The sequence below is a fragment of the Mesocricetus auratus genome, unplaced genomic scaffold (assembly GCF_017639785.1).
Source record: "Mesocricetus auratus isolate SY011 unplaced genomic scaffold, BCM_Maur_2.0 Super-Scaffold_100021, whole genome shotgun sequence".
Classification (NCBI taxonomy): domain Eukaryota; kingdom Metazoa; phylum Chordata; class Mammalia; order Rodentia; family Cricetidae; genus Mesocricetus; species Mesocricetus auratus.
Window position 1 is genome coordinate 19941616 of NW_024429202.1, and position 72089 is coordinate 20013704.

Below are 72089 nucleotides of genomic sequence, written 5' to 3' on the forward strand. Positions count from 1 at the left end.
CCCCACAGATTACCTAGATCTCCTCACTGACACCCACATTCAGGGGGTCTGGGTCAGTCCCATGCTTTCCACACAGCCATCAATCTGGAGTCCAAGGGCTCCCCCTTGTTCAGGTCAATTGTTTCTGTGGGTTAAACCAGCCCAGTCTTAATTCCTTTGTCCATCAGTACTCTCTTTCTGACACAGGATTCCAGGAGTTCAGTTCAGTGTTTGTATGTGGGTTTCTGCCTCTGCTTTTATCAGTTGCTGGATGGAGGTACTGTTTGCTAGATTCTGTGGCAGTGGGATTGTATGCTGACACTCCCCTAATTCATGCCTAAAATCCATAAATGAGTGAGTACATACTGTGTTTCTCTTTTTGTGACTGGGTTACCTCACTCAGTATGCTTTCTTCTAGTGCCATTCATTTGCCTGCAAATTTCAAGATTCCATTGTTTGGTTCCACTGAGTAGTACTCCATTGTGTAAATGTGCCACATTTTCTCTATGCACTCTTCAGGTGAGGGGCATCTAGGTTACTTCCAGGTTCTGGCTATTACAAATAATGCTGCTATCAACACAGTGGAACAGGCATCCTTGTTGTACGAATGTGCATCTTTTGGGTGTTGTGGTAGAGTGATTCCCATTTTCCTGAGGAATCGCCATACTGATTTCCAAAGTGGCTGTACAAGTTGGCACTCCCACCAGCAGTGTAGGAGTGTTTCCCTTTCTCCACATCCTCTCCAGCATAAACTGTCATTGGAGTTTTTGATTTTAGCCAATCTGACAGGAGTGAGATGGTATATCAGAGTTGTTTTGATTTGCATTTCACAGAAGGCTAGGGATGTTGAGCACTTTCTCAAGTGTCTCTCAGCCATTTTAGACTCCTCTACAGAGAACTCTATTTAGTTCTGTACACCATTTTTTGATTTGATCCTTTGGTTTTTGGAGACTTGCTTCTTGAGTTCTTTGTAAAATTTGGAGATCAACCCTCTGTCACATGTGGGGTTAGTGAATATCTTTTCCCAATCTGTGGGCTGCCTTTTTGTCTTGCTGACTATGTTCTTTGCCTTACAGAAGCTTCTCAGTTTCAGGAGGTCCCATTTATTAATTGTTGATCTTAGTGTCTGTGCTACTGGTGTTATGTTCAGGAAGCAGTCTCCCATACCAATTCGTTCAAGGGTGCCTCCCACTTTCTCTTTTGTATTTGAAGTTTTAGCTAGAGCAATAAGACAACAAAAGGAGGTCAAGGGGATACAATTTGGAAAAGAAGAGGTCAAACTTTCACTATTTGTAGATGATATGATAGTTTACATAAGTAACCAGAAAACTCTACCAGGGAACTCCTAAAGCTGATGAATACTTTCAGCAATGTGACAGGATACAAGATCAACTCAAGAAAATCAGTAGTCCTACTATATACAGATGATAAAAGGGCTTAGAAAGAATCAGAGAAACATTGCCCTTTACAATAGCCACAAACAACATAAAATACCTTGGGATAATGCTAACTAAACAAGTGAAAGACCTGTATCCCAAGAACATTGAGTCTTTAAAGAAAGAAATTAAAGAAGACATCCAAAGGTGGAAAGATCTCCCATGCTCTTGGATAGGTAGGATCAACATAGCAAAATAGGCAATCTTACCAAAAGCAATATACAGATTTAACACAATCCCCATTAAAATCACAGCAAAAATTTTCACAGAACTTTAAATAACAATAATCAGCTTTATATGGAAAAACAGAAGACCCAGGATAGCCAAAACAACCTTATTCAACAAAGCAACATCTGGAGGCATCACCATCCCTGACTTTAACCTCTATTATAAAACACATCTTAATGAAGCCCAGATCACCATTTACTAATGAGTTTTGAACCCACCGCTTATATAGCAATTCCTGCTCTTGCCAAATAAAATATATCTATTTTTACCACTTCAGAATTTTTAAGTGTATCCTCTTTTAATGTAAAGAGTTAAATGGCCAGAGCTCAGGGCTCTTCATTATGTTTCACAATTTCATCGACACATCCATACATGCACACATCCACACATCCTTCAGATAATTTGAAAAAAAATTGGTGAGCTGGCATCCAATGCGCATGTTCCAAAGAGAATGCCGACAGTTCTTCACAGTACCACACAGGGACCAGACCTTCAGTAGTATGTCCACAAAGCAAATTAGATTTATTTCTTTCATACTGAATCACAGTGTTTAAAACTAAACTCATTGTCTCTTCTTTTAAACTTGATGGTATTGAGGTGTGGTAAGCAAGCACAGACACAAATGCATTTGGGAGGCATTGGTGGTGAGCATTCAATTAAGCACCCTGTGATGTTAGAGTCACAATAGGGGAAGAATGCCTTACCTCACTTACAGGCATTTGTGTATCCCAAGTCATCTTTTGGTCCTTATTCCTATATGACTGAAGTTCATTTTAGCCCCAGTGCATGTGCTGCTTGTTGATAAGGCATCTTCCTCAAGATTTTTGATGCTTTCCCCACCTCATGTTTCGCTGCCCATCTTGATTTGATAGGACTGAATCAAAAGTTTGGTTTTCATCTTTCTTCTGTCATTAGCTTTATAGAAGATACATCATAATAAGGATGATGGCCTGGCAATTGATTCTAGGACTAACCAGATTTGCATCTTGGCTTCATCATAAACTGGGTCTTGACAAAACTGAATCAGGTGGATTTGTTCTGCATCTTTTCTCGATTTACTTTTTAAAAAATTAATGACTTACTATTTTAGATCTTAAGTTGTTAGACAATAGTCTATATACCTGTATAAAAATGGAATCTAATAATATTCATCTTAAAGAAATAATTACGTTTATCAAATTTGCTCTCTAGTATGTTTTTGTATGCACATGTGTGGTGCATGTATTTCTGCATTTGTGAGTGCAAGTATGTCCTCATGCATATGAATGTGGAAGCCAGAGGTCAGCAGCCTAGATGTCTTCCTCTCTCACTTTTTAAACAGTCTCACATTGAATCTGGAGATCACATGAGTCACTAAATGAACTGTCCAACAAGCCGTGAGGATCCTCCTATATCAGTCTCCCAGCAATAGGATTATAGAAGCATGCTGGTTATAGTCATTTTACTTAGGTATGAGTTTTTGAACTTAGATCCTTATACGTACACACAGCAAGTGTTTTACTCCTTTTGCCACCCCCTCAGTTCTTTATTTTATTTTACATGAATGCTAGGGATTGAACTTGAGAACTTTCCCTCAATGTGCTAGGCAAACACTTTATCATTAAAACTATGCCTCAAGCCTTCTATATCATTTATACAGACTCATTGAAAGTATTCTCTGTACTCTGTCTCCATTGCTTCATATCCAGTCTTTTTGACCCTTCAGCGAAGACTGCTTTATTTTTCTAATGGATTTCTTACATTCTCTCACAATGTATGAAATCTTCCTAGGATGTTTGAATAAGAGTTCTTAGCCTAGCTGGGTGGTGCTAGTGTACAATTTTCATTTCAGCACTGAGGAAGTAGGGGAGACAGGATTTCTGTGAGTTTGAGGCCAGCCTAGTTTATATAGCAAGTTCCAGGAGAGACTCCAAAGATACACAGGGAAACCCTGTCTCAAACAAACAACAAACAAACAGATAAGATGAAAGAAGTGGTTTTATCTAAGTCTATATTGGTGAAACAATGAACTGAATTAGGACTACTTACAAGAGCAGGCGTAACTGACTGGTCACTATACCACTGATGAAAAAGAATGTCTCCAAGAGACTGTCAACTACTTATATGTTCTGGGCCAGGAGTTATGAGCTTCTCCCACTAATCACACTTAAATGCCTACATATCTTCATCAAGAGGCTCATCATCCTCTCATGAGCTGCTCCTCATGTCCAGAAGAAGGGTTAATGGTCCCAATCGCATGCTGGTCTCCTGTGAGTAAATTCAGCTACTGAGAGTTCAAGAGGGCAAAGGCAATGCCCCGCATGAAGAATGTACTCTTGAACACGCAGTTAATATCATCTTTCCCTTGCCCTCCCAGTTGGTTATTCTTTCCCTTCCCTTCCTTTATGGGTGTCACTTTTAAATAATAATTTCACCCTGACATCTCCCAAGTCCTAGCTCCATATTCATAACTCAAGTTTCTCTCTGTTTTCTATCATTTCAAACTTCACATAAGTTAATGGGATTTTCTTCAAGTCTGTCCTTGAAACAGACAATTATTTCTATTTTTAGTATATGTTAGCTCATACCAGCCTTTTATTTATTCCAGAAAAAGAAACTGCATTCTTAAAAATCATTCTTAACCCCAGTCCGTACACTTAACCCATGAGCATTCCTCTGGTAGAATTTAAAATGCATGCTTTCAATTTCCTGGTGAGACCCGATAGCACAATGCAGTCTGATCTATACATTTGTCCCAAGAAAGACTTTAACAATGTCCTAATTCACCATCCTTCAGTACAGAGCACCGCCTCCACAGCTCACAGAGAGATTGTCTTGGAAGCAGTGATCATAACATGTCAATCTTCTGTTTAAACCCATGTAATGATTTCATACTGTGGTTCAAATAGAGTCTAAATCTTTTGCCCTTGCCTAGGAGGCCCTGTTTGTCTATCTACAATCTTTATCTCCAAAGTCACCTTGAGTAATTATATATATATATATAATTTTAATATATATATTAAAAAACAAATGTGTTTCTACTGAAATAGAATTACATCATTTCCCCCCTTGCATTTCCTCCTCCAGACCCTCCCATGTATGCTCCTTCCAACCCCTCCCACGCCTTTGCACTTGAAAGTTGATAACTTCTCTTTCTTGTATTATTGTTGTTACATATAAGTCTATACATGCACAAATATGCAAACACAATCATCTAATTCTTTTTTGTATATTTGTATATTCTGTTTTTATGTATATTGTTTCACAGACCACTCTGCATTGGACAACCAATTCGGGGCTCCTACTCTCAGGAGTTATTAGCTGCCTGTAGTTAGCTGACTGAAGGTCATACCCTGGGAAACTGTCCCCCTTCCACACTAACATGCCCATTGATACTGCCATTGCTCCGGTGTTGTTTATAAAGCCATTTGTAGGATCTCTCTTTCTTTTTTTTTTTTTTTTTTTTTTTTGTGAGACAGGGTTTGTCTGTGTTGTTTTGGAGGGTGTTGGTCCAGCCCGGACTCGAACTCACAGAGATCCACCTGCCTCTGCCTCCCGAGTGCTGGGATTAAAGGCGTGTGCCACCACCGCCCGGCAGATCTTTCAGATTCCTTTTTCTCTGCTTTTGGAACTACACTATCCAGGGTGAGACCTAGTGTTCACATGTGATTATTTCTCTCCTAATAGATGTTGCCAGAGTTAAAAATTTTAAACCAAATTTGCTTCTTTATTTCAAAACCTTGCGATAGACATTATCATAAATTACCTCCTTTTAAATTAATTATATGTAGAAGTGCTAATATTTTGGTTAAACTAGAACACAATAAATTAAAACACAATAAAACTAATATGATGGGTTACTTTAGTTTTAGTTTTTGTGTGTGGCTTCTATAACTGGGAGCATGGTACGTGCCTATGGGTTCAGCCTTGTGAGACTCCTGGGAAGGGGCTCTCACAAGTCAAGTCAAGTCTTGGCAGAGTAGAGACAGAAGCATGAAAAACAAACAATGAATGTAAATCCTGCCCTTTTGAAGTTTCTTCCATCATTTAGAGCTGATGTTCTATCAGCTCTAAAAACTCAATCCAAATTATTCATTGAGCTTTCTCTACTTGATCAGATTAGATAAAATCTCCCAACCATGTAACCTATTCTTTCTACTTTTGTTTAATTTAAGCTGCACTATTCTTATAAGTATTTCTTAGTTAATAGCATTCTTAGCCAGGATAACCTTTAATATCATTATATAGGTCATATGTGTTCTAATCAAAGAGATGGACATTTTGTAATTTGTGTGTGTGTGGCCTAGTAATCCATGATTGTGATAGTGATTAGTAGTAGCTACAGACAATAAGTTCATATTGACAGGTTGAGGTATCAAATTTTTATTAGTTGTCTATCTGTAAACCTATTATAACCCACATTAAATCTAACTTAAGACTAACAGGAAGCCAGGATAGTAGACAGTCATTTCAGTTTGCAGGGATGGCTGAGAGTATATAAATAGATGGGTGGAAAAGCTTACTTATGACTTCAAATTTGTCACTTAGGAGTGCAATAGTGTCTTCAAAGGTAACATCTGCATTCACTGAGTATTTTAAGCTGAAAAAACTAAAGGAGAATAGCCTTTTTCACCTTCTTCCTACTTTGTTCCCTCCAGGACTTCATATGGAAAGCATCCTGCATCACATTATGTCACATTGAAGGTCTAGATGAGAACAAACAAGGGGCTGAAGAGATGGCTCAGTGGATAAGAGTATTGGTGTCTCTGCAGAGGACTTGAGTTCATTTCCCAGCACCCAGGTCTGCCTGTCCATAAGTTCCTATAACTCCATCCCCAGGGTACCTGACACTCACTTCTGGTTTCTGTGGGTACCTACATTCCTTTGAACAAACCCACACAGACACAGAAATACACAAACCATCTGGGAAAAAAGTCATTAAAAAGGATAAACAAGTCTTACTAAACTTTTCCAATTTATTTCCATGAGATTATAATCCTTTTTGCTATTCATACTTTTTTCACACTCACAAAACAGTTACCAATATGTCTTTCTGTGTTAATTTCCAAATGCAGAAACATCACATAATACTTACATTAAATACATTTGGGAATTTCTTCTTCTCTGCAGCAGAGTGGTGATCATGGCTAACTTCACCTCCTACTACCCAAATGGAGAAATGTAAGGACATTTGCCACTGAAAAGTTTCTCAAAGAAATTTAGATAATGTTAGTTAGGTTCATATAAATCATTCAATAAACTCCTGCTGAATTTTTATGCAATACTGGGGATAATGCAGCTAATCTTTAATTGAAACAGAACCTGTTAGAGCACATATACATTCATCTGTAGTCAGCTGCTATACAAAGATTCCTATGGAAACTCCTCCTAAAAAAGGAAGCGAAAAGGAGTCACATATTAAATTATTTTAGTTTCTCCAAATGATATATATTCCAGTGTTTCTTATGTCTTCTTCCTTGGGAACATATATTTCTGTTTTCTCTGAGTTTGATCAAAGTTTTGTTTACCTTTCTAGATAACTATGAATGTATCTGCTACTAATGCCCCATAAGCAAAGTAATGACATGCCAAATGGAAATGTAGACCAATTAATATATAAACCCCTTTGCTAAAATCTATGTTTTTACAGTCTTTTCTCTTTAAGTGATTTATTAAACCTTTGAGAACTTCATGCATTGTGTTTTGACCATATTCACCTCGCTCCCAATCTTTTTACAAACCAACCTCCTGTTCCATACATACTCAACTACATTCATTCATTCATTCATTTTTTCCTTATAAACACATTAGCTGCAACCAGTGTTGCCTCTATACTCTTGTGTATGTGAATAGTCGTTGAAGTATGTTAGACCAACCAGGTGCCATACTCTTATAGAAAACTAAGTCTCTATCTCTCCATGGATACAAATTACTGATAGTTCCTTAGCTAAGGGTGGGAATTCATTTCTGCTCAGTGCTGAAATTTTGTCTACCTTGAGCTTGTTCAGGTCTTGTACATGCTAATACAATCATCATTAATTTATTCATGCAAGTGCCATACTGAATCTAGAAGACAGTTTCCTCATGGTCATCCATGGTCTCTGACCTTGACCTTTACGGTATTTCCATTGCCTTTTCAAAAATGATATGATGTAAGTGTTCCATTGTAAGAGGCCAACTGGGTCTTTGAAATAAACAAGTATAAATGTTGAGTGAAGCCTTCACTTGCCAGCTGCTTTGGTTTTTCCCCCACCAGTCACCTGGGCTCTGCCACGTTGTAGTCCTCAAATAACACACAAGATGCTGTATTAATTATGAAGCTGTTGGCTGTTTGCTTGTTTCTTACTGGCTATCTTTGACTTAAGTATTTAATCCATCTAAGTATTTCTCTTACCGGAGAAAGGGGTCCAGACTTCTTACCCCTATGGTAGCTATATCTTGACTCCCTGAGTTTCTCCTTCCCAGAATACTCCTCGACTCCCAGTCCCACCGGCTTGCTTCCCTATTGGCCAACAGTGTTTTATTGACATATACACAGGACTTCCTCATCATCTCCTCTTTTCTGTCTAAACTAAAAGAAAGATCTTAACTTTAACATAGTCAAATTATATATAACAGAACAGCTATCAAGCAAGAACACAGTTACAATATTTTGTCTATCAACATTCAGAAAGATTAAAGAAAATATCATCCATCCCATCCTTGTGAGTCTAAAGTTCTTTTTTTTCAGATATTTCAAATATTTTATTATGTTTCTATTCAAGGTAAAATTTTAAATTAAATGTTCAAAATATTTTAGTCTTTTTTTTTTTATTTTTTTAAATTTTATTTTCCAGTTTAAATTTAGATAAGAATCAAGGTTGCTTCACAAGTCAGTTCCAGGTCCCTCTCCCATTCCCTCCCTTCCTCCCGTGCCCTCCCCTCTATATGTAACTTATCTTTTATCATAAGTAAGGAAAACTATAATTATAACTATCTGCCTTCAACTCCATCAAAGACCACAGAAGGATAATACATAAATACTAGGATTGACAGAGACATCTTGCTGCCTGGACAGTCACCTGAAGTTCCTCTGTAACATTGGGGCATCCATCTTCAGCCCAGAGGCCACAGTGTGTTTGGAAGACTTCTCAGTAAAGCAGGAAATTTCAAACTGTCCATCTGCATTGGCAGTCTGTCATTCATTTTTATATGTCCTGCAGAAAGTCTCATAGATTTTTCCATGAACCAAGAACCCTGAAGCATTGTTTTAGTTTAGCAGTCACTTTTCTGTGAGTATTGCATGTCCAGTTTATACAGCAACAATCAGTCTAGGCAAGTGCAGTTTCTTGCCCAAATGGCTAATCTTGCCATGTTGAAAGCAAACTCCATAAGGAGCTTCTTCGATGCCCATCTTCCTCTCAGACGTAATTGATGTGCCAGGAGCAGACATTTCTCATTGTTAAGAAAACCTCTAAACCATTATTTTTGGTTTTATGAGACAGGGTTTCTCTGTTTTGTAGGCTGTCGGTCCAGCCTGGCCTCGAACTCACAGAGATCCGCCTGCCTCTGCCTCCCGAGTGCTGGGATTAAAGGCATGTGCCACCAACGTCCGGTTCCTCTAAACCATTTTAAATGCCATTTTCTGAAGGTCTTTGAAAGGTTTGAAGACTGTCTATCTATCTCAAATATATTTCGGTATATCTAGAAAACCTAACTTACCTAACAATAAGTTCTGACTATTATAAGTAACTATCTATAGTCTGTATTCAATTATGCATTTATTTTAAAAGATTAGTATAAGCACAATACTTAATCAAGAGGAGAAATATCCCTGAATGTGAGTGTCAGTGAGGAAGCCTAGGTAATCTATTGAGCCTTGGGCAGCAGATCAGTACCCATCCCGTGTATACACACGGACTTTGGACTCCCATCCAACAATGTGAGGTACACTCTCACCCTGAACTCTTGGCGAAGGGTCTAGGCCCTGCCCTATATGAAATGACAGACTATGGACACCCCCATGGAGGGCCTCACCCTCCCTGGGGAAATGAGGGGATAATGGGAGGGCTGGAGGGAGGGCACGGGAGGAGGGGAGGGAAAGGGAGAGGGACCTGGAACTGACTTGTGAAGCAACCTTGTTTCTTATCTAAATTTAAACTGAAAAATAAATAAAAATATAACATAAAAATATTTTCTTGTAAATGTTATTTTCCTGTAGATATTCTTTAAATGTTTTCATATTTGGAATAAATCATTTCTAAATTTCAAAAGAAAAAAGGAGAAATATGCACATCACAAAATTGACCTTGAATTTGTATCAATAAATGAAAAACCATACCCATGTAAAGTACTCATTTCCATACCATAATCCCCTTTTTTCCTTTAAAAAGATATTGATTGTGATCATCAACCAATTATAAGCAACCCCATTCAAACGAAAACAAAAGTTTATAAGCAATATGGGGATTTGGACATCACTCATTCCAAACTGCTTCGTGCTTGAAGGGGGTGCTGTTCATACCATAGGGATCATGAGAAAACACAGAAACCTGTATTAATTCCTTATTTTTGTGGTCTGTAAGGCTGCATAATCTTAGCTGTTTTAGATGTTGAATCACTTTTTCTCTCTCAATCCTATGTATATCTTTAAACACACTGTAAACCTTTAGAGGTTTTTCTTCATCCAAGTCTGACTTTACTGTAAATCTTTATGTTTTTCTAGCCACGTGTCTTATCTGTTAAAACCATGGCTGTTTAAATTGCATTTTTTCCAAGATGGCGGGTGTAAGCGTGATTCCAGCTCAGTGTCTCAGTTTATGGTGACATCCAGCAAAAGCTGCCGGCTTGGAGATGTGGTCACTGCCACTGTCAGCTGTGCATACACACCTTTTAATTGCTAGCAGAGCCTCTTAAAAGAACCTTGTTGGTTTTTTTTTCTTGTGGTGAGTCAGGAAGACTCCCTTAAGTGAGCCGTGTGAGTCTCTGCTAACAAAACAGAGCCCACCCGAGAAAAATGCTGCTACTAAGACCCATGCTTTTCTCCATTCTTTTGTTTCTAAAGTTCCTTTAAATCTTTTGTCTTTCTATGTGGAAATTAAATCCCACATGCTGACACCATTATGTTGAGGGAAGCCTTTTCCTTGCCAGCCGCTTTGGTTTCTTCCCCACCAGTCACCTGGGCTCTGCCACGTTGCAGTCCCCAAATAACACACATGATGCTGTATTAATTATGAAGCTGTTGGCTGTTTGCTTGTTTCTTATTGGCTATCTTTGACTTAAGTATTTAATCCATCTAAGTATTTCTCTTACCGGAGAAAGGGGTCTGGACTTCTTACCCCTATGGTAGCTATATCTTGACTCCCTGAGTTTTTCCTTCCCAGAGTCCTCCTCGACTCCTAGTCCCACCAGCTTGCTTTCCTGTGTTTTATTGGCCAACAGTGTTTTATTGACATATACACAGGACTTCCCCATTATATAAAGAGTGAAATAGAAACAGAATTTTCAATTTCAAGTTGATATCAACAGCTAAATCTGTGAGTATTTTTGTGTGTTTGTGTGCAATTTTAAATGACAATAATTTGATACTACGCAGTTTTCTGTCACTAACTCTCATAATGATTATTTTGTATTACTAAGGCTACAACAAAATAATAAACATAAATTTCAGAGTTATAAAGTTTACTGAGAGCTCCTTTACTAGTATGTTTTCTTATAAAATCTTTGTTTTCTAAATGAGAAGAACAGAGGCCTTTAGATAAAGATTATATAGGAAGTAACTGAAGATTTGGAAACAATTAGCGCATGGTTTGTAATCAAAGTGTTATCACTAAAATGAACTATTCTGTAATTGTATCTACATTTTGTGTTTGTGGTTCAAACGTTCTTTAATATGAACACTTACATGTTGCAGTTGATAAAATAGTCCTTTATGAATTTTCATGAATACAGAAAATAACACCGTAGAAAAGTTCCAGAAGACCAATGAATTCATTTTAGCAATGTCTTTGTCTATTTATCTGTAAATTTCAAGTACAATGGAGCTTTGTAGAAGGAGTTAGAATGAAAGTCTCCTCAATAAGGAAACAAAAGAGAAAATAAAGTTGTGTGGATGTTTTACAGTTGTCCTAAGAGTTAAACTAGGCCAAGAAAACACAAATACAAATGATCCTTTCAGAAATACACTAGGGGTTAGGCTGTGTTTTTCCTGAGAAATTTCAAACCAGGGCACATGAATTGCATGCAGAGAAGAAAGAGCAGGCTCTTAGTTAGTAGCAGAAGAAGATTCTTTCTCCAGCAAGCACTCTTTCTAGCAGCAGCCGAGGTTTCTAAGAGGATGATATGACATGGCACTTAGGAAAGACAACAGTATTAGAGTCACAATGCTTTTTACATATTAGCAACATTGCTTGAAGGTGTGTGTGTGTGTGTGTGTGTGTGTGTGTGTCTGTGTGCACGCGTGCACATACACACTTTTGAGTGTTTGTGTTTAGTTTTATAGGTTAGTGTGTATACTAGTGTGTATAGTGTGATCTTCATGACAGTTTATATTTTGTGAATTATTAATCCTGAGGGACACAGAAAGAGGCCTAAGGAAGTCTGGAAGAAAAGAGGAAAATTGATGGTCAAGGTTTTTGAATATGTTATACTATAGTGGAAACCATCTTACAGACAGGATTTAGATTTCAGTCAGTGAGGCCAAGACTTTGAAATAATTTGAATATGTAGCAATAAATATTTTCTTATTCTGTAAATACATACAATTTTGGAATGTTGAAATTCATGCTGAGCAAATATTATTTTACTTTTTGATGTGTGGAATGAACTTATTCTCAAAGCTTCCTTTGCCTCTACTATCCTCTTACCTCATATGGCATTGAAAAACATTTGCACCACTAATGCCTTTATATAGAATACCTCAGTGAACAAAATTGATTCAGCATTATTGACACAAAAATACATATACTGCAATAGTAGATCTAAATTATTTTGTTATAATTTTTTCTGACTTGTAAGTTCTACAATATATCTTTAATAAATATGCAACTTTTAAAATATTTCATGGTAATTGTCTGAAGTTCGAGGTAGTTCTCTTTATCATAACCAGACAAAACTAGTATTGATAAATGTGTTCTACCCAGAAAAATGCAGTGTTGATAAATGTTTTTCCTCTGTGGCAATATCTTCCTAAATGCTTATTTTATATTAAAGAAATATTTGGTGAAATATTACTGTGCCTCAGATAGTATTTTATGGGCTTGGGTTGCATAACAAGAAAACTATCACTGTGCCAGTACACATCTGCATTTTTTTATATTTCAAAGACATAAGTTAAAACAGCCATACAAAGCTTGGGAACTTAACGTGAAGTTTCGAAAGCAATGTTGTATGAGAATAGCAGTTTTGCTTGTAAGTTTGTAAATGTGTCTCTTTTGGCCACTCCATCTATGTTCACCTCCGGGGACAACAGATCACACATTTAAGAGTACTGATTATGAGAGTATTCTGCTCACCCAGAAAAATAAAAGTTCCAAAAAGCTTTTTATTGAAGAAGGCTAATACGTAGAAATGATTACTAGAAAAATGACAGTTTCATAATTAAACAAGCTGCATTATCAGAATAGCTGAATTTACATGTTGATCTGAGGCATATCACTGAATAAGTCTGCATCTTTTATTTCACCTCATTGTCCTTTAGTTGGTTTCTTCTTTTGTACAAGCAAGGACAATGATATTTATTTAATGGAATTTAATAGAGTTATGAATAATAAATGAGCATTTGTCTGAAGTAGTAAGCATGCAATAAATGTTTAGAGAAAATATGAGAACATGCAGAATATTCTGATTCCATCCACTGTACAGCTGCAGTAGGGTCTTGTGTAATTAAGCAGAAATCAATACTGGTAAGCAGATGCAGGGACATGCTCTAATCTTAAAACTGAATATTAGACTTTTAAAGCCACATGTAAACCTATAAGAGAATATGGTCAGATTAAGCTCTGTGAGGATACTGAGTTTCTCAATCTAAACACCAAGTGGGCCAAACAAAGAGTTAAATCCAAATCAAGAAGATGATAAATCTTGATCTCCTTAAGAATTTGCAAATAACCTGGAAAACCATATGAAAGCCCATTCAGAAGGAACACTGAAAGCTAGACAGATGTGTTTTTCTGTCTTTAAATGATAGAGCTTTTTAAAAGAGACTACTTATGCAAGTATAAAACTCGGCCATGCCTGGGAATTTTTAACTACATGTGCATTTCTTTATTGAAAAGTATTAGTCCTACTAGAAAATGTTATGCTAAATTACAGAAGGATTATGTTAATTTTTCCTGAAAAAAGAAATCAAAAAAATATCCATTTATCGCTGGGCGGTGGTGGCGCATGCCTTTAATCCCAGCACTCGGGAGGCAGAGGCAGGCGGATCTCTGTGAGTTCGAGGCCGGGCTGGACCAATAGCCTCCAAAACAATACAGAGAAACCCTGTCTCGTAAAAAAACCAAAAAAAATTCATTTATCAATTTAAAATAATTTCATCTGGTATTCAATTTCCATTTGTAAGCTGTTGGATTTTTTTTCACTTTCTTTTATGTTTTATCAGTTAAATAACCTCTAGGTTTGGGAAGAAGTAGGTTGATCTTCCAATGAAATCATCACGTTTTTACAGCTATAAAATTGTAATGTTCTGCTAGGCTGTGGTGGCACAACCTTTAATCTCAGGAAGAGGTAAGAAGAACTCTTTGAGTCCAAGGCCAGCCTGGTCTACAGGGCTGGTTCCAGGACAGCTAGGGCTGTTACACAGAGAAACCCTGTCTTGAAAATCCAAAATAATAGCAATAATAATAATAGTAATAATTCTACGGCCGGGCAGTGGTGGCGCACGCCTTTGATCCCAGCACTCGGGAGGCAGAGGCAGGTGGATCTCTGTGAGTTCGAGGCCAGGCTGGACCGATAGCCTCCGAAACAATACAGAGAAACCCTGTCTCGTAAAAACCAAAAAAAAAAAAATAATTGTAAGTTTCTGCAACACATTTGACTGACTGTCTTGGTTTGCAGTCACAGGGGAGTAAAGAAGTCACTTATGTATTTGTTGTGTTCAAAATAACCTCTACATATAGCCCCATTTGATAAGTCTGGATTATTTTCCAACACATAGGCTTCTTAGCTGCTGGGACTCATGGTGGAGAACAATACCCTTTTAATCCTTTTAGGTGATTATAAGTACTCTTTCTAAACGTAATTTGACTCATCTAACTGTTTCTCCATAATTAACCATTAAGTAATATGCCTGACCCTGAAGACATTCTTTGTCACTATCTCACTAAGCACAGTGGAGGACAGATGAGGTTTGTATCTCTAAATGCCCCAGCTGGAACTCTGACACTTTACTTTCTCTGTGAATTTGAGCAATTAACCTCCTAGAATCTCATTTTTTCATTGCTAATATAGGAATAATACCTTGTGGAGTTCTTGAGAGGATCAAATAAGATTATGCTTTTAAGTGCCTAGTACATAATCATTATTAAAAAATTGATAGTTGCTATTTGTAGCATGGATTTCTTTTTCAGTTTCTGTATTCTAGCCATGGGTTGCTTGTACTTAGGACAAGAAAAGGAAATCAGGGTATAATTCTATAGGGTGAGATGACTGATGAGGAAAGTCACATTAGTGAATTGCACAAAGATAATCTCATACCATTATTCCCCAGAGTAGATAGAACTTTATAGGGGAATATACCTACAAAATTCATCCATCCAATGTATATTAGCATTCAATAATAGTGTAACATAATTATATTTTCCCTTACATTCAGAATTTCAATGAAATCAACACATGAAAGCAGTAGAAGGGACTTGTTGGCAAAATGAAGGGGCCTTCTATGACTAGGGTGAATGTGAGAGCAGGTAATGGGGGGAGTGGATATAATTAAGTATATTAACACATGTAAAAGATTCATTTCGTAAAATCTCTATCCATTAACAAACAAAAATGCAAATTCTGTCAGGTAGCTGGTACACTTTGAGATGTTTCCTGTTGATCACTTTCATCATTTTGTTGGTGGTGGTCATAGTGAAATAAAATGGTTTGGAAGATCAAGAATACAGAAGCAGAAAACTGGAAATACTTGAATAGTGCAATCTTACATGACATGTTTGGAACCTGAAACCAAACAGATCTAAGGTCACAGGAAATAATATCCACAATAGGGCCAGATGTTTTTATTAAAGGGCCAAATACTAATATTTTAGGGTCTAAGGAAAAAAACATAAAATGAGGATATAGTGTGGTACTTTCATAATTATTTTAATTGTAACCATTTATAAATGTAAACCTTGCCCTTAGCTCCAGGATTACAAGTTTGGTGTGCAAGCTGGATTTGGCCCATAGGCTATAGTGTCTGGATATAAAAGTTCCATAGTATAATGTATGATTGTGCAACTCTCTGTCTTTGGGAGTAAAGGAAACCAAAGGAAAGAAGAGAAATTTTTAAAGATATCAGGCACTAGTGGCTTGAGGCAGGGAGCTCCTGCATTTCTAATGAAGGGTTAACTAAGGGATTAGTGACATCTTAGGAAACAGACTTTGCTAACTGGGAGTGACAAGTGGCATTCAGTTACCCGAACCTGGTCATAATCAAAGAGGAGAGAATAGCAGAAATTCTCTGGTGAAGAATCTGTGTAGTACATCATAAGGAGTGAAGGAACAATGTAGGCCAGTAGTGCAGAAATAGATCCTTTCGGCATATGGGTCTGATTCTCTGTGATGACTAAAAACTGGCATGTCTGTCTATAGTGGGCTGAGGTTTGTTCTGCTAGACATGATGGGAAAGGGTCCATGTGCTTAAGACTGCAAGGCACTGGCCTGGATGCACTTATTAAAAGAGTAGTAGTGAATGAAAATGAGACATGTGATTCCTCCGGCAGCATCAGGTAAACAGGCCGGCTTCCCGGCCTGTGTTCCAGTACCTGCAGATCGCCTGGGAACTGCACAGAGCTCCCAATCCCGATGGGAGCCAAGCATCCCAGACTCCAGATCTTCTCTCCCACCAATGAGACCAGGAAACCAGAGGAGGCAGGGAGACCAGGGGAGTAGCTGTTCCAGATCAGGTACAACAGGACCCAGCATAGGGTCCAGGGGACCAGGTAGGAGGCTAAGCGCACCAGATTCCTGTTCTTCTTCTCCATCCACGGGACCAGCATTTGGACAAGGAATAGAAGAACCACCAGATTATTGGACTTGCTAGCACCCACCAAAAGGGAACTCTGGTCCCCAGACCAGTAAGGGGCTCTTTCTGCACCCACTAGAAGAAGAGATGGGAAAGAGACAATACAAAAACACAGTCAGCAACAGAAAAACAAATATGACACCACCAGATTCTAGAGACTCCACACCAGCAAGACCCCAACATTCCAATGCGAACGAAGCAGAAGAGAACGACCTTAAAAGCACTTTCACGAAAATGATAGAGGCCCTAAAAGAGGATATAGGAAAATCCCTCAAAGAAATGGAAGAAAACACAAACCAAAAAATGCAAGAAATGGAAGAAAAAACAAACCAAAAAATGCAAGAATTGGAAGAAAAAACAAACCAAAAAAGGCAGGAAATGGAAGAAGAAATGAAGCAAAAAATGCAAGAAATGGAAGAAAAAACAAAGCAAAAAATGCAAGAATTGGAAGAAGAAACATATCAAAAAAGGCAGGAAATGGAAGAAGAAACAAAGCAAAAAATGCAAGAAATGGAAGAAAAAACAAAGCAAAAAATTCATAAAAGGCAACAAACGGACGAACAGATAAACAGAAAATTGCAAGAAGCAATGCAAACACTGCAAGGGTTGAAAACTGAAATAGAGACATTAAAAAAAACACAATCTGAAGAAAGGCAGAAAATAGAAAAGCTGGACAAACAGTCAGGCACTACCAATACAAGCATTACCAACAGAATAGAAGAGATGGAAGAGAGAATCTCAAGTGTTGAAGATACACTAGGAGAAATGGATTTATCAACCAAAGAAAACCTTAAATCCAACAAATCCTTAACACAAAACATCCAGGAAATATGGGACACCATGAAAAGACCAAACCTAAGAATAATAGGTATAGAAGAAGGAGAAGAAATCCACCTCAAAGCGGCAGAAGGCATATTCAACAAAATCATAGAAGAAAACTTTCCCAACCTTAAGAAAGACATGCCAATGAAGGTACAAGAAGCCTACAGAACACCAAATAGAGTGGACCACAAAAAAAAATCCCCTCGCCACATAATAATCAAGACCCCAAACATACAGAATAAAGAAAGAATATTAAGAACAGCTAAGGAAAAAGGTCAAGTAACATATAAAGGCAGACCTATCAGAATTACACCTGATTTCTCCATGGAAACTCTGAAAGCCAGAAGGTCCTGGATAGATATTCTACCTACACTAAGAGATCATGGATGCCAGCCCAGACTACTATACCTGGCAAAGCTCTCAATCACTATAGACGGAGAAAACAAGATATTCCATGACAAAACTAGATTCAAGCAATATGTGTCCACTAACCCAGCCCTACAGAAAATTTTGGAAGGAAAACTCCAACCCAAGGAAGCTAACTACAACCAGACAAACATAAGCATTAGAGATTCCCTCTCTACCAACAGCCAAAAGAACAAAGGGGTGAAATTCCACCCATAATTCCACCACCAACAACCATCGCAAATCGAAGAGGGATGAGCAATCAATGGTCATTAATATCCCTCAATATTAATGGCCTTAACTCACCCATAAAAAGACACAGACTAGCAGAATGGATTCGAAGACAGAACCCTTTCTTCTGCTGATTACAAGAAACACACCTCACCCTCAAAGACAGATATTACCTGAGAGTTAAAGGTTGGGAAAAAATTTTTCAATCAAATGGACCCAAGAAACAAGCAGGGGTAGCAATCCTAATATCTAACAAACTAGACTTTAAAATAAAATCAATCAAAAGAGATGAAGGTCATTACATACTCATCACAGGTGAAACCCACCAAGATGAAGTGTCTATCCTGAACATCTATGCCTTAAATACAAAGGCATCCACATTCGTTAAAGAAATATTATTAGAACTTAAATCTCATCTAAAGCCCCACACAGTTATAGTGGGAGATTTCAACACACCACTCTCACCACTAGACAGGAATACCAGACAGAAACTCAACAAAGAAGCAAAGGGTCTAATAGAAGTAATGACCCAACTGGGATTAACAGATATCTATAGAACATTTCATCCACATAAAAAAGAATATACCTTCTTCTCACCACCACATGGAACCTTCTCAAAAATCAGCCACATACTTGGCAACATATCAAACCTCAGCAGCTACAAAAAAATTGAAGTAACTCCATGCATCTTATCAGACCACCATGCTTTAAAATTAGAATTCAATAACAACACAAATTGCAGAAAACCTACAAACTCATGGAAATTGAATAATGCTCAACTGCACCATCCCTGGGTCAAAGACGAAATAAAAAAAGAAATTAAAGACTTCCTCGAATTCAATGAGAATGAAGACACAACATACCCAAACCTATGGGACACTTTGAAAGCAGTGCTACAGGGGAAGTTCATAGCACTAAGTGCTCACATGAAGAAACAGGAGAACAGTTATACCAGAGAATTAACATCACAGCTGAAAGCTCTAGAACACAAAGAAGCAAACTCCCCCAGGAGGAGTAGACACCAGGAAATAATCAAATTGAGGGCTGAAATCAATAAAGTAGAAACCAGGAAAACAATACAAAGAATCAATGCAACGAAGAGTTGGTTCTTTGAGAAAATCAACAAGATAGACAAACCTTTGTCCAAACTTACCAAACAGCAGAGAGTGAACACGCAAATTAACAAAATCAGAAATGAAAAGGGGGACATAACAACAGACTCTGAGGAAATCCAGAGAATCATTAGATCATACTTTGAAAATCTGTACTCCACAAAATTCAAAAATTTAAAGGAAATGGATGACTTCCTGGACAGCTATCATTTGCCAAAACTAAATCAAGAACAGATAAGCAATTTAAATAGACCTATAACCCCTATGGAAATAGAAGCTGTCATCAAAAGTCTCCCAACCAAAAAAAGTCCAGGTCCAGATGGCCTCAGTACAGAATTCTACCAGAAATTCAAAGAACAGCTTATACCAATTGTTCTCAAAGTGTTCCACACAATAGAAGCAGATGGGTCTTTGCCAAACTCTTTCTATGAGGCTTCAATAACCTTGATCCCCAAGCCACACAAAGATACAACTAAGAAAGAGAACTTCAGACCAATATCCCTCATGAACATTGATGCAAAAATTCTCAATAAAATACTGGCAAATCAGATCCAAGAACACATCAAAACAATCATTCACCACGATCAAGTAGGTTTCATCCCAGGGATGCAGGGATGGTTCAACATATGAAAATCCATCAACGTAATCCACCATATAAACAAGCTGAAAAACAAAAATCACATGATCATCTCACTAGATGCTGAAAAAGCCTTTGACAAAATGCAACACCCCTTCATGATAAAGGTCTTGGAGAGATCTGGGATAACAGGGACATACTTAAACATAATAAAAGCTATATACAGTAAACCAACAGCCAACATCAAACTAAATGGACAGAAACACAACGCAATTCCTCTAAAATCAGGAACAAAACAAGGCTGTTCACTCTCTCCATACCTTTTCAACATGGTACTTGAAGTTCTAGCTATTGCCATACAACAACAAAGGGGGATCAAGGGGATACAAATTGGGAAGGAAGAGGTCAAACTTTCACTGTTTGCAGACGATATGATAGTTTACATCAATGACCCAAAGAACTCTACCAGGGAACTCTTACAGCTGATTAACACCTTCAGCAAAGTGGCAGGCTACAAGATCAACTCAAGAAAATCAGTAGCCCTACTATATACAGATGATAAAAGGGCTGAAAGAGAAATCAGAGAAACATCACCCTTTACAATTGCCACAAACAACATAAAATACCTTGGGGTAACGCTAACCAAACAAGTGAAAGACCTGTATCGTAAGAACTTTGAATCTTTAAAGAAAGAAATTAAAGAAGCCCTCAGAAAATGGAAAGATCTCCCATGCTCTTGGATAGGTAGGATCAATGTAGTAAAAATGGCAATCCTGCCAAAAGCAATCTACAGATTCAATGCAATCCCCATTAAAATCCCAGCACAATTCTTCACAGACCTTGAAAGAACAATAATCAATTTTGTATGGAAAAACAAAAGACCCAGGATAGCCAAAACAACCCTGTTCAACAAGGCAACGTCCGGAGGCATCACCATCCCTGACCTCAAGCTCTATTACAGAGCTATAGTTCTGAAAACAGCTTGGTATTGGCACAAAAATAGACAGGTAGACCAATGGAATCGAATTGAAAACCCAGGTATTAACCCACACACGTACGAACATCTGATCTTTGACAAAGAAGCTAAAAATATACAATGGAAGAAAGAAAGCATCTTCAGCGAATGGTGCTGGCATAACTGGATGCTGGCATGTAGAAGAATGCAGATCGATCCATGTTTATCGCCATGCACAAAACTCAAGTCCAAATGGATCAAAGACCTCAACATAAATCCAGCCACACTGAACCTCTTAGAAGAGAAAGTGGGTGGTACCATTGAACGAATTGGTACAGGAGACAGCTTCCTGAATATAACACCAGTAGCACAGACAGTGAGATCAACAATTAATAAATGGGACCTACTGAAACTGAGAAGCTTCTGTAAGGCAAAGGACACAGTCAGCAAGACAAAAAGGCAGCCCACAGAATGGGAAAAAATATTCACTAATCCCACATCTGACAGAGGGTTGATCTCCGAAATTTACAAAGAACTCAAGAAGCAAGTCTCCAAAACACCAAAGGACCCTATTAAAAAGTGGGCTGCAGAACTAAATAGAGAGTTTTTAATAGAGGAGTCTAAAATGGCTGAGATGCACTTGAGAAAGTGCTCAACATCCTTAGCCATCCGGGAAATGCAAATCAAAACAACTCTGAGATACCATCTCACTCCTGTCAGAATGGCTAAAATCAAAAACACCAATGACAATTTATGCTGGAGAGGATGTGGCGAAAGGGGGACACTCCTCCATTGCTGGTGGGAGTGCCAACTGGTTCAGCCACTTTGGAAATCAGTATGGAGATTCCTCAGAAAAATGGGAATAAACCTATCACAAGACCCAGCAACTCCACTCTTAGGCATATATCCAAAAGATGCCCATTCATACAACAAAGATGTCTGTTCCACTATGTTCATGGCAGCTTTATTTGTAATAGCCAGAACTTGGAAGCAACCTAGATGTCCCTCACCCGAAGAGTGGATAGAGAAAATGTGGTACATCTACACAATGGAGTACTATTCAGCAGAAAAAAATAATGGAATCATGAGATTCGCAGGCAAATGGATGACACTAGAAGAAACCATCCTGAGTGAGGTAACCCAGTCACAAAAAGAGAAACATGACATGTACTCTCTCATATATGGATTTTAGACATAGATCTGGGGAGTGCCAGCCTACAATCCTATGGCCAGAGAGTCTGGGAAACAGAAACTTCATTTAGTGGCTGATCGAAGAAGAGGCAGACTCCCTTGGTTAAGTACTGAGCTGAACTCAAGAAAGCCAGTAACAGAGAGGGAGGACTGATGATCAAAGGGATTAAGACTGGGCTGGTTTAACCTCCGGAAACAGCTGACCAGACAAAGGTTAACTCTTGAATCCCAGGCATCAGCCTGGGAATCCAGCATGGGACTGATGAAGACCCCCTGAAGCTGGGTGTCAGTGAGGAGGCCTAGGGAATCTATTGAGCCTTGGGCAGCAGATCAGTACCCATCCCAAGTATACACACGGACTTTGGACTCCCATAGAACAATGTGAGGTGCACTCTCACCCTGAACTCTTGGGGAAGGGTCTAGGCCCTGCCCTATATGAAATGACAGACTATGGACACCCCCATGGAGGGCCTCACCCATCTGGGGGAATGAGGGGATAACGGGGTGGGGTGGGGTTGGTGGGAGGGCACGGGTGGAGGGGATGGAAAGGGAGAGGGACCTGGAACTGACTTGTGAAGCAATCTCGTTTGTTATCTAAATTTAAACTGGAAAATAAAATAAAATAAAAGAAAGACAAAAAAATGAGACATGTTTCCCATCATTGCCAGGTCTCCCTTCATACATAATGTTTCTTAATTATTACTACAGTATCACTGTTTATCATTACCTGATATTAATTCTCATTTGGAGACAATACTGTCAAGGAAAATATATTCAATATCTGTGCAAGTAGCCCCTAGTTTCTTTCAGGGTATTTTAGCAGGGCATGATAGTGACCATCCCTCCCAATCACAAGGAGTCCTTTATAATCAATGAAGCCCATGAAGAAATTTACTTTAAGAATGGACATTGCTTCACCAGAATGTTCTTCCTGACATGGCCCTTAGTGAGAGCTGATTGTGTGCAGCCCAATCATCAAGCAAGCAAAAGTACCCTCAGATACAAGGATGTGATGTCTCATTTCACACAGCAACATGACCTCTCCTTGTCCATCCTCATTAAAATTCTCTAGCATGCTCACTCATCTATGTAGTATTACAAGTTTAGTTTCTGTCATAACAACAAATCTTTGGGATTTTGCAGCTTTTTTCCCTTCCATGTCAACTGCCAGAAATATTTTGCTTGCTTTTCTTTATAGAAAAGTGCCTCTTAGGCTTTCCATCTTTCTAGTGAGCATATAACATAATAATCACTCCCTTCCTAATGGTTATTTATATGTATGTATCCATGATACTGATACATGAATACACACACACACGAGAGAGAGAGAGAGAGAGACAGAGACAGAGAGAGATAGAGAGAGAAAGAGAGAAAGAGAGGAGAATTTTCAACATATATGAGTTCTATTTCATGAATTCTGAGAAATAAAAAATATGCATAATTTAAGTAGCTTCAAATAAATATTTAACATTTATCTTTTTAAATCACACATATTTATGTATGTTTACAATGTTTGAAATTTGATTTTTAATTTGTGTGTATGAGTGTTTTCCCAGTGTGCATGTCTGTGTATCAAGTGCATGGAATGCCTGTGGAGGCGAGAAGGAAGTGTCACATTTCCTAGACCTGCAACTATAGATGATTGTAAGCTATTATGTGGGTGCTAAGATATGAACCAAGTTCTCTAGAAGAACAGTTAGTACTCTTAACTTCTGAGCCATTCATTACCGCCCTGTTTGTATTCTTAAAGTCCATTAACTATCCCATAAAACTAAGCATGTAAATGAAAAACTGTTACTATTTTTAAAACACATATTAATAATGTATGAGGAACACATGAAAACTAATATTGCATAGACATATTTGAAACTTGTTTTTAAATTAAGGATTTAACCATATCACTGAGGTGAGTTCTTCATATGTTGACCAATCACTCCCAGAAGTTGGGACAACTGATGATTCTTTTACTAAGACTAGTTTAGTTTGACCTTTTTGAAAACAAAACAAAACAACAACTAACTATGAGTAGACCCACAAGTTACCTTTAAAAAACATCTGGCCATAGAATGAAACGTAATTAAAACACAATCTCAAAAATAAAAAAGAATGTAAATTAAAATATAAACCTTAAATTTCAACCTTCAGAATATTTTAAGACCTTGTTGAACCAGGCTATCTAATTTCTAGATTCCAAGACAAAATAAATAGGAAGAATATTTGTTCTCAAAGGTATTAGGGTTGAAATCCTAAATGGTTTGAATGATAAATGTCTCCATAGTATTGGGGAATTAGAGAGTTTGTCCATAGTGTTGTTTGGGTACGTTTAGGAAGTGTGGCCTCACTGGAGGATATATGTCACTGTGGGTAGGTTTTGAGAGTTTAAGGCTACACAGTGCTTAATCTCTCTTACCAAACACATCTCAGACTAAGTTCTAGCATCTCAACAACACCAAAACAGTTGCTGGGCTTCCCAGCCAAATTATCATAAATACAGTAAAATACCTCATTCTTAATTTGGAGAAAATCTGCATCTGATTAATTAGATCAGTGTAGCAAGCATATTTGCATAATTCCAAGCACAGCAAAAGTTTATTTGGCCTAAATAAAAATTGAATTTGACTTACTGCATAGCTGAATTCTGAACAGCTTCCTATGTGTGCACGTGGTAGACTCAGTCATTGAAGCCAACAATTCTGCCTGGGGTGCTTAGCAGTGTGTCTTTAGGCATAAGAGAAGTCACTTCAAGGTTTGAACATAAAATCTCTGTCTTATCTATCATAAAATGTTCAGTTCTGCAGAAAGTTGAGCTCACTTATTTTTTACTCTCTAGTTTTTCCCTTAAAATATAGATCAAGTTAATTCTGACACTGTGAGAGTTTGAGTTTATTCAGTTTTTGAGACAGTCAAGAAATCTCTCTTATTTTTTATTTATAGTCTCCATTCGGCAAGCTGTTCTCATTCCCATGTTCCTTGCCAGCCATTAAATGCTCAGCTTCTCAGTGTTCTTTCCAAAATATCTCTATATCTTACTAAATTATTAAACAATTCCCATTGAAATGTCTTTCCTTAAGTTAGGGGATCCAAACAGAGCATCGCCAGGCATAGTAAAGCACACTCTTTTCTGCCGTTCTTTGCCAAACACTTATTAATATGTTTCACTTAGTACAATATTGAAATTCATCCAAAAATGTGGTATTTGGATCTTTTCTAAGCTAAAATTTAGAATGACTGTTTCCTATTGTTTGAAAGCTTTATTTTTAATTTACCCCAAATGTAAAACCTCTATTAAACAATTCTTAGAAATGTGTGTTAGTCATTAAAGGATTGCATAGGTATTGACACTAAATAAAATTTTTGTTTCTATATTTATGTATTTGCGATACTGGTAAGTAAGAATATACTTTGATATACAATGGCTTTAAATGAAGTGTGAAATTAATACTCTAATAATATATATAGAAATGGATACATATGCTTAAATAACACATTAAATTTTATTTGGGTTGCTTTGATTCAGTTTTCTTTTCCTTTTTTGCTTTAATATGAATGATTTTTTAAATTTCTTTAGAATTTCACAACATTCTGTTATAATATTTAAAAGCAGTATACTCGTAATATTGAATGTTGAAATTACATATAAACAATGATTAGTGTGCAAATAAGGAGAAAACACATTAAGTAAAGGAACTAGAGATGGAAATGCTGATTATAATTAAATGTCTTTGCTTCCTGTATTGCATGAGGTGAGTTGCCTCCACACTCTGCTCCCATTATGGTCTGTCTTACCTCCAGCCCAGACACATGAATTGCAGACAATAACTAAAGCTTCCAGAACCATGAGCTAATAACTTAAATTCTTTCTCCTTAAGTTGTTGTATCGCTCACCTTGAAGATCCATATTAGATGTGGGTCTTCCCACTTCTAATGACTTAATTAAGAAAAACATCACTCATTGTTGTAACCAACCATTTGGGTTTTAGTTCATTCCAGATGTAGTAAAAAATGACAACCAAGAATAGCCATAAAGCCATATGTATTGGATATTTTGTTATGAGAATGTAAAACCTTACCAACATCATCAGGCTAAGTATCAGGAATGCCATTCAGTTCTACACAGACAGTGACAGGAAAGACTGCAAATCCTCAGAGTTGTCTTAATTTCTTTCTGTACAGACCTTTCCCTGAGGTAGATTATACCATCACAGTCGGCTTCACCAGAATGAGCAACTGAGAGGGCATAGGAAATGTGAAGGACAGAAACCACAGAATTCCGTAACCTACTTCAGAAATGAAATCCCTTTACTCTGTCATACACTGTCAACTGTAATGAAGTCACTAGGTCCAGTGCATGCTCAAGGGTATGGTATTACATAAAGACCTTAAAGTAAAGAAGCAGGGATCAGTGCGAACCGTTTCAAGGAGGTTAGAATTAAAACCTCCTGTTATGAAAGTATATTGATAGAGAAAAACCAGTTTACCAGACACTTGTGTGGACAAAAGGCCATCAACCATAAGGACAGCTAGACTTCATTGAGTTCTCCATTTACCTGTACCAAATGCCACATACTTTAAGTTAGTTCATTTTATTACCCAGATATTTTGAAGGTCCTTATACCATTCTGTAATACTTTGGGTAAAGCACATGTTCATAAAGTATAAGGGTTGTAGGAAATGTTCAGCAAAATTTAAAGCTATAATTTAAAGTTAGTTTTCTTCTTCTTTGAGATTATACAATATGACCTTTATGAATTGTAATCATGTGGATGACAACATTTGCAGAACCATCTATACTCCGAGGATTTGAAATTTTAGTATGGAGAGACTAGGTAAATGTAGTAGATCAGGATGGAGGCTGGATGCTATTCCCTGGTGAAAGTTTGAAAGAATCAAATTAATTTTCAACTCTACTGAGAAGCTTCAGAGTGAAAACAAACAGATGAAGCCAAATTACCATCCAGGAGCCTATGTAAGGGAAAAAGTAAGTGACAAGAAGAGATTTCTTACAATTCAACCTTTTTTAAAGCCAACATCAGTAATATAGTAATTACTATCATACCTGTTACAACATTTACATTATCATTAAATAGGAAGACAATATTTTGTTACATTAGTTATGATATATTTTGATATGATTTCAATAATCTTATATAATCAACCTAAGTTTAGATTTTATATATTAATGACATATAAATAGTTTATATGATGAACATTGAGCTATGCCATTTCATGTAAGCAAAATTCCAAAAGTTTGCAAAAATACTTGAAATCACTATGTGTTATGATATTATTGCAATATAATGGCATACATAAAAAATTGGAGTACTAGTTTCTTAGCCATTTTTTCTTGTTAAAGTTATATTAGGGATATACTGTAATATTTATAAATGACAACTATTCATTCTTGTCATGAATGATAGGAAGAAACTAAATGCAAAAGTTAAAGATAGACTTTTTATATTTTAAAATTAGAGGTATCAGGCACCAAATAGCAATAATAGCAAGCATTTACAATCTCAACAAAGATGCTTTGAATACAGACTACACTTTTCAACTCCTTTTTCTACTTAAACTTATAAATAATAGAACTCCATGAGGAAGATCTACAAAACAATGTTGAAATGTAGCAATTCTCTTCATTTCTCCAGTGTATAGGATATGACACTGCTGTAGGCACTCCATTTTGTGTAGGGAATAGTAGACTATCCATTTTGAAAGAAATATGCTTAGTAAACTCAAAAGTGAATGAGTGTCTTAGTCAGGGCTTCTATTGCTGTGAAGACACACCATGACCAAGACAGCTCTTATAAGGAAAGCATTTAATTGTGTTGGCTTATATTTGAGAGGTTCAGTCCATTATTATCATGGTGGGACATGGCAGCATGCAGACAGATATGTTGTTGGAGAGGTAGTTGAGGGTTCTACATCTTGTACAGACATGCAACAGGAAGTGGTCTGACACACTTTGCAGTATTTTGAACATACACGAGAACTCAAAGCCTTCCACTACAGTGACACCCTTTCTCCAATAAGACCACACCTACTAATCATGCCATTCCCTTTGGGGGGCATTTTTTCAAACTACCACACTGAGTTATATCTAGGTCATATGCCAGATTCATTTTTAGTGTTTTGAGAATTCTCCACGTGATTATGACTCAGCTGTATCACACCTCGGTATATTCCCAAAGGACTTGACACCATACACCAAAGGAATTCATTTAGTTATGTTCATTAATGCTCTCTCTAGTCACATTAGCTAGGAAATGGAAAAACAATCTAGAAATCCTTCAACCAATAAATGGATAATGAAAATGTGGTGTACACACACACACATGCACATGCACACACACACACACACGAGCACACACATACTATATACATATTCTCTGTCTTTACAGGCACTTTACTAGCTCCAAATCTTCAGGTATAAGTACATAGCCTGGAGTAATTTCAGAAACCAGGAAAGTGAAATAGGAGCACTGTCAGGATAGGGGGATTGGGGAGCATACAGAAGGGGAGAGTAGAGCATAAGTGATCTGATCAGGAATGGGAAAGGGAAACTCTTTACCCAGTGGGAATGGAGTAAATACAGGAGGAAGGTGGGTAAAATAGCAGTATGGATGTCTGAAAAAGCCATAAAGAAACATATCATTAACAACCTGCTGTTAAAAAAGTATAATACACATCATTTTGTGTGTAAATGTACATCATTTTACCGAACATTTTTTATCTGTCCTGACATTGCTCCCTCCAAGAATTAAAGACCATGCAATAAAAACCTTAATACCAGACATGAAAAACCCTCTTTAGGTTGTTAGCTAAGTCTTTTCCGAAGATTCCCAAAATACACAGCCTATTACTATTTCCCTTGGTTGCTTCCCAGAGATGGATGATAAGTCCCTATTGCTGCAGACACTTTGATCTTCAGAGTAGGGCCAAGAGACCCATAAACTGAAACTAACTTGAATGCCTCTTCCCCGAGGATTAGCTTTCACGGTACTAGAGGCACCATGAAAGCTCCCAAAGGAGGAAGGCAAACAACAGTCCTACCCAGCTATAACACCTATGAACCCCACTAAGGGTCAGCATGGCATGATAATTCTAAGGGTCCAGTTTGGGCACATATACCTTGTTGGTTATGAATAGCACTCTAGTTGAACTATGACCTACCTGCTCAACAAGAGGGAAACTATAACTGGCAAAGGAAACCCACATAACCAACCTATGCTAGAGACGTTATGATTATTAAAGGAGAATTTGTAATCACTTTTTTACTAATTCAACATAATTTCTAAGAATGTAACTCACAAATAAGTGTAGACTTAATTCCCAATCAAAGTAAGTCCTCTTTGCAACAGATGAGGACCACTACAGAAAACCACATCTAATCAATATGTAGAATTGTGTAGTCCAGTTCCAATGGAAATACCTATAGCTAACATAGTTAAGGCTCAAGGAATATTGCCAAAGAAGGGGAGGAAAGCTTGAAAGAGCAAGAAGATCAGGGGATATAATGTGATATTGTGACGCCAAGTAATGTCAGATGCTACAAACATAAAGTCTCCGGAACATGAGCTGGACAAGGATGACACCAATAGACACAAATGTGAGCAAGAAAAAGTTTGGTGGAAGGATAGGGAAGGGAGAAATGTAATTATAATCAGAAATTAATATTTGTGATTCTAATGAGAAGTCTAGTTTGACAATTTGAAATAAAGATTGTAGCAGATATGTTAAAACTGATTATGTTACTAGTACAAAGTCAATTCTTTCCCTGGGTGCATTGGAAGCAAAATTATAATCAAAGTTGTAGAGTGAACATAGGATCAAGGATGATTCAAACACTTAATGACATGAAGCCATGGCAGACAAATATATTCATTTTCTTAATAGCCATTAACAAACCTCTTGTGCCCTCCTATAAAACTGTCTTCAATGATCATCACATCACCCAGACCTCATCCTTGCTACTGACTGACCCTCTCAAGTTCATTCGACTGCCATCTTTGAGCACTATGGCCTCTGCCTTCCAATGTCTCCGCCAATGATTCCACTATCTTCCTTGGCAATTTTAAATTAGTGGGAAAATAAACATACACGTTTTAACCTTAGACCACTGCAACCTTCTGAACTCAATGAATTCTTCCTCTTCAGCATCCCAGCAACAGTAAATTGTTTCATTAACCACACTCCCAGTACCTATTAAGCTTCTGAAATCTAACCCGCTGCTGCCCTTTCTGTACTTCCATGATTTTTAGTCTCTTACTCCAACTTTTTTTTTCCAACTCCACATAGATTTAGACAATTTCTTAGACATTTTCCCCCAATCGGTGTGGTCTTTAAAAAATTTGTTTTCATCATTCTGAGCAAACTGGTCATTTATCATGAGCTGCCTATTGACAGAACAATTTATTCTGATTTCCCACACATTGCATTTAGTCTGAGCCTTCTTTTGCTCTCAAATGTGCCCCACTTTGGTTGATAAATTACACTGTTACCCAACTATGAAACATGAAAACCATTCTCCCTAGTGGACTATACATTGTTGCCCCATTCACTTCTACTGAAGCTGCTCTGAGCTAATATAACTTGGTGACATTATACTTCCTTTACTGGATCACCCACTGAGCTTTCAGAAGCCATGAAAACCCTCTCAATGCTCTCAGTATTGACTAACTATTCTCACAAAACTCCCACAGCCATAGTCTGACTTCATGGACACCACCAGCCCCTGAGAAATTTAAAATCCCTTTGAAACCCATGTCCTTATCATGTGCTTTCTGATTGCCAGGACACTTTATTTATTGATTCTTTAAGATGGTCAACCCAGGAGGTCTCTCTGACCTTTAAAAATAAAGATCCATTTGTTCATTCTCTTTCCAGCTCCTTTCTTCACTTGGGAAAAGGGTGTGGCTACCTCTCCCATATGCAGCAAAACTTTGCCTGTGGGAGTAGAGCAAGATCCTTCCCAAAGCTCAAATATATCGCTCCATAACCTACATCTCTTCCCAATAGCAGCAGCCTTTGCTCATTTTTGTATTTTTTCACCCCAAGAACATCCACAGAAAGTTTCCCCAAATTAAGAACAAAACAAGAGCAAGATCCTGGATCTCAGCCCTGTGCTTGTCTGTGGATCTCTGCATCTGCTTCCATCAGCTACTGGATAGAGTATCTCTGATGACAATTAGGGTAGTCACCAATCTGTTTACAGTAGCTATCCAGTTCAGGCACCCTCTCCACTATTGCTAGGAGTCTTAGCTGGTGTTACCCTTGTGGATTCCAAAAAGGGAGGAGGTATTCTACTAGCCAGGGTGTCATGACAGGGAACCCACAGTGAGAGTTGACCTGAGTTCTCTGAGCTCATGGATACCAGACCAACAGTTAGGGAATCTCCATGGGACTGACCCAGAACTTCTGCATGTGTATTACAGTTCTGTGGCTTGACTTTTCTAGCAGTGATATCAGGACCTTTTCCTGGGGCTTAGCTGGCTTTTGGGGACCTGTTCCCCATGCTGGATTCCCTTGCCCAGCGAAGACTCAAGGGGAAGATCTTATGTACTGCTTCAAATTGATGTACCATGCTTTGCTCTAGTGCATGGGAGACCTGATCTTTTGTGAATGGAGATGGAGGAGGAGTAGAAGGGCAGAAGGGTAGATGGGAAGCAGAGGTGACTGGGAGGAGAGCAGTGAAAGAAAACTGTCGTCACTATGTAAAATAAATGAAAAATGCTATTTAAACAAAACAAAGCAGTAGTTCCTGCCTTGTATAGCCTGTTGTTTGGTGATGTCTGCATTGTCCTAAGAGGGCTTCTGAAGTGGTTAGTGACCCTGGATCTATGTAATTATCATTGGAGCTCATCTCTTGATGTTCTCCTTCTACTCTCATCATTCTCAATGACCCATTGCTCGAGCATAGCTTCCCCATCCTCCTCAAGTATCTCCCATTTTTGGGTTCTTTGCAACCCTGTCTTCTCTTCTTCTCCTACGAGCCTGGTTTATATTCAAGTCCTTTCAGTGGATATTTTTCAACATCATCAGGGTCCAAACATGACCCTGTCCTTTTCCTCCTCTCCTCACGGCCCCTGCATACCTCATCAGAACTGGAGCTGATTGCCTGAATGGTTATTGTAATCACCTTCATACAGGTTATGAACCATCATTAGAAGTGTGTCTATTATGGAGAGTAATAAGGTGCATCACTTCTCATATTTGACCTCAGTCTTTTCCAGAACACTTCTCTGCTACTCAGTGACACTTGTCAGGCTGTGTCTATTAGTAGCTTAGCCAAGAGAGTATCATATTATTATCCTGTTTAAAATAAGAGTGTTTTACCCTCAAATTCTTTTTATTATTTTTGTTTTATGGCAGGATGAATTAATATAAACTAAGTAAGCCATATGTGACATATAAATACCCTTTTGGACATCACCAACATTATATACTTCTTGGTGGATATTTAAGCTTGTTGGGAGAATACAATTTCAGGGACAGAACTGATAAGGCTTGAAAATATTAGTAACATTTGAACATCTTGTAACATATTCAGAAATATGCTTTAAGAAAGCTAGTTGGTATTTGTTTTTCCTTATTAAATGAATCCTTCTTTTAAAGCCATATGAAGAGGTCCCTTTACATTATCAAATACCTTTAAAAATTAATAGAAAGAAAGGATGCAATACACATCAATATTGTTTAAATACAGTTATGATGATAATAAATCAGTTTCTGTACGAAAGAACAATAGATACATACTATGTCTCCATGAAGAAATGTCATGGGAAGTCTTACCCATGTGTTGACTTACATTTGTCTTCAATACTGAAGAGTTCTAGATGCCCCAGGATTTATGTACTTTAGTGTTGTGACTTTCAGAATAAAGTTCTGAATAAAATACAAAACGACCTTATGGTATGTGACTTAGTATTCATATTTGACATTGATGTTCTATGGATAGAAAACAACAAAAAAGAAACATTTGTCAGAAACCTTCTCTTCGTGACTCCTGTACTGTCTCATAAAAATAACTTGGCAAAGAAAACATTCATTTTAATTTTGAGTACCTAATAAGCTTTGCTTTTTCAAGCCTTGAACTATTTTTCAAAAATTACTATAAAAGTACCTCTATTCATCTTACCTTCTAGGCACCTGAACACTGAAAATACATAAATCATCTGTGAACTAATAAAGCAGCCATAGGCTAGCAGAAAGAAACACGGGAAAATAAAAGTGTAGTCTTATAGACCAATGCATATAATCTCTAATTGACTAAAAGTGAGGGAGCAGGGGAGAGGGTTTGCCTACAGCAAACTTGAGTGACATGTGGAAAAGAGCTACATGCATAGCTGTGGAAAGCTTGATTTGTCATTAAGGAGAATGGCATCAATATATATTCCACAGACCTTTGGAGATCGTATCCCAAGTGGGCTTTAAAGGTAATTGAATGAAAGGGTAGTTGCTCGAAGAAAAATAGCAGTGGACCTTGATGAAAGGGCAGAGGATCCTTTAATAGCCTTTCAAGGTAAAAGATTTTGTTGTTGATGTTTTGTGTTCTCTGTCAGAATTTGATAAGAGGTTTTACTTGTAATGACCCACATTTTCTATTTTGTCTTAAAGAACTTAATAGGAAATTCATAGGAATGAAAGATACAGGTCTGGAGATATGGTTTGATAGTTAAAAGTACTTTCTGCTCTTGCAGAAGACCTCTATTCAGTTCCTAGAACCCATTTGAAGGCTAATAGCAAGTCCCAATAATTAGGATCTGATGCTTTCTTCTGGCTTCTTGTCTTTCAGGCAAGGTTGTGGTGCACATATATATGCATACTGTCAACACACACACACACACACACACACACATGCACACATAAAATAAAAGTAGATAAAATCTTATTTTTAAAAGAGAGAAAGACGGGGTGGCTATCAGATGGAGGGTCAGTATGACTTTTACTGATCTCACTTCCTTCCCCTTCCTTTCTGTTTTTGTTGACGCTGCTTTCTCATGTCTTCTTTTGATTTTTTGTTCTGTTTGGCTTCATTCTTCATTTATCTTTACTTTAGATTTGACCAGAACAGAGACAATACCGCATCTCTTGTTTAAGTGCTAGAGATGATTCTTGAACAACCAGCATCAAGCACCTCTGCAACAGCATCACAACAGACCACAGGATAGTCACTGGACTTCAAGACATAGGGAGAAATCCTCTTTTGCAGGATTTCACAAACTCTGTCTAATATTTAGCTATGATTGTGCATCTGTTTCCATCAGTTGCTTGATGAAGTCTCTCTGATGACAATTGGACTTAGCACCAATCCGGTCACAGGAGATGTCAAGTTCAAGGCTGTGTATCTGCTATTTCTAGGAATCTAAGCTGGGTTCCTCCTTGTAGATTCCTGGGATATTCCTTTATGCTAGGTTTTTACCTGACTCTAAAATGTATTCCCCTTTCCAGCAGTCCCTTTCAGTACTCTCCTCCTTGCCACACCTCCCAATATGGTCATTTGTGTTCCCATCACCCTTCCTCAGTCCACTCATGAAATCTCTTCTATTTCCCCTTCCCCTGGAAGATTCAGGCAATCCCCCATGAACCCAAGCTATAATATTTCAACCTGAATTTTATGGGCCATTTTACTACAAGTTCTTGCTAAGGAGTATCTGTTAATACTGTAGTGTGAACCACTATGACCTATGAAGACAAATGTTCTAGTGGTCAAGTTTTTTGGGTGCTATAAATGAGAGTAGGAGAGTTAATACAGGCGTGCCATAAATAGACAATATAGTCCATTTTAATTCAATTCACAATGACTCTAACCCTTTTAATCTGATAGGAAAGAAAGAGAATGTTCTAACAGCAAACAGTCTTGAGACTTATTCTCAAGACTGCACTAATTTGTTCTACTAAAGATACTATAGCCAACCGAGGCCCCATGACTTATTTCTGTAATGCCAGAATTCTTTGAAGCAGGAAAATCATTATGAGCTTCAAGCCAGATAAAACTACATTGTGAGCTCTGGCCTAATTTGGCTCACAGAATAAGACTGGAGAGAGAGAGAAGAGAGAGAGAGAGAGAGAGAGAGAGAGAGAGAGAGAGAGAGAGAGAGAGAGAGAGAGAGAGAGAGAGAGATCAACAACAATAAAAATACCATGTGCAGAGTAGAAGCTTCAGATGGACTGCTACCACAAAGCATTTTATACGGAGGAGTTAAGCTTTCAAGTGTGTCTTGTTTCACAATCCCACTTCCTCATATGTAAAGGTCACCATGCTCTAGATGTTTGCCCTCTTGTGATTCTGCCCTGGTGTAAAAACAATGCTTTCTTTCCTATTTATGTAAGAATTTATGTTCATTGTAAATTACAAGGCCCCCTTGCTTTACCTCTTTGACACAGGCTTCTTCATATCATTGATTTGACCCAGTGAGAACCATTCCATCTCTAATCCTCATATTGTCATTGACCCCACTTTTCCCAATTATCTGACACATCACAACCCTACAATTGGTTTTTGTCTTGAGCTACTTTTCCTATTTCTAAGATAAAATAAATAAAAGAATAAAAATAAAGAGTAAAAACAACTTGAAGAAAAGGGGCTTATTTTGCTCACAGTTGATCCAGTCCATAATGGAAGGGTGGTCATTGTAGGAAGAACCTGAGGGACCACATGGTGTTCATAGTCATGAAGCAGAGAAGAGTGGACACATGCACTCAGCTCTCTTTCTCCTCATATACAATCCAAGATCGCTGACTAAATACTGCCAAGATCGCTGACTAAATACTTCTGACTAAATGCTGAAAATACTGCAATGTGTCTTCCAATCTCTTTTATTCTATTCTATAATCTCCTCAAATTGACAATTGAGATTCACCATAAAAAATATTGTCGGTGTTAATCACTGATGCAATATAGCATTTTACTTAACAAAGTGTTATAATCCTTGTATTGCCTATGATACTATCCTTGACAGAGTTGTAAAGTAAAATTTCCGTATCCTTTCTTGGTTCACTCTCAGGATGTACTATCTTAAAGGGCACCTTGGGAAAGCAGGAGCTTAGATGGAGATTAGCATGCAGGGAGTTGATAGGAGCATTTTCTTGAAATAACACATATGTGGAGTTGATGGAAATGAAAGTGTAGAAGAAGGGCTTTAACTATTGTATAGCATTAGTGAAAGAAGTTCACTGTCGCTCTCTGCCTAGTGATAGTAAGCATGATGGGACCAGCTGCTTGGATTATCTGCTGTCTTGACCTGCCTTCCATGATAAACTATACCCTTGAACTGTGATCTGAAATCAACTTTTTTTCTTGTGTTGCTTTTATGAGTTATTTTATCACACCAACATAAAAAAACCTAAAACTAGCCATTAGGGACTTTGAAAGCATACAAGAAGCAAAATATTAAATTAGAAGTTGAAATATCACCTGAGTACTTGAACTGATTTGCTGGAGAGTAGTTTTGTGCAGAAAAAGATTATGAGGTCTAAATTGCAAGCGGAAACATGACAGCAATGTGGAAACAGACCCCTTACCTGAAGAATTGAATAGGCTCACCCGGAGAGCTTTTATATCTTGTTTTCAGTATGAGCCTTTTAGGACCCATTCTGGGAAATATGATGTGTGGAGACAACACTTGACAGATGATCCTGAGACACTACGGAGGACTGTGTGTGAATGCTACCTCTTTCAAATTAAAAGACTATGCAGGCTGTGTGCATAAAGAATAGGAGCAAGAAGTGTTTCCTGAGAATGCAGCTGAAAAGGGCTAATTCAGTGAAATTCTGAAACGAGAGAGGAAGGGACAAGGAGTCAAACCATAAAGGAACTTTAGAATCCAAAGGGCACAAAAATTATGAGATTCAGAGGAAGCAATGATTTCCTTCAGAGGACTATGGGTAATAACAACCCAAGAATGGCAAGAAAAGTTACCTGAGAAATTATCCTGTTTTCTCTGAAACTAACCAGAGGGGAGTCTTTCCTATATATAGGGTACCAAAACTGTATTCATAGGAACTGGTAACAAAAAACCATGGCTTATTGTCTTTGTCCCTGTCAGACACTATTCTAACAATAAAAAGGGCACTATTCCAGCTTTCCAGTAGAGGACAGGAGTGAAGGAACAAAGAGAAAGTTTACCACAGGTAAATAAATCTAATGACTGGAGCTGGAGTGTCTAAGTTAGAAATGTATGCAGGTGTGATCCCATCTGGGACTGAATCTTTCATGTATATAGGTGAAGGCAATATGTTTGTTTCCAAAAGATCAAATATTTTCTGAGAATAGAGAATATTCTACCTATAGGTAGTGTACAGTCCAAGGTAGGGATGAAAAGGAAAGTCTGTGGTTGTAGCCACTTAAATAGAGAGAATAAATGGCATGGCAGACATTAATAAGCTGATGGATACTTTCCTCTTTTAGGAACAACAGAACTAGTAGTTCCATTTCAGACTAAGGATGAATTTAAGTAATTTACTGTCAGCTTTGCACCTCTTTCCAACACTTTACCAAAAATTATTTTATTTTCTTAAATATGCTTCAAAATGTATTGACCTGTGAATACAAACCTATCAGAGATAGTCATCAGTCAAATTTTGTTATTCAATAGTACTTTTACTGTCCTGAGTGCTATATTTTATGATCACTTTTGAGACACTTTCAAAGTTTAAGAGGATTCCATTTTAGCATGATTTCATATTCTTTAAAAATTTCCATTCTGAAATAACAGGTTTTTATCATACTAGTCTGTGTTATATATTTCAGGCCGTTTACCACCTGAATTCCCTCTCTGATATGCCATAATTGGTATCATTCAGGGACTGTGAGGAACAGAATGCACAGAATGGAAATCAGCCTGTACTCTGAGGAACCTGCATCTTTCTCTGCATCATTAGATGCAGTTTTCTACAATATGAGCAAGATTCCAGAATAGAGGTGATCCATAGCCTGCCCACAGACTTAAGGCACACTGTTCTCTCTGAATGTTACTTTTATTCCCAGCCACCATTTCTGCATTCTACCCCACTGGGTTTCTCTGTGGACATTCTCAATTAGCAGAGGCAATTAGTGAGGACTGAGAGAAGTCAAACTGCTTTTTATCCTCATTGCAGTAATAAATTCTGTTGTGTTCAAATGAGCTTAAGAGCCCCTGTGCAATCAGTCTTTTGTTTTACCTTGAATATTTTAGTGCAGAGTATATTCTAATGAAGCTGGAAATTCAAAATAGAGTGTAGGAAATTGTTGATGGTTGTGAAATTGTTGGCGGATAATATTACAGATGAGGGGGCCACACCAAGCACCATACTTGTTTCACTGCTATTCTGAAACAAGAGTGGTATTAGCTCTGCAGTCAATGTATGCCTAATTGACCAAGTTATAAACCAAATGAGGTCTTCAGTACTTCAAGATTGTTTGGCTATGTGTGAAAGCCTTTTTTTTTAATTGTAGCACACAAAAAGAATCAATGAATATAGAGGTTTTTAAATGTGATAAAAGTGTGGCTGGATAATTTCATTGTTGTGTTAACACCATAGATCATACTTTCACAAACTAAGAAGGTATTGCCTAACCTATGTGAAATAGCCCACTGCCCCTAAGCTTCAGACATGCACAGCATATTCCTGCACCTAATCCCCAGGCAGCTGTAAAACAATGACAAGGATTAGTGCTTCCAAACACACAAGAAAATCTAAAGATTATATAATAGAGGCACAAGACACAATGCCACCTGGAGCTTATGCAACTAAGAGGATGAATAGCTAGGAAGACATGCATTGTTCCTGCCCACTGCTATAGACCTAGAAATTCTATTTACTTGGATTTCACTAAATTTATTTCCAAAGAGGTCTATTTTCTTTCTTTAATAATAAATTAAACTTAGGCTGTTCTAATTTTAACTTTATGAAATTTTAACCTTTGAACTCTTACCATAATTCATGTATCTGAAAGAACTATTGTCACATTTTCACACATGGATATGTGCACCCACCCAGACACACACACCCATGCACACATTAAGGTCAAAAAAGGATTATTTAGAGAGAAGGAAATGGACAAACAGGAGGTATCAAGAAGGTAAGGGATGGTGAATTATCACAATGATATGCATGTATAGAAATGTAAATGTGAAACTGATTATATTTCATGCTTAGCAAAAAAAAGTAACAAAACTAGAGACAAAAGGAAAACAGTGTGCCATAGCATACCTTGTTTTCCTAAGATTCAAAGAAATCACTTTTAAATTATATGACATTCAACTACATGATAATCATATTTCTGCCTTAGCCACACACACCAGTTCCAAATACATTGATGAAAGCACTTACACACACACACACACACACACACACACACACACACACACACACACATTCTGTCCTCCTGAAATTGTAACTTTAAGAGTGGTTGCTGTTGACTAATTTCTAATATTGGACACTCTGTCAGAAACACAACTTACTGAATAGGAAAAGGTCCCTATAGAACCAAATTCAGGTGTGCAATACTTCTTAACGTCTTCAGCATGAAAATACTAAATACTAAGGCAGCTCTGCTTCATGTCAAGGGTGAGAAGGAGTAGACAAAACGAAAATGACTTCAACAATAATGCTGCAGGCTATTTTATAAAATGTTGACCTTACGATTTTAAAATGCCTTGCATAATCATATTTCCTGTCTAGGAATTTTTCCTACATAAAAGTAGTGACATATCTGTACATTTAGATGTTCCTTTAAAACACCAGTCAAACTGTATAATTTAGTTAGTTCAAGTATCCATAAGTAATAGAATTGCAAAGTCTAGATTTGAATAGGTTAACTGCTTGATTGAATGGTGCCTCTTAGTCATTAATATTTTCTATTTGTTGCTTATAGATAGCTGCCATATTTTACATCCATAGTTTTAATCTTCAGTGTGTTTTAAGACATTTCCCTATCAGGAAATTTTTAATAGATTCATATAAACACCAAGGGATGTGAGTTTTACATAGAATTATCATTGTATCTTCAATAGTATAAACATGAAGGTTATTTTATTGTCATGTGTTGTAATTAGTTTCATATTTATATAAAAAAGGGATACTGAGGGACTGGAAATATGGTTCACCATTAAGAGTGTGTATTGCTATTACAGAGGACCTGTGTTGTTTCCCAGAACCTATGTTGGAAAGCTGATAACTGCCTATAATGCCTGCTTCAAGGCACTCAGTGCCTCTGGCTTTGCAGGCATCTGCTATCAATCTGACATGCTTATGCAGACAGGACAGACAGACAGAGAGACAGAAAATGGGGCATGTAAGCACAATGGAATTCAGTTTAATTGTAAATAAGAGTAAAATCATAACCTATATTGAAATGAATTGTATATTAACCCAAATAAGATAGACTCAGACAAATATCATATATTCACCATATGTGGACCTTAGATTTTTTTTTTTTGGCTTTTACGAGACAGGGTTTCTCTGTATTGTTTTGGAGGCTATCGGTCCAGCCGGCCTCGAACTCACAGTGATCCGCCTGCCTCTGCCTCCCGAGTGCTGGGATTAAAGGCGTGCGCCACCACTGCCTGGCTGACCTTAGATTTTAATGTGTATATATGTGCCTATCAATGTGTATGAGAAACTATAGATCTGGAAACTAGAAAAGAAACTATGAGATGGGAAGGACAGATATTCTGGAAGCGGGGATAATAACGGAATAGATACAACATGAAGGCAAAGGCAAGATATATCTAGGAGGATAACCAACACCAGAAAGTGGGAGTCGGGGGTGGGCATGGATGATGGGAGTAGGTGACTGGATGAATAACAACAAGGTAGGTACCCATGAAGTGATCATACCTTGTTGCACTGGATGCTGACTTAACAACTAAGATAAAGATGATAGAAGAACCTCCCCCAAAGTTTTGACACAGAAAAAAATTAGATTTATTCATTAGTGTATGCATAGGTGTATATGTATATGAGTAAAATAGATGTCAATCAAATAGATGTAACTGAGTCAATAAAAATGTTGAGAAAGACCAGCAAGAAGAATGTCAGCTCAAACTGTTAACCATATTAATGAGAATGTGTAGAACAGAAACAGGATCACTAGTAATATTGAATATGAACCATCACTTAAGGCTTCTCCTTGACCAACATAAAATTCTGTGCATATATGAAAAGTGGAATATTCTCAAGACATATCTTCATATAGTGATTATATAGACCCATACAAAAATATTTTAAGAGAAATATTTGACAAATAAGCTTTAGAAATCATTTCCATTTCTAAGGGCTGGTGAGATGATTCCAGGGGTGTGAATTTGATCCATGGAACCCTCTTAATAAAACAAGCAACAAACTCCCAAAGTTACCCTAACACATACACACACACACACACACACACACACACACACACACACACACACACAATGTAATTAAGAAAAAGAAAAAACAGAAATCATTTCCATTTCTGAATTCAAACTAACTGCCTCTGCCAGGTCATCCTTTGACCATGCTTAGGTCTTTTTGTGTCCTAATACTACCAACTTAGAAGAAAAAAATTATATTATCACCAAGTCACCAAATAAAGACTAAGGGATGCCTTCCTACTTTTTCATTGCTCACAGGTATTAGTTTAAATTATCTTAAATTCTTTACCTAACATAGTCAATCCGTCTGCTAAACCTTGGTAAATACCTTTAACTCTGGAGGAAAATGGAAAATGTAAGTTGGTCTGTATAAGACAGTCCTACTGGACAATAGTGGCATGAACATCATGGGAATAACTAACCATTTTGGACTGGATTCAAGTCTGGTTCCAAAGATGAAATCACACCTGGCACACATGTTGATCACAGACCCACACTAATGCTGTAAGCAAAAGAACTGATACTGCTTTTCAAAATGAGCATCTTCTCTGTTTAACAATTTATATAACATTAATTCTGTTTTCTTGCCAATATACTTTTCTTGAGCCTTACATGCAAAATGCCACCATGATTCTACATCCCGGATAGTTCTGAAAAGTATTGAGTGAATTATAAGAAATGTAAATCTTGAAATGTAGATTTTCTTTGTTTTCATATACACCAGAGTCATGATCCAGAGAAGTGCTTTACTGAATGGATTGAAGACATTTTTTCTCAGGCATCATCTCATAACTAGGAAATGTAATTTGATATCTGGTAACCTGGATTATCTGAAAATACTTAGGATTTTTCAGATAATCTGAAGTTATTTCTAGGCAAAGAGGGAGTTAAAAACAATTTCCATGCCTACATGTTGGAAGGTATGTCATCTAATTATATATCTTTATTAATGTGAGTACAAACAATTTGTAGAAATCATTTACAGTTGCTGGATGAAAGATGATTAGAACAATAAGGTGTTTCTGAGGACGTCTATACTTATAAAAACCATCTGTTTTAAGGTTACATAAGTGATGACAGGAAATCTTCAAAACTGAATAAGATACTAAAAATCACAACAATGAAATAAACTGAGATCTTGAGACACATCACTAAACAGATATGAGGTAAGACAGTATTCAAGGTGGTTAAAAAATCAAATGTTATTCTATAATCACAACAAAACCAGCAGTTACAACCATCTCTAAGCAATAGGGAGATAGGGAGAGTCATTAGAGAATAAGTGAACTGTGGGTGGTGAGATGAACTGACATATCTTGGACACATACCTGTGCCTAAAGAAGAAGCAAATTAAATTATGGAAAAATAGTAAGTGTTATATGATTGAAATGCAAAGAAATAAAAGACTAAATAAATACTAATAGGCTAAATCACATTAAACTGTAAATGTCTGAATGTCATGATTAATGCAATATATGTATGTGATATGTAGATGTCACAGTGTAAAATGTTGAATGTAAAAGAATTCTCAATGTCTAATGTGTTAAAATTTGAACCCTTTTAAAATACAAACTGAAGGCTTTCAACATGTGCTAGTGGGTAAGAGAGTTTGCTACAAACATGAGGGCCTGAATTTGAATACAAATCTGGGAATGGCCTCAATGTGCTTGTAATACAAGTGCTTGGAGAAGGGGAGGGCTGAGACAGAGGATCACTGAGGCTTGTTAATCAACAAGTTAGCCAAAACCTCTTAGCTGAGCTCCCAGTTCAAGAAAGATAATGTCTCAAGGATGTAAAATAGGAATTTATAGAGAAAACCCAATCTTCTCTACCTTCTGCACATAAAGAGTCATGCTCCTGCATGTACAGTTATACACCCAACACACACACACACACACACACACACACACACACACACACACACAAACACACTCACACACAACCCACATATAAACCACATGGACACACATCATACATATACATACTCACACAGACATGCAAACACACACCACCCCACACCACAAACGCACCACATAAACACACACATGCATGCACACATACTAAATAAATAAATAAATTTAAGTAGAACACATCCCAACTATTAGACTATGTAATTTTATATACACTGCATAATACTTTTAGTCATACACGAAAAGCCTGTGCCACAAATTAGTGTCTTAATATGGTAGTTGAATTCAAATTTACCATGACAAAATTGAACAATTTTATAACTCCAACAGGTTCAGAAGCAAACAGATGTTATTTTTTTTAAATGAAGTGATCCTTTTGGCTTATAGTTTAAACATAAAATATTTACCCCAAGAAAACTATAATGGATATAAAACAATTTTCTTTAAAGGTCAGTTTTATTACTCTTATTTCTACCCAATCAGAGCTTGTTGGAATTTAGGTTAGCTTGACTTTCTAAAGAGTCTTTCTCAGAAGAGTTGTTCTTTCTACCAGGTTATCAAAAAGATTTCCTACTTAAGTGCCAATCTTGCAATAATTTCAGCTGCATATTTACATGACTCTTCCGATCTGCATATTTTCTTTACATCTTTACCTTTTTTTTCTCTTCCATTTTATATTTCCATTCCAAATTACTATTTTTTTCTATCAACCAATACAGAAAGAAAAGAACAAAAGATGTGGTAAGAAAGTTTTCACAGAAATTACACATCTTTTTGTGCAGTTCAGGCATCTGAAAGCTAAGGTGCCCATTAAATGTAGCTTCAGGCAGATGTCAGCCAAAGTATTTTCTTGCTTGATTGTCTTGAGAGGCTTACAGGGTACCAGACAGTACTTCAGAGAACACAGCGACTTTGCTGAAACAGAAATGCAACTTTGGTTGCTGGGGGCAGGCCGTGACTCTGCTTTCTGCACTTCCTTTTGAAAAAAAATATCAGAACCACACCATTAACCTTAGGAGAGAAAGAGCAGGGGTCTGATACACAATCACTGATTAACTGACAGCCCAGGGAGACTATGATGGGTGCAGGAGACACTGCACAGATACACACAGAGCAGCTTCTCCAGCACTTTTCCTCAGGATGCTTTCTGGTCTTCAAATATTCTTGACCTTGCTTATCAGAGTTACTTTCCCTTGGAGATTGTGTCAAGGCTCCTTGGCTACAAGTGGAGTGCCAGTAAATTTTGATGAACACTGAAGAAAAATGAAACAAAAGAGTCAAGAATGATGCTACTGAATTTTGCCCTCTTCACATGTAAGACATATATTTTTCTAACAGTATTTTCTTAAACCAACACAAAAGCATGGTATAAAAATTGTCTTAAGAGTATGGCTTGTTATTCAGATGATAAAAGCTTCCCCTCCTGTAACTCTCATTTCTGTTAGGTCACTCTTGGTAATAGTATCATTCCTTCTCAGAGTCAAACAACTTATCTATCCAGCTCAGGAGCTGTAGGCATGATCTCATGTTTTTTGTATCTGCAAAAACCACACCGAAGTAAGCCAGAATTTCTTTTTTTAAATATAGAAGAAAAAAGAGCAAAGAAATAGAATAGTTGGTGATTGATAGATTGTGAAAATGAGTATCGATATATTTATTTTTCAAGGTGTTATCATTGGTACATACTAATAGAAAGGGGAATGATTTATATTATTTAAATAATCACATATTCATTTCTGTTTAGATAGACACTTCAACTATAATTTTCTTTTATTTAGCTCTTTTAGAGCTTGAGGGTAGTTCTGATAACATTATTATTAATGAATGAATGTGCAAGGAGTGTTAGTCAATATGCTTTTAATGGTATGTTTTACTTCTATGTGTCTAAGGTCTGCCTATCACAGCATGATTTAGTCTTCTAATAAAAAAGCTCTGTTCATTACAAATTGATATTCAAATGCTGGTAACAAGAATTAAAAGTAAATAAAGACACAGGGATCAGATATAGTATTTAGACTATAAAATTATATTTACAAATCTCAAGTATTTTGCCATATTTAAAAGACAGAAAGCCTCACCATGGATTTTCTCTTACATATAAAAGAAGATTGATTGTCTTAGTAATGTGACAACATAGGCATTTCTGGGGTTCTTGCTTGCTTATTCCTCAGGGAAGGTCTAGACTGACTTATTTCTTGACATCAATAAGTCTTTATTTGACACTCAAATGGTACCTGTCATGTGTTTTTTGATTCTTATGGCAGGGATGTATCTACTCCCTTTATAAGTTTTGAAATAACAAATTCACTTTTATAATTACTTCATTATTAGCCAACGTGTACATATTTCATTCCATGTTTTATGCATTTGGTGTAATATAATAGAGTTTTGATTAACTGGAAAGGCAAAGAGGCATATACTCAAGAAAATATGTATCCATGACCTTCATACAGTAAGATAATACATGGAAGACCTCCAATAAGTATCTCAATTTTAATTGCATGTAATGTATTTTGTATGGGTAGTTTTGTATGGGAAGAATTTCTGTGTGCCATGGCAAAATGTGTGGAAGATGGAGGACAACCACAGGAGTGGAGATTCTTCAGCTACCTATTTATTCATCCAAGGGAAGTGACTCAGGTTGCCAGAAAGTACCTTTAACCAGTTATCCATCTTATCATCTCTTCATCTCTTACCAGCTCAATTTTTTAGTTGCATTTTATGTATTTTGTGTGTGTTTGTGTGTGTGTGTGTGTGTGTGCATGTGCATGCACGCACTTGTGCGGACACATGGGTGTCCGTTCATGTAGTGATATGTATGGAGAATTTTGTTTAATGGAAACCACAGACTAAAGGTAAACTTCTGGCAAATGGGTAAAAGCATCTGCACCTATTGGAAGGTCCCTGGAATGATTCCTTTCTACAAGAAATTGCATTATGATTTAGCCAACCCTGACATTGGATGGGATAATGGAGTTGTTGAATTTGCAGCTGGGCTGTTTTAATTGTTCCTTCCATTACTCATTGTTGAGTGACACTCAAATCCCTAAACAGTAATTTGAATGAAACTTCCATCGTTGCCTTATTATTAAGCTAAGCTTTCTCGCTTTATGAGTAAACAATTTAGCACCTTAATCAATGTTGTTAGATACCTGAAAACTGCTATGTAAACATCTCTATGCTCTGCTACATATGTCACTTCCATTTTCTGTAGAAACTTTAATTAGATTGGCATGTGAGAAGGAAACTGCAAATCACGCTATTAAGGTATGAACTAGGCATTTACATTAGCACTTCCTGAGTGCTGCATAGAATACGGTTTAGGAAGAAAACAACGCATGTGAACAAAATCAATAGAGTAACAGGACCCTGTGTAGTTCTGATTACTGAAGAAACATCATTTCAAAGATTCTGCTGAAATAAAATGCTTATGAAGCACGTTTTCCTTTGCAGGTCATTTATTAGGTGCAAGAGAATTTCCCTCTGCTTAAAATAACTATTAGCTCGATTGAACATCAGAGCTGAAGATAAGCCTATTTTAGCTTCTAATACCAAACCTGAAACATGGCATTTAAATTGCGTTATCAGTTCAGGTGATAAAACTCTGAGTAAAACCTGTTAATTAGTACTAACTAGGAATGAAGAATGATTGATTAATACAATGATGAAAATCAATTGTTATGTGCTAAAAATGGCTAGCTGTGACATTGCCCAAGGTTAGATTTTATTGTATTTACAATTGCTCTTTTTACTGTGGCCACATTCAGTTGGAAAAAAAACTAGCACAAATTATGATTTCATAATTTTTTCATAATTAAAAATATTCACAGGGTAAGAAATAGGCAGGGGAAGTAATATCCTTACAGTCTTACAAGGGTAGGAGAAATGAAAATAGTAAGTTTCTCATCCAATTAAATAAACACAAAGCACAGAATGTTAATAGATGATTCAACTTTTCATTTGAAAAGTGCGTTGGTATTTCAGTCATTAAGTTATGACTTTAAGGATTGATTCAAAGAGAACCTCTCTAAAAAATTGGATGACTGTTGGTTGCATATACACATCACTTTCTCCAGTTTAATTTACATTGATTAAGATTGGGTATATTTTATGCTTTATGCTGCTGAATTTTTATAGGTTTGGAGCCAAAGTCTAATTTTCTTGGAAATATAATTTTAGGAAAATGCTGTTTAAGTATAGCCTCTAATTACCACTTACTTCTTGTCTCTTTCAGGAAAAATAGCAGCAACAGCTAAAGCATAAAATCTACTTTATAGAACTGGTCATACAGGAAATAACCACATGAAAAAAATGGCCAAATTTCACATACATGAACTTTGGCCATTTATTCTAAAGTTGAAGCTACCACCCAATTGGGAGCTATTGAAGACTAAAACAAAGATGTGTTTGATTCATCTATTACCCTCTTATTTATAGTCAGAGAGAGAGAACCCTTTTGAGGAAACAGTGAACTCAGTAAGGTTGGTTGAATTTCATGATTTAAGTATACAGACTTTTAAAATTAAAAATAACAAATTATCCATAGCATATTTTAAAATATATCGGATATTTTAAAATGGAATGTCCTTGCGTGTTACTACAGAATTATTGGATTGCAAATTCTCGCACAATGAACTGAGTCTCTGAATACTGCTTTATTTTCCTGTGAGTTTTTTTTCTGAGTTAACGTGGTATTATTAAGTATTTGCAATAGAAAAAACCATATAACTAATTTTAGAGTGTTTCTGTATGTACTCCAGGCAGCCCTCCACATTCTAGCTATCCTACTTTCTACCTTCTGAATGCTGAGATCCAAAATGTGAGCTAATACGCTGCTTTCGCTAACTTTTTCTTGACAATGTGGCTACCACTCTCTTATTGTATCATTTATGCTTGTTATTTAAACAAATGAATTAATTATAATACCGTTCCATATGTCTCCTTTACTATGCAATGTGCCACAGCATTAAGAAAATTAAAATCTTGGAGGCTAGAGAGATGGCTCAGGGTTGAAGAGCATGTACGAAGGACCCGGTTCTTTTCCATTATCCATGTTCTGTGTCTCCCAAGACCCTGCAACTCCACTGATGGTGTCTGGCATCCTCTTCTGGAAATTATTGGCAGCTTCAGTCACATGTGCACATACCTTCTCATTCACTCAATTACAAAATTATACACATATGATGAAAAAAATCATGGTTGAGTTGCAATTCAGTTAAACAAAAAGAAAGTTCCTGAAAACAAATTTGAAAAAAATCTCTCTTGCCACTCATAACAACAGAGTGATTTTGTTCATGCACCCTGTGGAGTTTCTTGACATGCCACCATGATGCCTAGAAGGCCCATGGGAAAAATGGTTTTATTTATATTTACGTAAATGGTGAATTCAATCCAGAGCTTTGAGCTACTAATCTTTCATTCTAGCACTGTGGTAAACACCAGCTTATGTTCTTTTTGGAAGGATAAATTTAAATCCATTAAAAAATAATTGTGTATGTGTTGGGTGGGCTTGCATGCCCATGGAGGTTAGAGGGGGGACATGCAAGCATGTGGGGGTCTAAGGGTCATTAGCATGACTTTATCTTCTCCTTCCATCATGTGGGCCCCAAGGTTCTGAAGTCATCAGGCTTAGTGATAATAGACTTTACCTGAAGTGCCATTTCATTGTCCAAGTGTCAAACTGAGGACAGGAAAGTACCTACTAGCCCTCTTGTCCAGGTACCTGGAAAAGTACCTCTTAGAGCTCACCATAGGGATGGAGATGCCCTTGGTACCAGGGAGAGAGGGAAGAGTGGTTGCCAAGAGGGCAGCCAGGACGGTGGGGAAAGTGGGTTATTTAGTTCTCACAGGAGAAGTGCCAAATATGGGGAAAAAATGAGGATGAACACCTGTGTGCAATGTGCTAGACAAGTTTCCTCAAGACAATTTGTTTTATGGTTTCTTTACCTACCAAATAAATCGTAGCTTAGCTGTGTTGCTTATTTATTTCATTAATTATGTATTTATATGATTAATAAATTATTATGATATATCCTGATTAAAGTTTCCCCTCCCTCTATTCCTCTCATTAGAAAAGAGCAGGCTTCTGTGAGACAGCAACAAAATAAAACAATATAAAATATAATAATCTAAAACAAAAAAATCACATGGAAGTGGGTCCCGGAAAACCAAGAAAAGTTTCCTCTGAATACCACTTTTAAAGTTATCCAATGTGTGTGGGTTTCTCCAGCCTGGTCTTGACCCCTTTGCTCATGACTCCTCTCTCTCTGTAATTGCATTCCAGGAATTCAGCTTAGTGTTTAGCTGTGGGTGTCTGTTTCTGCTTCCACCAGCTACAGGATGAAGGCTCTAGGGTGGCATAAAAGGTAGTGATCAATCTCATTGTCAGGGAAGGTCATTTAAGGTAGCCTCTCCACTATTGCTTAGATTGTTAGATGGGGTCATCGTTGAAGATCTATGGACATTTCCCTAGAGTCAGATTTCTCTTTAAGCTTATAATCGCTCCCTCTATTGTGTATTATGGCACTTCTTTTCTTGCTCTTCTTTATTCTTCCCCTGACTCAATCTTTCTGCTTCCTCGTGTGCTCCTCTCCCTTCCTCTTCTCCCTGTCTCTTCCTCCTAACTCCCTCTCCCCTCACCCCTCATGGTCCCAATTAGCTCAGGAGATCTTGTCCCTTCCCCCTTCTCCTGGGGACAATGTATATCTCTCTTAGGGTCCTCCTGGTTTCTTAGCTTCTCTGGCAGTGTGGATTGTAGGCTGGTAATCCTCTGCAGTATGTCTAAAATCCATGTATGAGTGAGTACATACCATGCTTATCTTTTTGTGACTGGGTTACCTCACTCAGGATGGTTTCTTCTAGTTCCATCCATTTGCCTCTGAACTTCAAGAGGGAACTTGTATTGTCATGTAAAACAAACAAGCTTGTTTCTAATTTAAATTAAAAAAAGAAAAATACAAAAAAAGAAAATATACTAAGTTAACACACATGACTCAGCTTATATGAAAAAAAATTATTGCAGAGATAATTATTTAACATTTATTTCAGCCAACCTGATTCATCTTGCTTTGTCGGTACCTTTAATAGGATATTGAGACAATAAAGGATATTGTACATGTAAATTCAGAATTTATTTTAAATCTCATACATGTTGTAAAAATGTTGCTTGGTCAATATTGAATCATTCTATTCTCTCAAAAAGGAAATGATGAAGAAATAAAGAGAAAGGGGGGCAGGGGCAGTAGAGGGAAATCATTATACCTGGGAGTTCAGGAATTTGGAAGGGATGAGAGGCAAGGACTTTTAATTCTCTTTTTGCTACAAATTATAATAAGATAATTATTTTTTGGGTCTACTCAACCAAAAAAATCCAATCTCAACTGGTTAGTCCTAAAAAAATGTGCAATACAAATATCATGAAATGGGCTCAGCAAGTTGCATTTATATATTTATTGGCACATAGGTGTATGTATGTATAACAATAGTTAGAGAATAAGAGGCCATGAATTTGATAGGAAATTGAGTCATGGATAGGATGGATGGAAGAGAGAGAACAGACGAATGATACAATTATACTTTAATATAAAGCAAATACAATCTATTTAGTTTTTTCTTAAGAGGATTTGAAGAAATATTTTTGCTTCAAATTTAAGTAATCTGAATGTGAATCCTGCCCTCTTTGGGTAACTTTATAGTTTTAGTACTTATTGTGAATTAGTGTCCTCACATCTTCACACTTTTTTTGAGTATATGCCTATGAGTGGAATTGCTGGATCTTCTTTTAGACTGATACCCATTTTCCTGAGGAGCTTCCAAAGTGGTTGTAAAAGTGGGCACCCATCCACAGTGAAGAGTGTTCCCCTTTCTCCACATCCTCTCCAGCATAAACTGTCATTGGAGTTTTTGATTTTAGCATTCTGACATGAGCAAAATGGTGTCTCAGAGTTTTTTGATTTGCACGTCCCTCATGCCTAAGGATGTTGAACACTTTCTTATGTGTCCTTCAGCCATTTTAGATTCCCCTAATGAGAATTCTTTTTTTAGTACTATACCCCACTTTTTAATTGGATCCGTTGGTGTTTTGGTGACTAGCTTCTTGTGTTCTTTGTATATTTTGGAAATCAGCCATCTGTTAGACGTTGGGTTGGTGAAGATCTTTTCCCTTTCTATGGTCTACCTTTTTGTCTTATTGTCTGTTTGCTTGCCTTACAGAAGCTTCTCAGTTTCAGGAGGTCCCATTTATTAACTGTGTTTCTCAGTGTTTATGCTACTGCTGTTATGTTCAGGAAGCAGTGTCCTGCAGCAATTTGTTGAAAGGTAGCTCCCACTTTCTTTTCTAAGAGATTCAGTGTGGCTATATTTATGTTGAGGTCTTTGAGCCATTTGAACTTAAGTTTTGCGCATGGGGATACATATGGTTGTATCTGGAGTCTTCTAAAAACTAGCATCCAGTTATGCCAGCACCATTTGTTGAAGATGCTTTCTTTTTTCCATTGTATAATTTTAGCTTCTTTGCCAAAAATAAGTTGTTTGTAGGTATGTGGGTTAATATGAGGATTTTCAATTTGATTCCATTGACCTACCTGTCTTTTTCAAGGTGTTTGCAGGACTATATCTCTGTAATAGAGCTTGAAGTTATGGATGGTGATGCCTCTGGACATGTTTTATTGTACATGGTTGTTTTGGCTATCCTGGGTCTTTTGTTTTTCCATATAAAGTTGATTATTCTTCTTTTAAGGTATGTGAAGAATCGTGCAGGTATTTTGATTGGGATTGCATTAAATCTGTAGATTGCTTTTAGCAAGATTGTCATTATTACTATGTTGATCCTACCTGATCCTATGTATCCAAGACCATGGGAGATCTATCCATTTTCTGGTGTCTAATTTCTTTCTTTAAAGACTCAAAGTTTTTGGTCTTCAGGTATTTCCTTTGTTTGGTTAGTGTTTCCCCAAGAGATTTTATGTAGTTTGTGGCTATTGTAGAGTGTGATGTTTCTCTGATTTCTTTCTCAGCCCATTTAATGTGTATATATAGTAGGGCTACTGATTGTTTGAGTTAATCTTGTATCCTGCCACTTTGCTAAAGTGTTATTAGTTGCAGGAGTTCTCTGGTTGAGTTTTTATGGGCCTGTTATGTAAACTATCATGTCATCTGCAAATAGTGAAAGTTTGACCTCTTCCTTTCCAATTTGTATCCCCTTGATCTCCTTTTGTTGTCTTATTGCTCTAGCTAGAACTTCAAGTACAATACTGAAGAGATATGGAGAGAGTGGACAGCCCTGTCTTATTCCTGATTTAGAGGAATCGTGTTGAGTATTTTTCCATATAGTTTGCTGTTGGCTGTTTGTTGCTGTGTATTGCTTTTATTATGTTTAGGTAAGTTCCTGTTATTCCTGATCTCACCAAGACATTTATCATGAAGGAGTATTGGATTTTGTCAAAGGCTTTTTCAGCATCTAGTGAGATGATCATGTGGTTTTTTTCTTTTGCAGTTTGTTTATATGGTGGACTACATTGATGGATTTTCATATGTTCAACCTTCCCTGACTTCCTTCCTTGGATGAAGCCTAGTTGATCATGGTGGATGATTTTTTGATGTATTCTTTGATTCGAAGAGAAGTACAGATTCATTATCCTCCATGCTGTCTTTTGATGTTGTTTTGTCAATCTGCAAAATAGTGTATCTGCTACTGTTAGTATCAAAATACAAATGGGTTAAACATAAATTCTTAAGAACAGCTGAGAGTATGGACATGAGTGCCCATGCACACATATTTTCCCCATTCTCACACGCACACATGCATACAAAGACAAACACACACACACACACACACACACACACACACACACACACACATGCAATTTAGATAAGCATTGAAGAAAAAAAAAAAGAAAAGAGTCCTCAACTTCAAAACAGAAGCCAGTAAGACCACCTGGGTACTGAAGACTGATCCTGAAGAATCATGTCTCTCCATAATGGTACCTAGTCACAATACAGATGGAAATTTTAAAATAAAAGAATACAAACAGCAAAAGGAAGTGTTAAGTAAATTTGAAGCACCATTTATGAACAGGAGCATTCATGCCTGGGAACACAGAGGCCACCTGTTTTAATAGTTCTCTTCAGTTATATCTACATGTTGATTTGCTACTACAGTTCTGATTTTGTTTCTTATGACATTAAGATTTTAATTTTCATTAAATTTATTGGAGAATTGTATCTTCTACTCCCTACTTGTTTTTCCCCCCTCCAAGATTGTTACAAAGTTCTAAGCTTGGTAAATTGGTTTTCCATGCTTGCAAATTTATTTCACAGATGTTAGTAAGTTTTCCCATGCACAGTAATTCATTGATCACTAACAAGTCCGTTGAACTCTATTTTTTAACTTGTACAACTCATCTCCACAGATAGTGCCTTGAATTTATGAGAACATATGTATATGCCTAGGACTATGGCCACAAAGTAATCCAGACACACTTGAAGTTTAATACCTGCCGAACTCCCGATCACTGAGCTTGATTTTTTATGGGTATCTGGCGTGTTTGTACCTCATGTAGAGTTTAGTGCTTTTGAAGCCATTGTTAAAGCTGCTCTCACCTTTTCTTTCTCTCCAATTATTTCATTTCTCTTTTAATCTATAAAGTAAGTGAGATAGCTTTTAATCCCTTTTCTGTAGTTCTGGGGAAAGAATAGGGACTCATATTCATTAAATATGTATTCTTGTTCCTTACTGAGTGATGCATCCTACTTTTAAACAATGACATATATGTAAATTTTATTGGTATGTCCTTATTGCCTCCATTTCCTTCTAAAAATCTCAGATATTTTTTATAATTAGGAAATAATCTTTCTTTATAAGATTTCACAATGAATGAGAAATTCTACTTTAAAGGGAAAATAATGATAAATAAAAATTTAGCTATGCAATTTTCTACCAGGGAGCTTATTCACAAAAGTGTTTTTGAAGGTGTATGTGAAAAGGTAAGAATATTGTCACTCATCATATCACCTGTGTGCAAACCATGAATTATTGTAGAAATCCCATGTGCACACACACATGCATATATGTGGTGTGTTTGTGTGTGTGTGTGTGTGTGTGTGTGTGTGTGTGTGTGTGTGTGTGTAGCAACGGCACAGACATAATTTCTATGTAATATCTGGGTGCTTGTATTAAAATAGACTAAAGCTCTTCTGAAACAAAATGACAACAAAAAACCCATGGTTAGCATTACTGAGTTTCAACTTTTGTCCCTGAGATCAGAGGATCAGAGGGAGACAGCATGAGATGTGGGCAAGAAGAAATAGTGAAGACAATCCTATGTAGAATGAAGGGTCAAACTGAAAGTGTTGACTGTGTAGCCAAAAATAAATCTTAAGAATGAGTAAAAGTAATGATTAACATGAGCTTACAGTAGTATATGAAATTTAATACAAATGCATACATCTATTGTACTGTTAAGTTGAATACATTTTTAGTGTAGTTTATTTGTTCCATTCATTATATTAATAGATTTTATGAAGTATGAGATGGAGAGCCAAGTCTGAGTTGATGGTACATCAAGAGACAATTGGTAGATGAAAAAAACTCAGCCACAGAGGTCCCATTAAATATTCAGCTCCCTAGAAATTACCAGAAACTTCACAGGGTGCTTTGAAATTATATCCTGGGTATTTGGTTATATTTAAAGAGAAACAGGCATCTAGTTAATAGCTACTCTCTGTTCACATGAGACCAAACTGTAAGTCATAAGCAAAGAGAATTTTTTTAGTTATCTTCACTGCAAAGAATTTTAATTTTCATGTTTTTTTCTCTCTATGGTTTTGGAACTTTAAAACTGAATGTAGTTATTTATTGCTTGGTTTATCTTATTACATTACTGATTCGGTGCTAGTTTAATTCAATAGAAGTTCTCGATACCTTAATCCTGTTAAAACCAAAGTAAAAGATGAGTGTCTTTTTGACTGTTCATGGGAGGTGATTTTTGATCTTTCCCCCCAAAATAAGAAAATCAAATGTTCATTTTCACAGTGTCTGTGGGTTAGGGTTGACCTGGGACCTGTGGCCTCTGCTTCTTATCATGAAGTTCTAGAGTTTTTACTGTCACCAGCAGAAAGTCTGTCTAAATTCAGCTGGGTGATTGCTGTACAGATACAGCTCCCAAGAGGCTGGCTGTGAAGGGCCTTGATTCCTCATGTCTTATGCCTTCAACATAGTATCTCTCATCTGAGAAGTTTTCAGCATGGCAGTGAGTCTCTCACGAAAACAAAACAAAACAAATAAACAAACAATGAAAAGGGCAGAGAAGATCCTCAATGAACTGGCATCTCAGTATTTCTGCAGTGCAATATCATGAATGAACTCATCTGACTTTTGTTGTCACTATATTAGGCCCACAATCAGCAGACAGGAACACACACAGTCAGGAACACCACATGGAGCTGGTCATGCTTTGTACAGCGTATTCGTACAGATTGGCATTTAGTAGGAGAAACAAGACATATTGAGACAGAATTGTGTTGCCTGAAATCTAACTTATAATACTGGTTAGCACTCTATTCTCAAATATAATATCATGTAAGTGTTTTCCAAATCCAGTATTACACAATTATTTACACTCTGGAAATTGAAGTAATTATTTATCTTTAGAAATTCATTTTAATAGAATGTTCATATCCAGTAATACTCCTTTTGGTTGTTTGGTACACAGTATTTAAAGATACAAAATAATGCATCACTGTTATTTTAAAACCATAAACTCATGTTTAACAGAACCTACATGAATTTTACATATAGTGGTAAGGAAATTATTTCTCCACAGTGAATCACACATTGATTTGAACCTTGATACTTCAGTGTGGATTGTATCTTAGTAAGCTTCAGTTCCCTAGGCATCTCTTTATGCATAACAGAGGAATCTGCACTTAAGTGTCATTTAGAAGCAAGAATAATTCATCCTTCTGAGAATGAATAAAATGCAATTTAAGACAGAACATTTATTAAGCATATTTTGACCATCTTATGAAACTATTCCCAGATTAGTGAAACCAGAGCATGACTGGAACATATCATCTATGCAGCAGCCTTACTTATGTGTGTTTGATTTTCAAAATTTTAGATGCAGAGTACAAAGAAAACCGGCAGGTTTATTGAGCAATACACTACAATCAAAATATGGGCTTAGAATAAACTTTTTATTTTTATGTTCACCAAATTATATGTTAATTAGGCATGCTCCCTTTTTCTCATTTGATTTACTATGTGTTTCCTGAGTGTTTCATAATCTCGCCAAATTCATAATAGTCTAATGAAGTAAATTAATTAACCAACACATCTTTCATTTGCATTTTTGGGGGGTTTTCGAGACAGGGTTTCTCTGTATTGTTATGGAGGCTGTCCTGGGCTAGCCTCAAAATCACAGAGATCTGCCTGCCTCTGCCTCCCAAGTGCTGGCATTAAAGGCATGTGCCACCAACTTCCGGCTTTATTTGCATTTTATGAATATTTAAAATTATGCTTGCTTTAATTCTAAATATCTAATTTATGTGATACTATAGCTTTCTAATACATCATGGGGTCGGATCATCATACCTTCCTACTTTGTAATTCTCTCTGTGCAATTTTAGTATAATCAAGAGCTTAAATATGGACAATTTATAATGAAGATAAATGTATTGGTCCGGTGTTGTAGTTGTTGCAATGTTCCAAGTTTGAATGATCAGAAACTTACAAGGACATTCTTATGTCCTCATGTGGTAGAATATAGAAGAGGAAAAGGGAGGATAGATAATGGAAGAGAGAGAGATAGAGATAGAGAGACAGAAACAGACAAAAACAGAGACAAAGAGGCAGAGGACACACACACACACACACACACACACACACACACATCTTCCTCTTGGATAAGAAACCTACTGGCAAGATAACAGTTTCAGTCATGTAATGATGAGAATATTTACTCGTCTTAAAGGTGGAGTTCTTGTAGCCCAATTACCTCTTAAACTTTTCACTTTCAATATTATAGCAAGTGAATTTCAACTCAAATTTTGGAGGTCATCAGCACTGAAATCTTAACATAGCAGTAACGCTGATAATTTTCTTGCAATACTCCCTTTGCCTTGCTTCTAGTGGAGATAAGAATTTATTTTGATAACCTTTGATATGTTATACTGTTATGCCACATTAGTCATTCCTCAATTTTACTAATTTTATTAATTATCCAGAAGTAATAAATCATCAAAATTTCATGCTCTTATACAGTATGCTTTTATCATATCCTCTTCCATTACCGTGTCTTAACTCTCTTGTCCTTTCTCGTCTTTTTAATTCTCTTTCATGTTTGAGTTTTGACACACAATGTGTAATATTTGTCTTCATGAATCTTGCTTCTAGTGATTATCATTATTGTCTCCAGTTATATTCATTTTCATGAAAGGAATATAATTTTGTTTCTTTTTATGTTTGAGTGATCCTGTTATGTACGTGCATGTAACGTTTTTACCTATTGTTCTGTTAAAATCTCAGCTGGTCCTATAACTTGACTTTGGCAAACAATGTTGCAATCAACATGAGCATGCAAGTGTTCATTTTGGTTGTTGACACTGATTCCTTTGGTCATATACCTAGGAACAGTATAGCCGAATTACATTTTAGATTTCAAAGAATCTCCAAACTGATTTCTATTGTAGCTGCACTAATTTATATCTGCCCCAATAATATATGAGGTTTTCTTCTTTCCTACATCCCTACTAAGATGTGTTGTTTTTATTTTCTTCTTGATAAGAGCCATTCTGACTGGGGAGAGATGGAATCTCAATATAGACATGCTTTCACATTCCCAGGTGATTTCAGCTGATTATAGTGGTTGAGCAACTGTACTTTCTCTCTTGAAAAGTGTCTATTAAGCTGCTTAACTCAATTATTGATTGAATTGCTTCTTTTTCCAGTGGTAAATTTTTGTTTTGAATAGGCTCTTGAACTACATATAGTCTAGTCTGGTCCTTTCCTCTAGATCCTCTTAGCTCTGCCTCCTAATTGCTAGGACTTTAGGTTTGCCTGACAGTTGAATTTTATCTTTTTTGAATGTTGTGCATAATAATAATTATAAATCATATAAATAGCAGAGATTTTTTTGTAGTTGTCTTGTAAGATGATGTCTTGTAAGACTAATTTTATTTGAGTCTTGATATTTAAAGTAGGCTTGCTGGACATGTTACTAATTTCTATCATGTTTATAATCCAACATAAAAATTGTCTTTTAACACTGGTATGCTCATATTATTCATGTTTGGAGTAACCATAGGCATAATTGAGTTAAAGGCAATCTCCATAGTATTGCCTGGTCATGGTCATTTCTTATTCATCATTTTTCCCTCCTTCATTAGTTAAGCATTTTTTATTGTTCTATCTAATTTCCTTTCTTCTTAATCTTTTTCTTTCTGTTTTTGTTAACTCTTCACTCCTTTCCCCTGAACATTACAATACCCTTTCTTGTTTTGTTAGTGGTGGGGCAATAAAATCTTACTTATCCAGAATAGCCATGAACTCCTTGATCAAGAATCTCTACACCAGTTCCAAATTTTGTAACTACAGACCTGTGCCACCTTCTATCACACAGTATTTTCTGTGAATAATCTGAGAAAGAAAACAGCCAGCTCTGAGTTTTATCCCAAGCATTGCAAATCACATGCCTTCCCTTTTTCTAGTAACATTTTCATGGAATTATAAATTTTCCATGAATGGAAAATTCCAATTGGCATTATTTCCCCTTAAAATATTAAAGATTTCATTTTCTTCTTTCTTGTGTGCATGGTGTCCTTTGAATTGATTATTCTTACTTGTCTATATACATGCATTTACAACTCTTTTCTGGTGGCTTCGGAGGAGTGGCTCTTAGTGGTTCATTGTTATTATTTAGTTGCATCTTTGTTGGTATTCCTTTCTGTAGTAGTCACTGAGTTTCCTGAATTTGGGGTTTGGTTACTATCATTAAGTATAGGAAATTTTCTACCCTTTGTATTTAAAACACTGCTCTCCCACTCTCTCCCCCGCTGCTATTCCGGTATGTAGTATGCCATATGATGTTCCATAGCTCCTAAATGTCCTATTATTTGATCACTGCATTTCCATTCAGTGATTATTGCTGTCTTAAAGTTAATGTCACTGAAATATTTTCTTGAGTCTGTTGAATGTATTGAAGGTCACTTTGAGGAAATATTTCTATTATGTGTCTGTTCTTGATTTCCCAACCCCAGAACATATTCCTGGATGACCGAAATAATAAAAAGCCCTGTTAATTCTGTCTCTCACTATATTCTTTCAGGCAAAGTTGCACACAAATGAATACAAACATTAAATTTTCCTCCCATAAATTCATGTTTGTCTAATATGACAAGCACTTTCCTTAACATGAAGTCAGCAAAAGCTCAGTAAAATCTAGCTACTTTTTAGAAGCAGATTAGTAAATAGAAATTGCTTTCCAAGGCCTTCATTAAGGACTTCAAGGATAAATGTCTTCAGTACAGCAGGCACTTACCTGTCAGCCAATGAAAATAACTTGATGGAGTATTGATGATATGTGAAGAACGTGTTTTGTACATTAAAATTTATATTTCTGAAACTCAAATGATAATATGTAATAAGCTGGGGCATTAAAACTAGTAAACCTGTGTCATGTGTACATGGTAGGGAGTGGTTCTTTGGGATAGGACCTTGCTGATTAGCCCATACTGGCCTGGAAATAGTGGCAATGCTCTTGCCTAAACCTTGTAGTACTGAGATTACAGGTGTCTGTTACCACACATGGATTTAACATTAAATAGAAAACTGTTATAAAATAAAAATTAGACTGGAGTTGTTATTTAGAGCTTAGAAACATCATTTCTTTTAAAAGGAGGGTAAGAAATGAAAGGACATTTTCTTAGGATGAGACACATTTTATTTAAGTAGCAAAAGAAAAAAAAGCATTTTAAATACGTTTCTGTGAAATAGATTTTAATCTTAAAATATTTTTATTTATTCTTGAAAATTTCATTTGTGCATCTGCCCCCAGTACTTCCTTTCACTTTCCATCAGGACACAAACAAAACAAATACCTTCCAACTTGATATTCAAACGCACACATACACACACACACACACACACACACACACACACACACACAAACAGAAATATACCTGAGGTATTATATGTCCCTTTGTAAACATATATATGGAAATATGTTCTTAACATAAGAGAAACGCATACCCACACACAACTACCACTAAATAAATAAATGCAAAACAAAAAAGTATTTGAGAATCTGAATTAAAGATACAATATTTAATGTAAAAGGAATGTAAAATGAGTAAAATCTCCCAGAAAATTATTGCATTTGTTTCTTTGCTTGAAAGTAGGCTCTTTTCTCTTACAATATATCTTATTATAGTTGTTCCTCCCTCTACTCCTCACAGATTCTCTCCACCTCCCTACCCTCCAGATCCACTCCCTTTCTATCTTTCAATAGAAAAGAGTAGGCTTCTAAGATATAACAGCCAGACATGACTAATTGAAATATAATAAGATAAAGCAAAATCTATCATACTGAAGTTGGACACAGCAAAAGAACAGGAGAAGTGTCCCAAGAATAGGTACAAGAGTCAGAGACACACTCATTCTCACAGTCAGGAGCCCCATAGAAATGCTAAGCAACTAGATAAAATATAGGCTGAGGACCTGGTGCAGACCCATGTAGGTTCTGTGCTTGATGCTTCAGTCTCTGTGAGTTTGTATACACCTTGCATGGTTGACTTAGAGAGCCTTGTTCTCCTGAACTAGAGCCAATAAATTTTCTGCCTCCTCATCTGCAGGATGAAGTCTCTGCACTCTGAGACCTCTGCTACTCTGCTTCTGGAGGAAGCTTCTCTGATGATGGTTCGATAAAGTACTGATCTATGAGTATATTATTAGAGGTTATTTTATTGATAGTGTTTTAAAACCAGTAGTGTTTTTCCCCTAGGTCTCCAGACTATCTAGTCTCTGGTTCTTGGTTATACAAGCAGTGGAAGACTTTTGTTCTTTCTCATGGAATGGGAATCAAATCAAGTCAGATATTGCTTGGCTATTCCCATAAATTCTGTGCCACCATTCCCCTAGCATATTTTATAGACAGGACAGTTTGTAGATCAAAGGTTTTGAGGCTGGTTTGGTGTCCACAACTCTAGTTTGGTAGCCTGCAGAGCATCTTCTGAACCATAGAGAGTAGAAAGTAGGGGTGAAGACTCTGTGTAGGTATCAGCTCCACTTCTCCATCTCAGTGAGTAGTGTGAGTGTTGTCCTCGGGCCAGGAGACCTTGCAGTGAGTGTGAGGAGAGGAACAACCTTACCTGCTTGGGAACTTCCATGAGACTTCCTGGGCCAACAACTCAATTGAGTACAACCCAGTTCCACTACTAGACGCCTCATGTGGTGACAAGAGATGGCCAATTGAAACTCCATATACCCCATTACTAGGATTCCTCATTAGGATCACCTCCATAGACTCCAGGAAGTTTCTCCTACAGTAGCTTCCACACTACCATCCAAATATCCCCCAATTCTGTCCATCTTTTCCCTTATTCTCTCTCCCCATCACATCTCTCCCAAACTTTATCAGCACTGCTGCTGTTCCCACCTGCCACCTGCCTACTCAGAAAATCTATTTTAATCTTGCTCCCAGGGATATCCATGAATCTCCCTTTGCCCTTCCTCTTTTCCTAACCTATCTGTATCTATGGATTGTTGCTTGGTGATCATTTACATAAGAGCCAAAATCCACTTATAAATGAATAGATATATAATTTATCTTTCTGAGTCTGGGTTACATCACTCAAAATGACTTTTCCTAGTTCCGTCCATTTGCCTTCAAATGTCATGTGCTGGGGCCTAGCCCCCACAGGGTCTCTGAATTGTTTTCTAGTCCTGGCTTACTGCCCCCGCAATGTCCCACTGACATCAACATCTAACAGGAGGAAAACACACTCTCCTTCACCTGGGGTTTTTCTACTGTGTTGTAAGACTACATATAAGACTGCTCCCTACTATAAGAGAGAGACCTCTTAGAATTTGCAATAAAGACACACACATACTCTCTCTCCTGGAAATAAAGACACTTCTTACTACAAACAGCTGGACATCTGGTCTTTCTTTTCCTGATACCTCAGAGTTGTTTGTGGCGTGGGCACTGCAGTCATGATGTCATGGTTTTTAACAGCTGAGAAATACTCACGTTTCCTTTAGCCATTCTTCTGATGTGAGACATATACGTTGTTTCCAGTTCCAGGTTATCATGAATAAAGCTTCTATGAACATAGATGAGCAAGTTTCATTTTAGTAGGATGTTGTGTCTTTGGGGTACATGCCTCTAAGAGAGGTATAGATGGTTCTTGAAGTAAATCACTTCACAGTTCTCAGAAGAATTACCATATTGATTTACATAGTGTCTGTACAAGTTTGCACTCCCACCAGCAATGGCCAAGTGTTCCTCTTTCTGCTCCATATTCTGTCCAGCATGGGATGTCATTTGTATTACTTATGTTTGTCATTAAAACTTTAGTGATGGAATAGGCATTTCTCTGATGGTTAAGGATGTTGAACATTTCTTTAAGCGTTTTCTCATCAATTTGAGTTTACTCTATTGAGAATTATGTTTAGATTTGTTCACCATTTCTATATTGAATTATTTAGGTTTTTTGGTATCTAGTTTATTGGGTTCTTTATATATTTGGAAAGTACATTCCCACAAGTTGTAGAGGTGGAAAAAGTCTTTGTCCATTCTGTAGTCTGCCACTTTTTCTGATTGAAATTGTCTTTTGCCCTACAGAAGCTTTTCAGTTTCAGGAGGTCCCATTTATGAATTGTTGATCTTTGGGCCTGCATTATTGGTGTTCTGTTCAGAAAGTTGTCTTCTGCATCAGTGCATTCAAGGCTATTCCCAACTTTCTCTTCTGAGAGATTCAGTGTTTCTGGTTTCATGTTGAGGTTGGGTTTTGTGCAGGGTGATAAATATGAATCTATTTGCATTCTTCTACATGACATGTAGACATTCAGCTTGACAAGCATCATTTGTTGAAGATGCATTTCTGACTTCTTTATCAAACTTCAAGTGTCCATGGGTATGTGGATTTAAGTCTGGATCTTCAATTTTATTCTCTTGATCAATGTGTCTATTTTTAGGTTAATACCATGCATTTTTTATTACTATAGCTCTGCAAGACAACTTGCAGCTGGGAATGGTGAGACATCCATAAGTTCTCTTATTGTTCATGATTGTTTTAGCTACTCTGCTTTTTGTTAAGGGGAATGTGTTGAACCTATAGATGGATTTTTGTAGGAAGCAGTTTTTCTATGTTAATCACACCAATCTATGAGCATGGGAGATCTTTCCAAATTCTGATACCTTCTTCAATTTCTTTCTTCAAAGACATGAAGTTTTCTTTTTAAAATCATACAACTCTTTCACTTGCTTGATTAGAGTCACCATAAGATATATTATTTGAGGCTATTGTGAAGGGTGTTGTTTCCCTGATTTCTTTCTCAGTCTATTTGTCATTTGTATTGGGGAAGGCTACTGAATTTTTCAATTAATGTATCCAGCTATTTTTCTGTATTTATCAGTTGTAGGAGTTCCCTAGATGTAGGTTTTATAGTCACTTATGTATACTAATATATCATCTACAAATAATAATACTTTTGCTTCTTCCTTTCCAATTTGCATTCCTGTGATTGATTTTTATTGTCTTACTGAGGTAGCTAAAACTTCAGGTACTGTATTGAATAGACATGGAGAGAGTGGACAACCTTTTCTTGTCCCTGATTTTAGTGGACTTACTTGAAGTATCTCTCAGTTTAATTTGATGCTGACTATAGGCTTGTTGTAAATTGCCTTTGTTATGTTTAGGTATGTCCCTTGTACCCCTAATCATTCCAGGACCTTTATTATAAAGGCATGTTGGATCTTGCCAAAGGCTTTTTCTGCATCTAATGAGATGATCATGTGGTTTTTGTTTTTCAGTTTGGTTATATGGTGGATTAAATTTATTGATTTTACTATAGAAGATGAAACTCTGAGATGAAGTTAATTTTATCACAGTTTGTTTTGAACTTAGTTTGCTAGCATTTTATTCAGAATATCTGCATCTATGTTCATAAGGGAAATTGGTTTTTAATTCTCTTTCTTTGTTAAGTCTACATGTTTTGGGTATCGCCATTGTTTTACTTTTATAGAATTATTTGAGCTGTGTTCCTTCTGTTTCTATTTTATGGAATAATTTTAGAAGTATAGATGCTAATTCTTCTTTGAAAGTATGGTAGAATTCTGTGCTATGACCATATAGTCCTGGATTTCTTAATTTAGTTGGGGGCCTTTTAGTGACTATTACAATTTTAGTACAGTTATACATCCATATAGATTGTTTATCTGATCTCGACTTAGATTTGGTAAGTGTATACTAAAAATTAAAGATGCAGAGACAGATATTCGGGTTCAAGCTTCAAGCTGAAGACCAGAGGAGCAAAGCAGTCAAGCCAATACTTCTCACCTCTACCTCAGGCTGAAAGAACTGATACTGTCTCCACAAGCTTTCCATCAAGCCTCAGACTGCTGCCTCTCCTCATCATGGCTGAAGAATCATTGCCATTCTATCCTCATTGTGGCTGGATACTGAATGCCAGCTCTGAGACCCTGTTCCTGTCTTAAATATACCTCTTATGTGTCTTAAAATGAAATGTGTGAGCTCTGTTGCTTTTTTTAGACTGATTTAATCTTGTGTAGCCCTGGGTGGCCTTGATCTCAAAGAAATCCATCTGCCTTTGTCTCCTGAGTCCTGGGGTTAAAGGTGTGTGCCTCCACTGCCTGGCTTCTATGGCTAACTAGTCTGGCTGGCTTTGCTTTCTGTACCCTCAGGCAAGCTTTGTTAAATATTAAATAATATATTACCATAGGTAAGTGGTATGTATTGAGAAAATTTTCCAATTCATTTAGATTTTCCAACTTAATGGGGTACAGATTTTTTATTATTTAATTTTTTAATGTTATTTAAATTTATTCATTTATATTTTACATCCCAACCTCAGTTTCTCCTCCCTCCTCTCCTCCCCTTCCCTCCCCTACCTCTCCCTGCTCTCTGCAATTCACTCCTCCTATGTGCTTTGGCAGCACATATACAAACTTTGGGGTACAGGTTTTTAAAGTATGTCCATATGATTCTCTGGATTTCATTGATATCTCTTGTTATGTTGCCCTTTTCTTTTCTGATTTTGTTAATTTGGATAGTCTCTCTAATGTTGCATTCCTGGGATGAAGCCTACTTGATAGTCTCTCTCTGCCTTTTAGTTACTTTGGACAGGGTTTGCCTATCTTCTTGATTTTTTTCAGTGAACTGACTCTTTGTTTCATTGATTTTTTGCATTGCTCTGTGGGGAGCCGCCCCCACATTCTCCGTTACAAGATGGCGCCTACATCCGTTGTCAGTTGGAGTAAACAACCTTGGTGTGCACGTGCCTGCTACTTTTCTAGCCCTTACTCTCTGCCTCTCCCGTGGCGTCATATGGGCTGACGAGCAGGAGCCAGTCAGGAGATGACACGTCCGAGGCGAGGACTGCTGAGCTATATAAGGGTTGGGCTTTTCGCTCCCTGGGTCTCCGCTTTGTAAGCTTATGCTCTCCCTCTCAAGACGCATTAAAGCTGTTCTGCAGAAGGATCCTAAGTGTGCCGCGTCGTTCTTGCTGGTGAGACGGTAGCGCGGGACATTGCTCTCTTATTTTTTTCTATTTTATTGATTTCAGGCATCAGTATGATCATATCTTGGTGTGTACTTCTCTTGGGTATGCTTGTTTCTTTTAGTTCTTGAGTTTTCAGGTGTCCTAATAAGTTGTTATTATGAGATCTCTTCATTTTTTTAATGTGGTTACTTAATGCTATGAACTTGGCTTTTAGCATTGCTTTCATTGTGTCCCATAAGTTTGAGTAGAGCATATATTCATTTTCATTGAATTCTAGAAAGTCATATTTCTTTCTGTATTTTTATCTTGACACATTTTCATTCAGTAAAGAGTTGTTCAGTGTCCATGAATTTGTAAGCTTGTTGTTACTATTGTTGTTGAGATCTGTCTTTACTTTGTCATGGTCTGAGAGGAGGCAGGGAGTTGGTCCAATTTTCTTTTATCTATTGATATTTGACTTATAGTACATCTTGTATGTTTATAGGCATCTCTTTCTTTAGGTTAAAATATTATTCTATGATTTTGTTGAAAATGTTTCCCGAGGTACAGAGAAGATATATTCTTTTGGTTTGGGGTGAAATATTTTGTAAATGTCTATAGGTTCATTTGGTTTATAAGGTCTGTTAGATACAGAATTACTCGTTTATTTTTTGTGTGGATGACCTATCCACTAGAGAGAGTAGGATATAGAAGTTTTCCATTTTAAGTGTGTGAAGATGAATATGTGATTATGTTATAGTAGTGCTTCTTCTACAAGCTTTGGTGCCTTTAAATTTGGGGCATATATGTTAAAAATTGGAACATCATCTTGGTGGATTTCTCCTTTGACAAGTAGGGAATGTCCTTCTCTATCTCTATTGATTTGTTTTGGTTTGATGTCTATTTTTAAAAAATATTAAATGGCTTCACCAGCTCACTTTTTAGGTCTATTTGTTTGGAATATCTTTTTCTAACCCTTTACTCTGAGGTCTGTCTATCTATGGTGTTGAGGTATTTCTTGGACATAGAAAAAGTATGGATCCTGTTTTCATATCCAGTTTGTTAGTCTGTGTTTTTTTTATTGGGGGATTGAGATCGTTGTTAATGATAAAAATCAATGACTGGTGTTTGTTAACTTCTGTTATTATGTGTTGTTGTTATTATTGGTTCTGGTATGAGATTATTTCCTATGTTATCATAGGTATAGTTAACCTCCTTAGGTTGGAGTTTTCCTTCTTGGACCTTCTGTAAAGCTGACTTTGTGACTAGTTATTGTTTAAATTTGGCTTTATCATGTAGTATTTTACTTTTTCCATCTAAGAATTTTGAAAGTTTTGCTGGATATAGTTAGTACCCTAAGCTATCATCCATTGTGTTTTAGAGTCTGTAGGACATCTGTCCAGGCCCTTCTTGTCCTTTAGAGTCTTCATTGAGAAGTCAGATATATTTCTAATCTGTCTGGCTTTATATGTTACTTGGTCTTTTTCCCTTGCAGATTTTAATATTCTTTCATTGTTCTAAGTCCTTAGTAATTTGATTATTATATGGCAATAGCACTTTTTCTGGCCCAATCTATTTGGTGTTCTGTGTTCTTCTTGTACGTTTGTAGGCATCCCCTTCTTTAGGTTAGAAAATTCCTGTGATTTTGTTGAAAGTATTTCCTGGGTCTTTAAGCTGAGATTTTTCTCCTTCATTTATTATTATTATTCTTGGGTTTGGTCTTTTCATAGTGTCCCAGATTTCCTAGATCTTTTGTGTCAGGGGTCTTTTAGATTTAAATTTTTCTTTGACTGATATACCCATGTCTTCTATTGTATTTTCAATTCCTGAGATTCTGTCACTTGTATTCTGTTGGTAAACTTGCATCTATAGTTTCTGCTTGAGTTTCTAAAGTTTTTAATCCCAGAATTCCATCAGTTTATGCTTTCTTTATTGCTTCATTTTCCATTTTCAGGTCTTGAACAGTTTTATTCCTTTCCTTCAACTGTTTGTGTTATCCTGGATTTCTTTGGAAGATTTAATCATTTCCTCTTAATGACATCTTCATACAGGTGGTTTTATTTTCTTTTCCTTATGCTTCATCCATGTAGGAATATTCAGGGTCTGCTGTGGTAGGATAGCTGAACTCGGGCTATTATTAACTGTGCTTTTACACTGGCCTTTGGGAAAAGTATCACTATAGGTGATGATTTCTGGGTTTGCCTTTGATGGTGAGTAATTTGTTCCTTGTTTCTGGTTCTTCTCTGGATTTTCTGTATGATGGCTGTGGGTTGCCTGTTTTGTGCTTGCTAGTTGGTGTGCTTCCAGTGAATGCCTACTGGTGTTTGAAACTAGAGTACTGGGATGGACTGGGGGAAGGTAGGTTGGAGGAAAATGTTTTTGTGATCTGTTGAGGATGGGGTCAAAAAGAAAGGGAGATCACAGTGAGTTTGTTTTTAAAGAGCTGGGGATGAGATTGGGGATTAGAGAGCAGGAGCAGTAAGGAGACATGTAGGTCTGGCTTCAGCCTACTTGTTACCATTGGAGAAGCAGCTCTTGATTAGCAGAATGTGCCTGCTGGAATTGGGATCTATGAGAAAGTAATGAATTTGTAAGGAATGTTAGAAGGGGAATATTGGCAGGATCCTAAGGAGATGAGAGCAGGGGTTCATGGAAAACCACCATGGGTGTTCTGCTGCAGAGCTGGGGTGAGACTGAGGGATTGGAGTTCAGGGAACAGAGAAGTTTGTAGACACTCTACCTGGCTTTCTGGCAGGTATGCCTATGGGTTAAAAATAAGATGTCTACTGGAGTTGGAGGCTGGAATAAAGTTAGTGAGTGAGGGGTTAAGGTTTAGGAGGACTGTGGGATTCAAAGAGTTGTGGGGAAGGGGGAAGGAAGTCTGCAATTGATGTTCTGTTGCAGCACTGGCCCGGGACAAGACTGTGGAGTTGGATTTGGAGGAGAGGGAGAAGTGGTGAAGATCTTTAGGTAGCTTACCTGTTTCCCTGTTCTGCTCAGCTGGTTTATTCACAAGGAATGCCTGCTGGTATTGGAGGCTGTGATAATGGTTTGAGTTGGTGAAGAGAAGATGGACATGGTGTTGGAGAGGAAAGGGAGACTGAAGCAGATTTCCTTCTGCTGTAGAATGGGAGATGAGTCAGGGGTGGGGTTATGAGCAGTAGGAGGCATTCATTTTTTCTTTTTATAAATTCAATATAATACATAATATTAAAACTATAGGGTAATATTTAAAATTCAATCATAAATTTTAAAAATTTATCCTGTCAGTTGTGAAATGGGACTGTTCTTCCCTCGAGTGATATATTCTGTATAAATAAATCTTAAAAATGTCTCATAGGCAATGCTCCATTGCTGTAAAGATAAAATGATATTTAAAAGAGCACTTTTTCCACAAAATAACTTCAACAAATTTATTGATGAATTTATGAAAATTGTTCACTGAAGCAGAAAGCAAAGACAATAATGTATCAGATTATTGTGTGATATACTGAAATATGTAGCTGCTTTCTATTTGCTTGCAAGCTAGAAATAAACATGAAGAGATAAATATCATATATGCTGTGAAGTTTGAAATTCTATGATAACTCTTAGTTGGAGTAAGAATGTAGAAGTTGTTGACCATTATAAAGAGAAACATTTATTGTTAAAAGTTAATCTAGTCAACATATATTTAGCAGTTGCTAAATTATTGAAAATAAGTAACTGATAACTTTTGGTTTTGTTTATAAACTACAGGTATTCTTCTTGGTTTTCTACCAAGATCATACTGCTAAAGAAAATACTCACTTTGGGTACAAGAAATAGAGAAATCAGCCTGGAACTGACCAGGAAACTTCCCCCTTACTGGTCAGCTTACAAAGTCTCAGAGGTAACTCTACAGGGTATGGAGAGAGCAGATATAAGTTGTTTTATCCACTCACTGCTGAACTCTGTATGCTACAATACTGATCTGTTGGCAAGGTTTGACTTATAATGCAATAGTGGCATAATGGTCATAGATATAACCAAAATCTTGCTGTGTATATGAGCCTGATCTACAGGAAGGATTGCATGCTTGTTCCTTTAAATGTGGTCAGAAGCCCATAGCTAGGGAGGTAATAGGCCCTAAGGATAGGAACTACATAGACATGTCATTAAACTGCATTCTAAATATGTATGTTTATATTCACACATCTGTATGACTCTCAGCTTTGGTCCGGGAAGCTTCATTTTATAACAGGTAATAGTTAATGTAGAAAGTGGTAACTGGTCAAAACGCCAAGCATAAACAACTCTAAGTGCCCAGCTCCATATCTATATCAAATTCTCACCACTCAAGGTTGAGGAAACTGCATGAAAGAGAGGGCAGAAAGAATGTAAGAGCCAGATAACGGGGAGGAACTCTGTGAAATGCTATGTTCTGGACATGCCAGCATCACTGTACTCATGAAAAAGCTGCAGCTATGGTTGCTTGCATAAGATCTGCACGATATCAAGTTAGTCATACCACAGCATAGGTGTGGAAGAACCTCTGTTAGAGGAGCTGTTCACAGATGACAGTTGCTGAGGGAGGAAGGATCACTCTTTAAGGAGTGCAGCAAGTAGGTTGATCATGCTCGGATGGGCAGGTATCATACACAAATAGCACACATTTATTGAGCTCAACAAGCTACTAATAATAAAAAAGAAGACATGCATTTGGAAGGTAGATGGGGTAGGATGATACCAGAAAACTTGCAGAGAAAGTAGTAGATAATATGACCAATGTAGTAATAAAAATATTATGTAATAATAAAAAGTATTATTTCTAATAGATCATTCTATTGATATTTTTAGCATCAAGTAGTTCAACTACTTGTGGTATTTAGTTAAAGGTGAACTTACACAATACCTCACCAATGGGCGAATGAATTTAGAGTAAGAATATATTTCATTGCTGAAAGATTACTGAAGTATATAGAAGATAGAACACTTGGGAGTTGCAATGAGACTGGAGCAGGAGGAAAGCAGAACAGAATCTAAAAGAATCCCATATGAAAAGTCCTGTTATGTCCACTTAAGCCAGAAGGAGTTTGAGAAAAAACTGGTTTCAGTCTTTAGAATTAAGACTACTTAAAGTTGCTATTTAGAGAAAAGGAAATGTCATCATGTGTGGTAATGAATGTGAAGGTTTGGTGGCTGTGTCATAGAAACTTGTTCAGAGAGTACAAGTAACTGATCTTATTTTAGGTGATAAAAATGAGATTGGATTGGTTGATAATTATTTATCTTGTATGAAATATGTTTTGATAAGTAGTCTGACCTTGACCAGTTACAAATCTGCAGACTTAAAAACATAATACTTACAGTTCCAGAGTTCATAAAATTAGGAAATGACATATTTCATTCAAAAAATCTATAATGTAGCAGTGCTACTATTCTAATTTCTCAGCAGAGAAAACTGCCCAGAGAGAATAAATAACCAAATGTCACATGATATCAGATGATAACATTAAAAGTCCAACACCAAAAGTTATCCTCAGAATTTATTTAATATAGAATTTATCTCCTTAAGTTTCACAGGAATTAATACATAGAATACCAACTGCAGTCCAGTAATGTATAAGATGTTGTGGTGGCTCAAATGTTGAAGTAGCTACCTTTAGTTCATGGAGATCTCTATGATGAAGGTGATGACAGCTATTATTGCCAAGGGTTAAGGACAACAGAGCCCTGGTTATAAGGTAGACTTAACAAACTGATAGCTGAGACCAAGCAATATTCAGTCCAAAACTATGTAAGTGCCAAAAATTAATATCATGTAGTAGTATCAGTAATATATTGTTAGTTGGAAGAGATGAAATAGTAGAGGCATTAGGAACATGCAGAAATCTGCTGATATCATTATAATCCAATGGTAAGATTCAGTGAAGAACCTTAAGATCTTCATACCTTCTGTGGTGCACAGCAGCTGATTACATATTTGGAATGAGAATTCTCTTAGTCCTATGACATTTAAAATAGTTCATTTGAATGATGGAACAAAA